Source organism: Coffea arabica, chromosome 2e, assembly GCF_036785885.1.
Source record: "Coffea arabica cultivar ET-39 chromosome 2e, Coffea Arabica ET-39 HiFi, whole genome shotgun sequence".
Classification (NCBI taxonomy): Eukaryota; Viridiplantae; Streptophyta; class Magnoliopsida; order Gentianales; family Rubiaceae; genus Coffea; species Coffea arabica.
The window spans coordinates 77,160,787-77,232,019 of NC_092313.1; the positions used below are offsets into that span (position 1 = coordinate 77,160,787).

At 35.4% G+C, this 71,233-nt stretch overlaps 6 protein-coding genes across 15 annotated transcripts; 2 read left to right on the top strand and 4 right to left on the bottom strand.

The window, feature by feature from the left end:
• Positions 1-2,342: 2,342 nt before the first annotated feature.
• On the bottom strand, positions 2,343-6,687 carry LOC113724723 (probably inactive receptor-like protein kinase At2g46850). The gene is made up of 3 exons (XM_027247596.2): positions 5,677-6,687; positions 5,097-5,180; positions 2,343-3,601 (listed from the first exon to the last, which is right to left on the bottom strand). Exons 1-3 carry the CDS (start codon positions 6,542-6,544, stop codon positions 2,538-2,540), a joined length of 2,016 nt encoding a protein of 671 aa, XP_027103397.1. The 5' UTR covers positions 6,545-6,687; the 3' UTR covers positions 2,343-2,537.
• A 1,794-nt stretch (positions 6,688-8,481) lies between these two features.
• Positions 8,482-23,013, bottom strand: LOC113728230 (protein LATE ELONGATED HYPOCOTYL). 5 transcript variants are annotated; one of them, XM_072081340.1, is made up of 8 exons: positions 22,433-23,013; positions 22,234-22,253; positions 21,676-21,909; positions 21,439-21,550; positions 21,123-21,184; positions 10,774-11,001; positions 9,202-10,644; positions 8,482-9,110 (listed from the first exon to the last, which is right to left on the bottom strand). In XM_072081340.1, the coding sequence occupies exons 3-8, from the start codon at positions 21,712-21,714 to the stop codon at positions 8,691-8,693; spliced, it is 2,304 nt and encodes a 767-aa protein (XP_071937441.1). In that variant the 5' UTR covers positions 21,715-21,909; positions 22,234-22,253; positions 22,433-23,013; the 3' UTR covers positions 8,482-8,690. The 5 variants fall into 5 exon arrangements, with proteins under 5 accessions (XP_071937441.1, XP_027108592.1, XP_027108594.1 ...); XM_027252791.2 differs by having other exon boundaries at positions 22,234-22,259; XM_027252793.2 differs by lacking the exon at positions 22,234-22,253.
• Positions 23,014-28,170: 5,157 nt separating this feature from the next.
• LOC113728229 (protein CURVATURE THYLAKOID 1B, chloroplastic) lies at positions 28,171-29,890 on the top strand. Its single transcript, XM_027252790.2, has 6 exons — positions 28,171-28,591; positions 28,746-28,849; positions 28,977-29,063; positions 29,202-29,264; positions 29,509-29,546; positions 29,632-29,890. The coding sequence occupies exons 1-6, from the start codon at positions 28,423-28,425 to the stop codon at positions 29,687-29,689; spliced, it is 519 nt and encodes a 172-aa protein (XP_027108591.1). The 5' UTR covers positions 28,171-28,422; the 3' UTR covers positions 29,690-29,890.
• A 10,320-nt stretch (positions 29,891-40,210) lies between these two features.
• On the bottom strand, positions 40,211-41,245 carry LOC140037144 (NDR1/HIN1-like protein 12). The gene has a single exon (XM_072081348.1). It carries the CDS (start codon positions 41,243-41,245, stop codon positions 40,586-40,588), a length of 660 nt encoding a protein of 219 aa, XP_071937449.1. The 3' UTR covers positions 40,211-40,585.
• On the bottom strand, positions 40,211-51,782 carry LOC113728226 (28 kDa ribonucleoprotein, chloroplastic). 6 transcript variants are annotated; one of them, XM_072081342.1, is made up of 6 exons: positions 51,263-51,715; positions 51,034-51,135; positions 50,590-50,901; positions 50,326-50,495; positions 41,473-41,969; positions 40,211-41,322 (listed from the first exon to the last, which is right to left on the bottom strand). In XM_072081342.1, exons 1-4 carry the CDS (start codon positions 51,623-51,625, stop codon positions 50,442-50,444), a joined length of 831 nt encoding a protein of 276 aa, XP_071937443.1. In that variant the 5' UTR covers positions 51,626-51,715; the 3' UTR covers positions 40,211-41,322; positions 41,473-41,969; positions 50,326-50,441. The 6 variants fall into 6 exon arrangements, with proteins under 6 accessions (XP_071937443.1, XP_027108589.1, XP_071937445.1 ...); XM_027252788.2 differs by having other exon boundaries at positions 40,211-41,969; XM_072081344.1 differs by lacking the exons at positions 40,211-41,322; positions 41,473-41,969 and adding an exon at positions 42,156-42,419.
• On the top strand, positions 51,729-56,528 carry LOC113728225 (uncharacterized). The gene is made up of 7 exons (XM_072077915.1): positions 51,729-51,780; positions 52,638-52,685; positions 52,775-52,816; positions 53,004-53,068; positions 53,157-53,195; positions 53,817-53,965; positions 56,185-56,528. Exons 1-7 carry the CDS (start codon positions 51,729-51,731, stop codon positions 56,255-56,257), a joined length of 468 nt encoding a protein of 155 aa, XP_071934016.1. The 3' UTR covers positions 56,258-56,528.
• The last annotated feature ends 14,705 nt before the right edge of the window (positions 56,529-71,233 follow it).

Sequence of the window (71,233 nt, forward strand, 5' to 3'; positions counted from 1 at the left end):
ATTATACTACATTTGTCAAGGGTAAACTGATTGATGTGTAAGCAGCTTGTAGTTGCCTAAGGACTTTATACCAGTTGACGCATGAACTAATCTTCAACTATACTTGCTAATGATGCTAGTCCAGCTGCCACTACAATTACAAGCGAAATCGTTGATTGCAGACTTTCCAGGATCACGCTTCTCATGCTCTAGCTTCACTGTTTCAATTATTCTATTTTTTATTTTTTTGGCTACTTCCTTTCTACATGGAGGAATACTTCCATTGTTCTCCCCTTTCATTTTGGGTTGTCGGTCATCTTCTTCCATCTACCATGTTTTCTGGTTTTCACCTTCTTCCCCTTAGAAAGGTGGTGAAGACAAATAATACTTATTCAGACATCATGTCCGTGCGGTTTGTTTGTGTTGTATAACTTTCTTAAGTTTTCTCATTTTTAGTAGATTGGACCTATTTTATAATTTTCTCAAAGAGGTATTTGCTATAAAAATCAACTCTTTTCTGACAATTTATGAAGGTGAGCAGGTTACACAGATTTAGGCATTGTGCTTTGTTCAAAATTGACTCTAAGGTCTCACCAATGTGATCAACTAACTTGACTGGATTGTGGTATCTCTGCATGTAGCTGATTAGTTGTATTTTGATTATTTAATTCTTTTAAAAATTGTGTAGGGAGGAGGGCTTTGTGATAATTTTTTTTTTGGGTCACAAAATCAATTTGGCTTTGTGATGGTTGTCAATGTTATTTTTGTCAATGAGCTGGCGGAGAACATGTTGATGTGATATTTGGGGCTGCTGTTGCTACTGGGAAAGTGACACCAAAAGTCTTTGATTAAAATACTTCTGAAATATCAGCATACAGATGATTTTCGTGCAATCGTTTTTTGTGGAAAGTGTTCTGGCTGCCTTATTTCTTCCAAAGGTCAACTACACAAAAGCTATACACATGCTCTTCTTGATGAAAAAGGAAAAAAAATTTCTATGAGAGGGGCTGTTTTTGGGGCTGATTCTACAAGTAAAATCTTCGCATTTATGAAATGCGACGTCCTTAGACTTTGCATTTGATAAATGTAAGGTTCATGTTTCTAAACCAAAAAAAATGATAAACGTTTTTTGTTTAAAAAAAAAAGGGTGCCAAAAGCTCGCATTTGTAGCTAACTATCTTCCCGACTAAACTCATCTTCGAAACCGCGAGCGGTTGCTCCTACGGTTACCACCACAGTTACCTACGGTTACCACCACAGTTACTAATCAGACATTCAAATGCAGTTTTTTTTTTCCACACTTTGAACTAATACTCTCCAAATCAACATCCCTTCTTTTAAAGAAAATCATTTTACCCTTTTTTAGTGCAAACTCGCCTTGTTTACCTCGTGCAAGTTTTAAAAATAAAAAGTGCTATTCAACATATTGGATAGCTCTCTCTTAAACCCATGATAAAGCTAAATAATATCACTAATCTAACCAGTACTAAATACCAACCCAATTAATATTTCGTAGTTAGAATTAGATTTTTAAGATATTTGAAGTAAGCCTTAGGACAACTAATTCTACGTCAACTACGCATCAACTATTGTTAATATATATCTAGTATTCAGAACTTAGTAAATTTGTAACTCTATCATCAACAAAGTTGGACAATGTAGTATGCGCATTATTTCTATCATTATTAATTGACTAGATAACATTGTACATCTTTGTCAAAGAAAAATATTATTTTTATACTATATGCTAATATGATAATTAACTAATTCAATAACTTGCTCAGCAATAGGCATAATTAGATAGTATGGGGAGTGGTTGAATTTAAAAAGGATTTACAACTGGCACAAATTCGATTATGGACCAAGTAATATTAGAGTTCAGTTAATGAGAAATTCAAGATCAATGGATAATAACCTTAAAATTCATTCTCCGTAATTTTACAAAATAAAAAGCAAAACCCACGCTCAAAAGAAAAACAAAAATGGTTTGCTTGAATTTATATATAAAAAAAAACATAAATGTATGAGCATGAATTTATTAATATTAAAAAACTAAAAGGTTTCAAACCTCGCATATGCTAAATGCGAGGTGCTGGACCTCGCATTTGACAAATGCAAGGTAAAGTGACCTCGCATTCAACAAATGGGAGGTCTGAAGCAATTTTTTTTTTGTTTTTGCAAATCAGAAATTCAATGATAAATCGCATTTATAAAATGCAAACTCAGTGAACACGTATTTTGCAAATGCAAACATCACTTGACGGAATGCTATACTCAAAAAGCCGCATTTGTAGAAAAATTTTAAATTTCATCATATAATTGGGAATTTCTCCTGCACTTGTCCCCTATTGTTCTGCTTCATCTTTTGCTCCTCTCTTCCCTCTCATGTCTCCCAGATTTTATTAACAGCACTAGTGATGTTTTAGTGTGATGGAAACCAATTAAATAATAGTAACTTGGTTTAAATCCTAAATCAAGGAAAGAAATTACTATTTGGCATCTAAAGGCATGCTTTCATGGCAACCTATTGAAGCTAAAAATTGTCCTAGATGGGCATTTCAAGGCACATAAAGAGAATCAGGAGACATGGATATCATCTGAAGGAGGCTTGAATTGGAAAATGTTTCCTCCAGTGAAGGGCACCTCCTACGGCTGCCATCAAGACTTTCTTTTGTGATGTGCATTAGCTCTCTAGCGACATCTGTCATGCCAAGTTTGCCATCTACACCAAACAACAAGCATCTGGTTGTAAGGTCCGCAAGAATCTCAATCTGCTCTCGACGACAGAGAGGCTGTTCATGATAGCAAAGAAATGGGTCTACGACTTCTTCGAGCTTTCCATTCCTTATCATCTGCAAAGCTGTCACAGGAATATCCATAGATTTTGTACCTGTGATGACCTCTAAAAGAATCAGACCAAGGTTGTAAACATCATGCATTTTGGTGTATGAGCAGTTAGGTAGTGGATTGGAGATGCCTAGCCCAAATCCAGCAATCTTTACGGAAAACTCATCATCTAAGAAGATATGACAAGATTGGAGATCAAAATGAAAAATGGGAGGAGAAATCTCATGCTGAAGAAATGCAAGAAAACTCGCAGTTTCAGCAACAATATTCAGTCTCTTAAACCAGTCAAGTCCTATCATCTTTGGATCTTCGATTTTGGATATTTGTTCTTCCAGAGTTCCATTAGCCGGATAGTCATACACCACCAGCAGAGTATATGTAGAAGAATCAATAGACCATCCAAGCAAGTGGGCCATGTTCTTGTGCGAAATAGCTGATAGGGCCTGGACTCGTGAAAAGATTTGGGTCAGCTCAGTTCCACTCTCGCATCGTATCATGTGAACAGCAACACGAGATCCATCCAAGATATCTCCGGTATATAGTGCGGATTTGATGCCGTCAGATAGTTTTTGCCCATTATCGAATCCTCTCGTCGCTTGCTCAAGCTCATGGAAAGTAAACATTTGGGTCGTGTGGGCTGTGCTGAATGACATACTTGAACCATCGCTGCAGCTTTCATCGGGCTCATGTCTACTACACTGACTACTCTGCTGTCTTTTTAGAAGACAGCAGAGTCCTACGAAGGACGCGATCGTGGAAACTGCAGCCAGAGCTCCTACAGTTAGCGAAATGTCACGATCGAAATCAGTAGACATGTAAATACAAAATTCCGAGATTCACTTGAAAATTGTAAATGACTAGCTATTTTTTGAATTCTTCCAACTCAATTACAATTAACCTTTCCTACACACAGTTGCCAATAGCAGGAAAAAAATTTTAATATTCTTTTTAGCAAAAAATGGTAAGAGCCCGTTTGGATTGAATTTTTTTGAGGATTTTTTATACTGTAATACTTTTTTAGGATGTGATGTATGTGACGTGAAAAATAATTTAAAAAAATGTGAAAAAACATATTCATAGTAAACGGAAAAATTTCTCCTGAAAATGACAATTCAAACAATAGCAAAGCTTTTATATTGCATCTGCATGCCTCTCTCTTTATAGTAAAGCTTTTGTTTTACCATATTTTGATTACGACAAAACTTGGAGATAAACAATGATACGAATAATACACTAAGTATACCACTGCACAACATAAACAATGATATAAACATAAACTTAAACTTAGAGATAAACTGCACTACCAATGCACAACATAAACTTAGAGATAAACAATGACATGAATAATAAACTTAGAGTATACCACTGCACAACATAAATAACTGCAACACATAAGATATTCCAGAATTTTCTTTGCTACTCCGTAACAAGGATATGAGAGAGAGAGATAAGAAAAAAAAAAAGAAATAATTTTAAAAACCTCCTCTGAGGTTTTCAATAATTTCACTTAGCACCTTTAACATTTTATAAATTACATATATTTCACTTGCCCATTTAAAGAGACAATCCTAGTCTTGACATTCTAAGGAAAAAAAAAAAGGAACTTATTAATAAGAAAGTCCATCTTAAAATCAGTAATTCCTAACCTTCGACGTAAATGATTGTCAAATTGGTAATATTTTTTTGGTAACTTTGAATATTATCTAACTTTTTTCAGTACTATCAATCCTAACCTTCGTCGTGATCAAATGTCAAACTAATAACATTTTTTTTATAACTTTGAATATTATCTCATCTTGTTTGTTTTTGGCATCAAAATCAACAATAAATCAATAATAGCTATAAAATAAATAGTCTAAAATCACTACTAAATTACAGTGGTTCCCCCACCCGACTAATTTACAATTTTTTTAAAAAATTATGATGACACTTTCTCCTCCATTTTGAAAAGAGTCTATACTGTCAACAAAGCACTATTAAAAGTAACCTATCATCATGAGATTTATTATTAGAGTTGATTATTAAACAACAAACATGAGTATAAAAAATTTGACACTCATTCCTTTATAATTATACTAAATTACTTTATAATTGTTTAGAAGAATAAATTAAATTTTATTAGATCAGCGTATTTTAGGGTATTCATTAAAATCTTGACCATATTTTAACGACGGTTAGTTAAATTGCTAGAAACCTAAGAGGAGGTCTCTGAAGTTTTCCCAAAAAAAATCCACCTACTGTAAGCAGCATTGCATTGTACTATTACGCACCAGCTAGAATTATTGCTTGTACCGTGTGATGGTTCTTTCGGTAACGATCGTTGACCGGAGCTTCCTTTCCATCACCCTGGCAGGCTGAGTCAGAGATAGTGAACCAGATCGTAAGATTCAAGTCAAAAGTAAAATCAAACTTTCACGGATAGCGACCCGCAACTTTGCATTGACAGATTCATTTGGGACAAAATGCCATGGACGACACAAGAGGATAAAGCGAGGAAGACGAGGAGTTTTAAACATGCAAGGAAGAGAAAAGAAGCACCAGCAGGCAGTAAGGGTACGAGTATATATAGATAACGGAACAGGGGAGTCATTGCTAGTATTCGTCTTAATTATGAGAGTGAAAAGTGAAAACCATTCTGGACTGACTATATGAATCGCCCTTTCAGCTTTCAAGTAGGAGAAAAATTTTCTATTCTCCAATTTTAATTTGTCCAGTTTGTTTTTTTTACCTAAACATTTTCCATTACAGAAACAGGCCCCTGACGTAATGTAATTGCGCACTAACTTAACTCTGGTATATAGGTTGTATCTGTATTTTGAGAAACGTAGGGATAAAAATGAAATGACTCACGCTTGAAGCATCCAAGCCCAAAAGTAAATCCATCACCGAGGAATCCGTCACGACATTGGCATCTCATCCCTGACTTGACAGACGAGGCATTGATAGCGTCACCGTTTGTAGCACAAGTGGCTAGGGTCGAATTTCTGGGAATTGCCCACTCCAGCTTCACTCCCCCCATGCCTGTTCTGTTCCCTGGCAGAATAACCCAAGAGGAGAGTCCTCTGCATCCATACTGGGAAAAGAAAGAGAAACCATTACTAATACTGAAGTCAGAGAGTGGATAGCAGCAAGCAGGATATCCACCAACACCAGCAGCAACGCCACCGCCATCATGATCGCAATCTGGCATTAAGCTTTTTCCGCAGTCTGTTTTGCAAGGGGAAGCATCCTGGCAACCATACAGGGCTACCACATTATCGGTGGAGATGCCAAAGTACTGGTCCCCTGCAAAAGCGAAAGAATTGAGGTCGTTGTAGCCGCGATGACAAACGGACGTGTTGGGAAAATCGACCAGTACACCGTCCTGAAAGAAGTAGAGGACGCGGTAGCTTTGAGAGGCAATGTTGAGGAACAGTGAGGAGGAGTTGAGGCACGAGAGGCTGAAGGCACCTGAAAGTAACCCTGACCACTTGCAAGCAGGAGAAGAAGAAGCGCTGCTGGCATTCAGGCAGAAGGGGAACGGGATTTGAAAGATCCCGCACCTTTCACCGCCACCCGAGTAATAGGAAGACGAGGACGATACATCTTTTCTTTGCGATAAGGGAGGGTCGGTAGAAGCTTTTATTTGGTCGTCCAGTAGAAGCACTAGTGCTAGGATTACGAAGACGCAGCTTTTGGAATATTTGAAATTTTGGAGGACTTGAAGATGCGAGGACATGGATTGGCCTGAGTGCAGTAAAAATTACTGCTAAATAAATGCTGCTATGAGACAATAAATGTGTATGGCATCAACAGAGACTTAAGAGAGCAATCGGAGGCGTCTGAAACCGGTCTACTCTACTGCCGCATGCGATCAATATTGATGCGTTGCGTAGCACACGGTTGTATTGCTCGATACAACGTTACTACTCGATCATAAATACACAGTACCTTGTCACTCATATTACTACAGATAACTAGGAAGATTCTTTTATTCCCGGTCTTGGAATTAGAGAGAGAATTAGGAAGGAAGACAATTGGTCTCTGAAATGGGATACACTCGTACCTTTGAGCTTGGGCATCGTGGGATATGCATGTGTGGCAGAGTTGGGACTTGGGACTTGGGACTTGGGAGTTGGGAGCCCCCCCTTACCCCCGTCCCGATATACAGTACTATTAACCAACAAACGTTATTGGGGCGTTACTGGTCATCGGTAACTTTGCCCTTGCTGCCTGTAGCACTCTTAACCAGGTACGCAAGCCAAAACTTCACTTTCTTGGATTGTATTCTGCGGGAGTTTTTTGGAATTGGATTGCAATTTTTTGGGAGCTTCTGAAAATTGGATTGCATCTTTTCAGGGTTTTTAAAACTGCGATTACTGGGGGGAAAAATTGCTCTCTCTATTGATGGTATTTTGCGAAAGTTTTTTATTTTTGCAATTTCGATTGCATTTCTTGAGTTCTTAGGTGCTTTGACACTGTTTTCTTTACAGTTTTTTTTCAATACTTTGACACTTTTTTTATAGATAAAATTACAGTTTTGGTCCCAAATGTTTGAAATATGAACATTTTTAATCCTAAAGTTTAAACGAAAGCAAATCTAATTCCATATGTTTTTAATTTCAAAACACATTTAATTCTATTACCAGAATCCAATCATACTATATCACATGCCAGCAACTACATTTTCAAAAAAATTTTAATAATCAAAAACATTTTGTTTTGCCATGGTGTGTAATAAAAGAAGACTAAAAATGTTAAAAAAAAAAAAAAATTTTTGACTAGTTATCAACATACTAATCACGTGAATAATTAGTTTTTAATGCATAATTTTTTTTTTTGTTGTCAACCAAATTTTTCATTTTCAAATAAGGACTAATTACTCACGGTATCGTCATACAAGTAATTATTCCTCTTTTACTATAAAAACTCCCAAAGCTTTGTGCAAAAGAAAAAGGACCAAAAAAAAAGTGACAAAGTGACCTTTGAATATTGGCCCGTACAAAAGCATTGACACTGTTGTAGGAGAGACTACTAACTACGGTAACTGTTATAGGAGCATGAAATTAAATGATAACATGGGTTTGTTTGGATTGCACATTATTTGTCAAAAAAAGAAAAATTATATTATAAATATGTTTTTCAATCACTTTTTAATCTTTTCAATCACCTTTTTTTTCATTTTAATACGTCACAACATATTAAAAGACCTATGTTAATCATTCCAAATAATCTTCCTCTAATGCCCATTACAATTTTTGTGACACCACCACTCTCAAAGATATTTGATTTGATACTCTGCTTAAAAAAAAAATTTAGAACAACGAACTCTAAACTCAACCTTAATCTTCTCTTCGAGTTAATTTGAACTAGATAATTGTACAAGTTTCGTGTCATAAACCAAATCTCGAGGGATAATTGTACAAGTATTTTTTTTTTTTTCCCTAACAAGAGGGGTGAGATTCAAACAATTAAGAGGAAAAAGAAAATTAGAACTCAAGATTTCTAAATTCTGAAATCTTAATGTCAACCACTGGATCAAAGCTTCCATGGCTCATTTCTAGTCGCAATAAGACGACTGTGCTACCACGTCATATCCATTTTATTCGATCTCAGCATTCCTTTCTTCCGTTCATGGAAGCTGTGCTTAAATTACCATAATGAAGGGAAGGACAATTTCAAAGAAATGGCCTGATCAAGGTCCTTTCATTTTCTTACAATTACAGATTGCATTAAAAGGATGTTTATGCGTAGTATTTGCACAGCTCCAAAATAACAAATTGTAGCAGATCTACACGATAAGTTTCGTGAGCTTTTAAAGTAAACATAATCAAACTAGATAGACGTAATAACATGCTGCACTCTGAAACATGCAAAGATCTTTGTCATCTGTGTTGCATGTTCAATGAGTAGGAAGCCTCACCCTCCAACCGTATTCTCTTCGTACCTTTTTCTTCTTCTTGGCTTCCAGCACATACCAACCTGTTCTCCTTGGCCTCCACAGAGCACCTTTTGTAAGGTTTAAATCCTGTCCGACGCACTTTCAGTTTTCCCGTAGTCAGTAGTCCCCCTTCCGTGATGTTTAAACATCTTAAACTCGAATTATTCTCCAATTCTTGATCAATGGCAGAATTCATGCACATCTTCCCATTGAGGTCTAGCAGATATCCCTCGTCACCTTTCTCATCTGCGTTATCCTTATTTTTCTCATTAGTGTTCTTTCCTTTATTCTTTGAATCATGTGGAGGAGAAAAGCTTTGTGGCAGTACTTCCCTGGAAAATAGAGCCTGAAAAGCCAGCCGGCCCTGCAAACAAAGTGAGCAAAACAAAAGCACATATGAAAAGGAAAAGCAAATAAAGTGACAGAGTCGAGCACAAAGAGGGGAATTTGAGTACCTCCTCAGAAACCTCCTTCCAAGAATCGCTTGTACTGCTGGAGCTTCTACTTCGTCGACCGCTAGAATCAGCAATAGGCTGACTTACAACAGGTTCCCTTAACTCTTCCTTTCCTTTCTCAAGCTTCTCCAAAGCATCTGTCTCTACTTCACTGCTCGAAGGTGTATTTGATCCACATGAAGAGCGGTCTACCCGTTTCCTACCCTTTGGCTTGTTTGAATCATTAACATCAGTCACTGCTGCACTATCAGTTTTTTTAGCAGTTGATTTATTACTTGAATTCAGACCTTTACTTTCCTCAGAATCTGACAATGACAAAGTCGGTGATTTTGAGGTTGAATGCTGCTCTTGCAGAGCTTCAGAAAATTCTGGTTCCAGATGTTTAGCATCCAAGGGAGGACCACTGATTTCTTCTCTTCTTTCAGTAATGTCAACTCTTGGTTGATTGGTAACTGCAGGAACTGCGGAGCCTGAAACAGGCACATAGTTTAAACCCATGTGAAATGGAGCACAAAGTGGCAAAAGCCCATGGGCTGTCCACCATGCAGTTGCAGCTGCCACTGTGGCCGCGGCAATTGATGTTATGCTTGGAGCTGCATTCATCTGTCTTGCTGTAAATCCTCCTGTACTTCCTCCAGGTGACTCCACAGGAGCTTCTGTGGTTGAGCATGGCCACAAACTAGCAGCAAAGCTTCCTGCAGCATGAGCCGTTGGATTTTGTAATAAAGCAGATACAATTAGATTTGAGAAGGTAGAGGACGCATGCAGGAATGAATGGTAATCTTCTTGATGGACTGGAGTCCAGATAGGATTGAAACCGACAAATGGCTGGCTAATGGAAAACCTGGATGCACTGCTCTGATGCTGAGATGTAGCAGATGAAGAAAGAGTAGAGAATATGTTTGAATTAACCCCACCGATCTCATGAAATGAGGATTCCTCATATGGCATATGGGCAGAAACATTCGGAGCATTCATTCTTAAGCTCCCATCAAGAATGTGCACCGCAACATGTCTGGGTTGGCTCTTCGGAGATTGTACACCATTTTTTGGCGAGGTGTCAATATTTTCAGATTGTTCCGGTACATTTCCTTTGTTTTGAGCCGGTTTATCATTTAAAGAGTGTGCATTTGCCCAATTTCTGCTGTTACAAGTGCCATTCTCCTCAAATGACTGTATGGTATAAAATTTGTCTGAATTCTGATTTGGTCCGGCTTCAACAGTAACATAGGATTCAATAGTTTCATCCCTATTGACCACCTCATTGAAAATTGGCACGAACTCCTTAAGGACAGACGATTTTCCTGAAGCCATTGTTGAGGAGCATGTGTTTGCTGAAGATGGGGAGATACCAGGAGATGCTTGGAGAAGGTTGAAACATTTATTGGATTCACCCTCATCATGATTTTCCTTAGCATCTTCAAACTTCTCACCCTCAGGTTTCTGACATAAATGCAGTAAATAGGAAAAAAATTCATAATGTCTGACAGGCAAATAAACCAATAAAACCCGAGATGATGATTTATAATTCAATAAATACTGAAAAGAGATAATACCGTGCAAAGTAAATACCTCAGCAGCTGGTTCTTTCTCCAGATCTAGTATGTGTTCAGCCTGGGGCAGAGAAGAACTTGGATTCCCTAATTTTCCATCCTTTGATTCCACCTGGGAAGTAGGCAGACCAATGCTCATCTTTCGAGGATATGGATTACATGGTTTCCTTTTGGGACGGGGAGGTGGAATTTCAATATCAAGAGCTTGTCCTATTGGGGTTCCTTTAGCAAGGGCTTCCTTCTCCAACTGCACAAGATTAGAAAGCAAAACTTTTAACTTACCCCCGTTTAGATGGAGAAGCATATTCGTGCGAATGGATGTACACATAGCAGCAATCTGATAATAGTGCTGAATTGAAGTTGAACATTCTGATAAACAATGTTAAATTGAAGTGGACCACATACCATTCAAATGAGATATTCTGACATTTAGCCTCAAGCCCGATAGGATGCAAGATTCTTATGAAAAATACCATGCAGTTAGCCTAGTTTAAATAATATTATAAATCGAGAATGTCAAAGTGGGGAACTCTGAACTGCATCATCATATAAAGACTCCTTGCGTCACCCTCATCACAATTTTGTATAAATACTAATCCTGAATTATTGAAGATATTAGATTTTTAATCAAAACATGTCGACTCCTGAACAAATTCAAATGTATTACCCCAATTCTTCATTGAATAAGGCACGTTGATAATTCAAAAATGACATGATCTTATTCAAAAAGCTCAACAAGAACAACCAAAGACATCTCATCTTTTCACCTCCAGATGGAAATTGGCCTTAGCTAATCCTTTTTCATCTTTCTTTTTTGTTTTTTTCCCTGAAAAATAAGTACTCGAGTTGCACGAGTATACACTAAATCAAACAGACAGACAGCAAACTCTCACTTCTAACCATCATAAATTGTGTGGTATCAATTGATAGTTCCAATTCACAATTCATAATATTGATAGTTCCTCTGGCTGGCTGCTGAGACCCTTGCTGAAAGGGGCTTTCAACCTCAAGTTATTAAATGGCAAGCCAAAAGTAAATCAGAATCTCAACACTTGTAGCTATGATGATTTACGGCATTATGATTTTCTTGGTATCTCTCTCTCAGGGCACCTAAAGCAATCTACAGCTCTCAGGGCACCAAAAATTGGAAAGAGTACTTCACATCTTAGGCTTAATTCTCAATCTAAGATCACCAAACTCAAAATCAAGGGGGCTGGTGTGACCAAGCTCATTTTGCCTTCACAACCAGCGGTTACCCACTTTCACTTCACACACATGCATTAACTGGCAAAAGGCCTGTTCCTCTAACTTGCTTGTTTCCAATTCTCACATGAAGAAGTGTGGTCCTATGAAATATAAAACAGGGAAATATAAATACCAAAAATGATTAATAAAAGGGGATTCTGCAACTGTAATCATTTCGTAGATACCACACAAGAAGTCGCATCGCAGTGTGAGAAACCAACATTTGATGGTTTCCTTTTTGGCCTTCTACAAAATTATCTTCTAAGAAAGTTCTAAAATCTCATTAACTTTTTAAGCATCATTCTCATAAATATTTATTCATCATAAACTTTTGAACCATAGTCCAGACGTCTAAAGCATAACAAACAATCACCGAGCTATAAGGCCTGTCAGTCACCTATATCAGTACAATCCTTTTATTCTTAAAGTACACTGTTCAAGTTCCATTAAACAGTTTTATTCCTAATCATCCAATCAGCACCATTGATCACCCTGATATAACTGTCTCCACTTCTACTTTCTTGCTTTCAACCCTTTTTCTTGACACCAATACAACAGTAAGTGCTGATGGCAAAATTACGTAGGGAAAAAAGAAAGCCTAAAGGACCACTTAACTATGCCTTTTTCAAATATTCTGAGACCAAACGAGGTTTTGTATAGCATTTTGCTATATGCCTAAAACGGATGGGTAGTTTAGTGACCAACATGTTTCTGCTCCAAATTGTATTGCTCAAATTCAGAGAGATGGGCCAAGAGTACGAACTTTACTACTAGAATAGTGTTTACTGCTTATAATACAAACATCTTCACATGTCCAATTGTTCAAAACTATGGATATTTAATAAGTTGAGGATACAAAGCCATTCAAAAATTTAAAAAAAAAAAAAAAAAAAGATCAAAGTTACAAGCGCAATTTTGAACTCAAAATGACCAAATATATTGAACATAATTTTGTAAGGATTAAGAGCTAGGTACTTGCTCAGTCATACACATCAAAAGCAACATTGTTCAAAACTATGGATACTTAATAAGTTGAGGATACAAACCCATTCAAACTTTAAAAAAAAAAAAAAATCAAAGTTACAAGCGCAATTTTGAACTCAAAATGACCAAATATATTGAACATACTTTTGTAAGGATTAAGAGCTAGGTAATTGCTCAGTCATACACATCAAAAGCAACATTAAGGATACAGCACTGCCTGTTTCCGAAATCTAAAATAGGTTTTTATAGTTAAATGAATTAGGCTAAATGAAAACCAATATTTAAACCATTAATCTTGATCCACTAAAAATGCTCCCTTTATTCGCATGATAAGAGGCAATTGAATTAGTCTAAATGAAAACCAATATTTATACCATTAATCTTGATCCACTAAAAATGCCCCCTTTATTCGCATGATAAGAGGCAATTGAAAGACTCGCGAATGCTAATTCAATGGGCTTAACGAAAAAGTACTTGTTAGAACCAGAGAGGACTCTCCAGTCAGCATTATACTTTTAAATGAGTTCGACATTTGAACAGCAAAGGTATACTGAAAACCTCGTAGGACATACAACTATGACTGTGAACCAAAATTAACATCACTACTTACACACATTTGGTATCTCCTTTTGTTGCTCATACACAGCCTTGGCATAATCCTTCAGTTGTAATTTGATTAAATGTGTGAAAGTTCTTACATATGCTCTTCATTTTACCTTGTTTTCCCATTTTGTCATTATAGTACTGCTCTTCTCCTTTGTCAAGCTCTCATCAAAAGTTTTAAGGTACGTAATTAGGGTTCGAGAATAGAAGACCACACCTTTTCTTACTTCACGTCCTCTCTGAACACGGATACCAGTGATGCACACATTCCTCAAACTTACATGAGTTACTAATTTGTCCTTTCCTGACGGTGTCAGCAACCAAAACTTTAGAAGTTTCCTAAATCACATTCTCCCAGGTAAATGTATGAATCATGTCAAGCCTGGTCTAATCATGCAATACATGGTTGTCATGGTGGGCCTTTCACACCCCAGTCCTTATGGGGAAAGGTGATATGTCACTCAAATGAAACCACAAAACTAACCTTCAAGGATGACATCAGTTTGTTTACGTTTAGGAAAAAAATACAAAATTCACAATGGTAATACACCTCAACCACTAACAAGAGAGTGCCCCAAGCACCAGTCATACAAGTTGAGAAATTAGGGGCATGGCACATTAAGGTACATAAAGTACATAAATCCTAATTTTCAAGCAAAAAGTCCACCAATGAAAATTCAGGATTGATGGTAGGTAGGTAGTCTTGAGACAGTCCAGCCCACAAAATATTGTTCCAAAGATAGTTCCAGAGTATGCCGACAGTGATTTCTTAAAATGGTCCAAAATCCGGGCATATCCCTACTTTGAGTCAGAGGAGATATTGCTGGTATGAAGTTGAGTGACTTGCATGGCTGCTGATTAGGGACTAAGTAGGATGAGGACAGAAACTGGAATACATAGAAGACCTTGGTGGGATGATTATGTAATTTTTCTTTCCATCTCCAATGAAGCAAGAGTTAGACTTATTCTATTTCTAAAACCTAAAAAATATATTTTACAGGCTTTGTTTGCCATTTTGTGATAAGATGTAAAAAATGTTGACTTTTCAGTTTTGATCATTAACTTTAACCTAAAACTTGATATATATATACATTAATTCAAAGGGATAAAATGGCCATTTCAAAACCATATGCAATTTATGTGGTACAACACTAAGCCACAGGAGGGTTATAGGTTATCAACCCTAGCTATAACCATCAAAAGATTGAAAATGGAAGATCACAGAGGCCAGAAAAGACAAAATATGCAGGCAGTCTCAATTCAGAAGTTGGATCCTATATAATCTGTAATCAACAACATTTGGACACCCAATAAACTCAAGTTCCTAGGCAGAGTGGAAATAAATGCTACATATATCTAAAACAACAAATAGATACACGTTGGATAAGTACACAAACAATCTACTTCTTTAGGTTGCATAGGTTTCGTTGTGCCTATGCATAAGATGATAAAGAACCTCAACTTCAAAACAACACCAAATAATTTCCTGCATAGCTACAACCAACTTCCCTTATATTATACTTTACTATATTGAGAACTTTCAGATTGCTAATATGGATGAAAATTTTTTCCGAGCGAAGTATAACTACAACATTTTAAGAAACAATTGTAACATTTTCTTCACTGATATTATAAAACACAACAATATGAACGGTTGATCTATGCTAATCAACAAGAAATAAAAGATAAAATAGTACTGCAACATGATATCAAAAGACAGTAAATCACCAATGGATTTAATTCCTTGACAATTTTCTTTGACCACACTTAATGAATATTACATTATGGAACTTGCAACACTTTCTTTGTGGCAATTCATTATAAGGCAAAGCATTACAGCCTCAAAAAAAAAAGAAAAAGAAAAAAAGCAAACCATTATGATCAATTTAGCTCATCAAATTTTCAACAAAAGAAGAAGGTAAACTAGTAGTACTGCAACATGGAATAAAAAGAGAACAGATCATCTTGATTCCTTAACAGTTTTGTCCGTATACATGTTATGGATATTGCACTATTGAACCTGTAAACTTTAGTTGGTTTGCCAACTAATTAAGCCAAGCACAACAGCATTCAATGTTCATTCAAATTTTGAGTCGGACTTGAGCTTGGTCGAGCAGGTGGCAGAGGTTTCAAAAGATGGGCCCTAGAATGTAATATGACTGAAGGAAGTAGTGAGAAGTGATATTTGCTGCGAACAAGAACTTTTAGCTAAACTTGACTGATAGCCATCCCGGTACAGAATCAAGGAGATCAATACACCAAACACCAGCAATTGTGTTGTGTGCAGTTTTCCAACTACAATGAGAATATTGACAAAGCTAATTAACAATACAATCCTTTCAACCTTCTCTTCTTCTCATTCATGAGTGAGGACAGTTTGAAAGCAAGGCAATGAACAAATAACTACCGATTTGAAAGAACCAGCCTTACACATCGTAACATTGTGCTAATAGCTTGCAATGAAAAGCAGCTTCATGATGAACAATGCTGATGCATGACAGCAGACACTTACTACTTTGGTTTAATTGATGGTTATCAAAAAATATGCAATTTACAAAGAAAATTCCTATTCTGTCTTTAATACCACTTAATTACCATGTTTTTTTTTTGGTCTTCTTCTTTCTTTATTTTTCAAATTCTTGGCAACCAAAATGGAAAATTTCTCCAAAGTGTACCCCCTAAAATCAGCCCTTAGACCTAGTGACCTCTTACCATCAGTAATACCTCCTCTTGAATGAGGCCAACAATTTTGACACTACACTATAAGCTTTAGGCACTTCACAACTATAATTCCTCAACCAATATGATAGAAACACTTACAAGAGTGGATTCTCCAAGAATTTAAATGCCAAAACCACACTAATTACATAATAAACAAGGCAACTTGCATAATTATGACAAAACTTTAACTAGATTATTACATGACTTACACAGGGACAACTAAATTTAGAACTGTAGCAAGGTACAGACTCAAACAACCGGAACATAGTTGTTAATCAGGTATGATGGGATGCAGGTATCTGTTAATCAGCTTGGGTATGATGGGATGAGTAACATAAGTGATAGCTAAAACACTGAGCACTCAGTCCCCTTCACTTCCAATCAACAATCTGGACAAATCTCATTTCCTGGATGCTCACTTATTTTAGAAGCAATCAGTTGCAAGATATAATGATCTTAAAATATACAGTCCTAGAAAGCTGACTGCTTAGACATCATTCTAATTATGGTTAGTTTCTAATTTTTAAGTTTAATAAATGTGATAGTCATCTTAACTGGACTTAGGTTCCAGGAACTGCTCATCAACTCTTAGAGCAAATCAGTGGACTCTTCCTTTGTGAGTATTTGTCTGCCACTCAAAGGCCGTAAGAACCTATATTTAACACCTTGAAGACCAGTAATTTTCCCACTTGATGTAGCAAAACCTAAGAATGTGGGACCTAAAAACCTTTAACAATATCATGCATTATCAGTTAATTAAGTAAACATTGTTCTTCAAATCCCCCTTTTCCCTTCCCGCTTCTAGAAAAGCACCCCTCCCCTGCTAAAATAATTTTTAAATAAAACAACATAAACATTGATAATCAACAATATGTGAACGTAAAATTTCAAAAACAATCTAAGGCTACCCATCTCTCTATTCCTTATTTATAAGCTCTTTCTTTTAGAGCGTTACAGATCTTAAATTCCAGCTTCCATATTTGACATGGAAGAAATTGCACTTCTTGAACCACACAGCTGTTCTAACATACTTTAGAAAGCAAGAAAATCAAACTTGTAGAAACACCTCAACCACTTCTAGAAGGTTGCCATCTATATAACATAGTAAACTAATAAAAGAACAACCACTAGCTTGCTTGCTTGGTTCTTCTGCAGTAGTAAAATCAAGTAAAAGGAATTTTATTATTTTCCATCATATTTCAAGACTTTCTCCTCACATTACTAATGACTTGCTAACAACAAGTTTCACACAACTTCATGAAAAGGATTCAGTGCTATACAGAACTTTCCTTCGAACAATTGTTACCCAATATGTAGTTGACAGACTGGAATACTCAGACATCCCTTTCTACATTCCTTTTCTTCAGAGAAAAAAATTACATTTGTTGTTGTGATACTCAGGTAAGCTTGCTGGTTAAAAGTCAAAACTTCTTCAATAGCAAGAACCTCTTCCCACACAACCACCCACACCCCCCCCCCCCAACAAAAAAAACACACACACAAACACAAGGATTTTCAAGCTACAATCCCTTCCAATGCCATCCAACTGACATGAACTAAAATTCATGTTTCAAATAACTTGACAGCATTGAAAATCCTATGGATTGGATTAACTCACAGAACTCAAAAAGCTACCACAGGCAATGGTTTAGTCAGATTGTAATAGGTTTTTCATCAAATACCATGTCAGTCTCCTAATTGTGGTTGTACCAACTGCTGCAGCAACTTGGTGTTGAAGAAACTTTGTTATACTAAACAAAGACATTTAATTGGAGAGCTGCCTTAGCTAATTGTCAATACAAGACAAACACTCATTATTCTTCAGTTAATATTTTATAATGTCCTAGGCTGTATTCATTATTCTGCAGTGGCTGATGCCCATAAAAAAAAAAAGAGGAAAAAGAGAGAACACGTAAGGACACATAAGGATTTTCAGCGCTACAATCTCTTCCGATGCCATCCAACTGAGATGCACTAAAATTCATGTTTCAAATAACTTCACAGCATTAAAAATTCATCCTACAGATTGGATTAACTCACAGAGCTCAAAAAGCTACTACAGATATAGGTCTAGTCAAATTGCTATAGGTGTTTCATCAAATACCATGTCAGCCTCTTAATTGTGGTTGTAACACACTACTGCAGTAACTTGATGCTGAAGAAACTTTGTTGTACTAAACAAAGACATTTAATTGTAGCTGTCTTAGCTAATTGTCAATACAAGATAAACACTCATTATTCTTCAGTTAAGTTTTTATACAATAAGCTGTTTTAGCCAATTGTCAATACATGAAAAACACTCATTTAATTGTAGCTCTTTTAATTATTCTGCAGTGGCTGATGCGCAGGGATAAATACCTCATCACAGCTGCTCTATCTTGATTCCGAATTGGATTACATGACACGTTATCTACCAAGAGTTAAATGGTCTAGCCTGAACATGTATCATTCTATTTCCATTTCACTTAAGTTTTTTTAAGTATCTTTACTCTGAATTAGATTTTGATTACCGAAGCCTTATACACCAAATTTTTTGGGTATAAAAAAAAAAAAAAAAAACTCTTCAAACATATACATGAATATGTTTCCTCATATTTCCACTCCTGTTCAACAAGTAATAAAATGGCATGACAAAACATAAATTTGTTCAAACTGAAGGATTTTTATTTTTATTTTTTGACAAGGGAACCCGCAGCCGCTACCCGAGAGTGCGCACTAGGTAAACTCCGCCCCGGGCAATAGCCCACAAACCGAAGGATTGTTTCTGGCATTACAGAATAATGCCTCAAAGTTATTGATAATTGATAAAAATATGGATTAATCTTCAATATGCTGACAGTATGTACATTATCACCGTTGGATGCATGGCAACAAATCTGAAATTGAATTTGAAATCTAAAATTTGCATATGTGCCAAGCATCCAACAATGATAGTGTATACACTGTCAATGTGTGTAAGATTAACTCTAAAAATATGCATGGATCTAAGCCATGTAGGCTAGAAACATCTCCAAAATGCAAAAACATATTAGGTGAAGCAAAGGAACACTATGAAATACGGGAATAGTGCTGAAATCATTGAGGTATGTTTTAGGAAAAACACACAAAATAATAGATCTGGTGCTTGGCCGTAGGAAGTGTTCAAAGGAGATCCAGCAAAATTCAAAAAAAAACACACACACACACATTTAAGGATGCTTTCTTTTTTGCCCATCTGGCTTTGGAGGGGAAAATGAGAGTTATGCCAAACAATGAATAGTTGAAATATGACAAAAGAAGATAGTGAAGACTGTGAAATATTCCAAAGGAACACTATAAAATATGAGTATAGCGCTGAAATCATTGAGGCATGTTTTAGGAAAGCCACTCAAAAAATAATAGATCTGGTGCTTGGCTGTAGGAAGTGGTCAAAGGAGGTCCAATAAACTTTTTTAAAAATTTTTTAAAAAAAACACACATTTATGGATGCTTTTGTGCTTTGCCCATATGGCTTTGGAGGGGAAAATGAGAGATATGCCTAAGGATGAATAATTGAAATATGACAAAAGAAGATGGTAAAGATTGCATGAATGTGAAATTCCAACTCAAATAAAGAGACTTAAAATGTGTACCTCGTTAAATGTTATCTGCAATAAAAAGTAGGTTGAAGATGATATATTTCCGCATTTTATTTACAAAAATTCCTTCAGAAACATTTTATAGCACATTATACCCTTGTAGGTATCAACAATTTATGTAAGAAATCTAACTTTTTTCCGTCTAATCTACCAAAATTTACAAAAATTTGTGTGCTTGTTCACTCTTTAAACTTATTCTCCCATGTTGGTAAGGATGTTATACATGCATTAGACCTTGTAAAGCACGTTGACCAGAGATACCCTATAAGATAACTCTGAGTTCTGGATTATTCATTTTTGCCACAGTCAGGTGATTTAGTCTAACCATCAAGTACTTTTGACCATTGTTCCTTTACTACAGGTAGCACTGGAATAACTCTGGCCCAAACATGGGAAATGGAGAAAATGCGTCACAAAATGAAAGTGCAATAAGAAGGAAGGCATAAACCCACCTATTCTGATCTGAAGTGCAATCGGTCAATTCTTCCATACAAACCTAAAGAACTCTTATCTTTTTCACGTATGCATGTTTATGCTGAAGAGGTAATATATAATGGATTAACTACATAAATTAATATAAATATCCAGCAATCATAATTGCTGCACTCTTCATTTATACAGAATTATCACTAAAGATGAGTACAACTATAACAAACCATCTTTTATTTTCAAGAACGATAACATTCACTTACATTATGAATTTGAAGCAAACTTATATTTAATTCTCAAAATTAGAAGATTTACAGATTTATAAGTAGATCAGATTGCTTTACCAAAGTTTTGCTTTCATACACAATCACGAAGCTATTTCTCCATTAACCAATATGATTCCTGAATAATGGATAAAATGGAGAATTTGGAAAACACTCAATACTAGATGGCCTTTTCATGGCACTACTCATGCTCAGGCCCTAGAAGTTGCAATATTATTTAGTTCAGAACAGAAAAATGTTATAGCAAGGTTAGCTCTTAATGTCCACTGCAGTTTTACTGGCAAATGCAGTTCATGATCCCCAGGGTAAAAGTAGCACACAAGAAAATTTGCGAAACTTAAAATGAAAATTAATAGAACTTCCATGGGTGAGCAAATGGTGAAATGAAATCCATGGCAAATAAGCTTCCAATGTGATACGGCCTAAGAAAAGGAACAGGTAAAGCGACCCTCAGACAAGCATAGAATAAGAAGGTAGTGCTTGACCTTTGTAAAGAATTTCTGTGCATGACTTCTGATCTGCACAGCAGTCTTTGTTCCTATATGTTCTGCAAACCACCAGATAGAAAACAACAAAAAAGAAAAAGGAGCAAGAACAGTTGTCTAAGTAAGAGCAAGTATTATACATCGGAAGGAGCACATGGCATGATACTCCAACAAGAAAAGATGAGAAGAATTTTAAGGGAAACCACAAAAGTAGCAACCTTGAAAAACATAAAAAGAAAGCAATCAAATGAGAGAGAGAGAGCCCAGATGGAGATATCAACTGTGATAAAGCATCAAAAGGAAGGAGATTGGTAACCTTCTATACGCTGCCAAGCACGTCCGTACAGCTTCAAGGCTTCTAGGAACCTATTATGCTCCTCCTCGGTCCACCGCTCACGTTGCTTAGTTATAGTGTAAGGCTTCCTGGCCTGGAAGAGAGGGAGAGGCAGCAAAATTGAGGTGGCTGGACCAGTGAGGATGAAGCACCTAGCTGGTCACAATTAAAAAATGTAAGAAAGGTGGGGGGTTGGGGAGAGAGGGAGCTTATGTGTACTTTAATTATCAGTTCTTCTCCAGAGGAGTAAGTGTCCATCTACACTGAGAGGACCAGAGGGTGGCTATGTCGTCGGCTAACGCTGCTTTAAATCCTCTCGGACGAGCAAGGGATAGAAAAGGAGCTTTCTTTCATCTGCGGCCACATCATCAAACAGCAGAAAAATCTTGTGGGCCGTGGTGGTTATGGTGGTGGTGGAGGGCGATACCTGGTAAGTAGTCAATAGTAGAGGTACTGCAAAAGAGAAGAAGCAGTAACCACAGAATTCGATGCGGATCCGCCTCTGTTACCCAAAATAATACTTAGCACTCAAGTCAAAACTCAACCAAAAGACTAATTGATACTACTTAGGTAGGAACACTGGTATTAGAATAAAGAATACACTGGACCAACTAACTACTAGTAGTAGCATTTCGGATACAGTAGAAACAGAACATATCTTTTACTACTTTCTTTTTATTCTTTGGGGTTTATCGAATTTGCAGTTAAATCAGAATCCAGCCATCACATAGAGGGAGAGACAGAGCATGAAGAAAATTCCTTATCCAGAATCCTCACCAAAACGAACCGCATGATGCCTAAACCTTTCATGTGAGGAGAAAAGGAAAAAAAAGGAAAGAAGGTTCAATCAGTACTCATCTATTAAGTCAAGAAATGAAGAAATAATAGCAACTTAAAAGACAAAGCCATCTTCCACAACCACCTGCTTTTCATGGATAAAAAAGAAAAAAAATGAGATTTGGTTTGGTTTGAGTACCTCGGGAGATATCCACAAACTGTACAAGTTTTGCTTCGAGTCAGACCATACATGAGAGGGAACTCACCCCACACTCATCATCATCATCATCCTTTAATTCAGCACAATGATGGATCGGAATCTAAGGAAACTACAACTCCCGGAAAGAAAAAAAAAACACACACACACACCCACACACAATAGCTGGCACTACAGCCAAAATGGATATAGAGAGAGAGCAAGAGAAAAAGAAGGGAACCCTAGCTAAGAGCAGAGAATAAAACACGGATGACTGATCTTCAAGAACAGAAGAAAGAAGAAGAGACTGGAAGCCGGACTGGAGAAGGAAGGTGAGGAGACTGGAGAGAAGAACCGGGTTTTGGCCAAATTGAGAACCTAGGGTTGTGTTTGGATTGCATTTTCCGTCATTTTTCATGGAAAAATTACTGTAACGATTTGATATATGTGAGGGAAAAAGGTGATAGGAAAATGTGATCACGGAAAACGATAATATTTTCCGACGAAAACCTTCAATCCAAGCAAGGCTTTAAAAACTGGCAACGGGCCTTTTTTCACATTCACTTTTTTCTTTTTCTTTTTTTAACGTGTCTGGAAAAATCTGAGCCACTAGTAGCATTGGTGCGGATTTAATTTTCAAGAAATAGGAAAATGGGAGGGGAATTATTTGAGGCTGTAAAGTAAGGAAGCAGTGGGGGGAGAAGTAGGGGTTTCGGATGACTCCATGTGGCAGGGAATTAGTGGCTGGTTGTCTGCTCCAGCTGCCCCCACTCCCTTGCACTTTTGGGAATACAGACAGAGACGACGCGCACTGGATTGGACGTCACCCCCACACTTCCTCTTGCCTCCTCCCAGTGCCATACATTCATCGTACCCAGCAGGCCTTGCGCCGGTCTTCACCACAAACTCCGTGCTGCGAACATCACGCGCCAAGTTTAAAAGTGCACTCAACGGGACCCACTATAAACCAGCCCTCCCCACGTGGCCTTTTCCACAATTGTAACTCCACGTCCCGTCAAGTGAGTACGGACACGTCCTCAATCTTGTTGGGGGGCTAGGGGTTACATTAAAAAAAAACCACAAAAAAAGAACCTCCCCCCCCCCCCCCACACCCCAAAAAGGAGCACAACAACGAAAGTGACAACTACAACGGATTTGGCAGCAAACCCAGCCCCCAAAAGAATTGCTCCCCTTTAGTCCCTTGAAGCGCTGAATGGACTTGGTTTGAGTGGTTGGGTTGGACTGGACTCCCATCGTAATCAGATCACTTTAAACTTTACCCATCCCGAGCAACCCAACCCAAGTTTCATTTCCATATTTCTTTGTCTTTCAAATTTCTTGCCATCCATCATCTAGCCCCCTTTTTTTTTATACGAAAGAAAAAGCATTAATCATTTTTTTGCCATCCATCATCTAGCTTTCACCTTAACCTCTACTTCAATTTTTTTGGCTTGCTTAATTTTTTTTTATTGCTGTCGTGGACAGCTTCCCTTCAACTTTCATTTTGACTTTTTTAATTATGAATTGATGATGACAATAACGTGTGCAAAAATTTTTCAATTTTTGTTCCTTCCTTCCCTTTTTTTTATAGATGCTTTTCTATCTTCTTTTTGTTGTTTTGTTACAACAACGAGGTACATATTCTTATATTCTACCACATTTTTCATGATGGATATCTAGAGCCCATACCTCAAGTTGAAAGTTGAGGAGAGTGATGAGGGATGAGAAGCAGCAATATCAGAAATTTTGCTAAACACTAAGCTTGTACGATATCTCCCGTGGATTAATGGATTAACAGCTTGGATGTTTAAAGCTACCTGCGAGTCAGAAACCAGTTCTGTATAGTTTTGTCCTTGAAGTCCTACAACTGTCGTCCCTGAATCACGGGGTTTCCATAAAGAGCAAGTATGCTCAGTAGCTTTTATTCCTTGCATGTATTTAAGAACAATTTATTCCGTACTAAAATCTCTACAAAATATGCCTTTGACCCAAAATTTAGGTACCGATTAAAAATTTAGAAGATGCAGCTCGTGCAAGGGGAGTTCCATTTGACAGGGTGCACGGAGCACATGCATTTGAATATCCAGGAAGGGACCCCAGATTCAATTAAGGTATTCAATAAGGCAATGATCAACCACACAACTATCATCATAAACAGAATCCTTGAACGATATAAAGGTTTCGAGCACTTCAAAACTTTGGTAGATGTTGGTGGTGGTCTCAGAATTACCCTCGGTGTTATCACAACTAAATACCCTAGTCTCAAAGGTATTAATTTTGATTTGCCATACGTTATACAGCGCGCACCAACCTATCTTGGTATGGTTTTGGCTTTTTTCCATTTCTTGCTCACCTCTGTTTTCCATTTAGCTTCATTGCCAACTAAGTAACAAATGCAAGATAGCACGAGAAGAACAAATATTGAAACAAATGCTGCGTCCTTTTGCATAAACTCTATGGAAATGCTGAACGAATAACTTAGTTTTGGGGAAGAAAGGCACTTATTTTTTATAATGCAAGATAACTTATTTTTTATAATAAAAGTAGAAAATAATGTAATACATCATTTGTCCAAATATAATAATTCCAATTTCACACAAGTTAAACAAATTCATTTAGGATTAAGTGGTTAATACCTTTGGAAAAAAAAGAATAACTTAGTTTAGTTGGATAAAATATTTTTTATATTTATTAATTTTTTTTTAATTCGTAAACGGGTTATTAGGTCAACCACAGGTTGATCCGAATTTGACCTGTTTTCTTTTCGGGTTCATCGGGTTCGATCCGATTCTAATCCGAACTCGTGAAATCTCAATCCAAACCCATTAATTTCGTGTTAAATTCGTATCGCATTTTCAGGTCGTGTCGAAAATTGCTTTCCCTAATAGTTCCATTGAGAGGTCACCATTCTCAGTGATTTATTTGAAACTTCCGTGTCACGCGGTTGAGTTGGCCAAGTTATTTAATGTTTCAAGATAGTTTCAGGATACAGTGTAGCAGCTGGTAATATGGCCAAGGATGTGCAAGATATTCAAGAAGTTGTCAGGCAGAAGCTGGAATCGATGAATAATAAGTTCAAAGTAGCAGCTGATAAGCATCGTCGAACGACCATGATCGAGGTAGGTGATATGGTGATGGTGTACTTGAGACGCGAGCGCTTCCCAGTTGGTACTTATGGCAAGCTACAACCACGAAAATATGGTCCCGACAAAATTCTACATCACATTAATTTGAATGCCTATATGGTGGACTTACCTGAAGAGCAAATTATCTGGCTGGCCACTAAACTTTTGCAATCGTCGAGTTTTGGTCACTCAATTATTAAAAGTCTGGTTTTGACCATTAAAATGTATAAAATTGAGACTCAAGGCCATTCTGTTAGATTTAATCGTTAAGTTGCCCGGTCTGTCTGATCGGGCAATTTCCAAAACTAAAGGTAGGGTCAATTTAGGAAGTTCAACATACATCTTCTTCTTTAGGGCAAGTTCCTCAAGCCCAGAAGCATTGGTGATTGAAGTGGGAAAGTTTCCAGAGAAATTGTTTCCTAACAACTAATAGTTTCAGATTTGGTAGGGTGAGATCCACGTCAATTGGGAGATTGCCATGGAAGTCATGGTATGGAACTCCAAGTAGTCCTTCCTGCAACAGAGTCAAAGCTGCGGTAATGCTGACTCTCCTGGTCAATAGGGCTATTCAAACCAATCCACCCTAAGCTGTTACAGAAGGAGCTGCAGATCTGATCCTAGAAGCTCCACCAGTTGCCGGTACTATTTCATCAGCTGTGGGATGCTTAGACGGTACTAGTGCTTGAGTAAGCGGTGCTCCCTTTCTCCTTGCAATTACCGCTGCAGAATAGTCATTCCTAGAAGAAGCTGTTTTCAAATTCAAATAGGTTGCTTTTAGAATAGGCTCTTTGAAAGATAACTGAATGCGCTTAGTCCCCTGGGGATTGGTCTGCACTCAGGGGCTCTTTTTAGCACTAACTGGCTTGGGAAGATAGCAAGAAGTCTGAGCCTTCATATCCATTTTGAGAGACGCCTCAGTGGATTGAATCCCCGTTCATTCGAGAAATAATTGAACCAATCTTTTCAAAAGCCCCATCTCCAGAGGCAAACTTCCCTCCAGATTGTTGAAGTCAATGCCGAGTCCGATCAATGATGATGATAAGTTCCCAATGGGAGAGGGAATCTCTCCCGTCAGATTGTTTTTGGTAAAATATAATCCTTTAAGCTTCTTCAAATTGCTTAGCTGATCGATTGGAATCTTCCCTTCTAGCTTGTTACTGGTTAGGTCAATAGCTATCATTTCTGCGCAGTAGCTCAGATTTTCTAGGATTTTTCCACCGAGTGCATTACTCGACAAGTTCAAGACTCTTAGCATGAGGAGGCGACCGAATTCTTGGGGAATCCCACCATGGAATTGATTCTCCCCAAATTGGATGAACCTCATGAAGCTTAGGTCCCGTTTGGATTGCATTTTCCGTCATTTTTCATGGAAAAATTACTGTAGCGATTTGATGTATGTGAGGAAAAAAGGTAATAGGGAAATATGTTCACGGAAAATGACGAAATTTTTCTACGGAAAACAGCAATCCAAGCAAGGCATTAGATTTCCGACCTGAGGAGATATAGCTCCAGACAACTGCTTACTCCTCAGAGTCAAGGCAATGACCCTTTGGTGTCGAGTACCACAAGTGACTCCTTCCCACCGGCAATGGTGTTGTGAGTGGTTCCAGGAATCACCAAGAGCCGTTTTTGTTCATTTCTCAAATGTTTGATGTTTGGGTTTAAGCAAAAACAAAAGGAAGACGAAGAACAGATGCATAGGAGAGGAAGAAAAGGTGCAAGTGCTATTTTTAACTTCCTAAATTGACCCTGCGTTTTGTCTTGGAAATCGCGCGGACAGACAGATCGATGAATTTAACGACTAAATCTAACAGAATAGCCTCGAGTCTTAATTTTATACATTATAGTGGCCAAAACCAGACTTTTAATAGTTGAGTGACCAAAACTCCCCGATTGCAAAAGTTTAATAGCCAGCCGGATAATTTGCTCCTTACCTGAATCACTAGGCATTTCTCGAACCTTCAATCTTGCAAACTTGTCCCGATACCGTTCATTGAATCTGCCTCTGTATCTAGATATACCTGCTAACTCGAGGATGAGTTTTCAGCAGGTGGGTGGGACTGATGTAAAGCAAGTTGAGGATAATTTCTGGGGCAAGAATGATCGCGCGAACAGTCGCACGAAGTAAGTTAATAACATAATTGAATAGTTGAAACTACAGTCCAAAAGACTTTCTTTGTTACAACATGCCCACAACTCATGTCGAAAAGTCTGTCCAGTTGATCGAAGACTTCTTTCCATATGGTGTGCCCACACCTTATATCAAAGAGTTTTCTGCCTAAAACAAAATCACCGTTTTTTAAATTTTTATGCTATTTTTTCTTCTTTTATTTTGGAAAATTTGATGTAGCTTATAAATAGGCATACTTTAAAAAAAAATTTAACAGCCTTTTATTATTTTTATCAAACTTTGTTGGATTTCACCAATAAACTTAAAAGTTTTATCTCATTTTTTGAATTTTTGATTCAAATTAAGAAAATAGTTCGAGTGACTTTTTTCTTTAAATTATACTTTCCGTGTCATCAACAAATGGAAAACCAAAACCGTCCCCATGCCAGCCAGACTCTGGCGTCCTCCCATCCAATAAAACGCATAAGATGGCTATCCAACAGCCATGTCAGCACTGCACTATCCAGATGGATCAGCGAACGAGTGGTCGTCCAGCAACCGCCCTGCCTTCACTTGGAGAGTGCTTTTGATTTTCCTAGGCGGAGGAAAATATCAGACCCGCCAATCCCCATTGAGTGAATTTCCGGAGGTGAAGGGGGGTGGAGGAATAAAGCATCAACAAAAAGCATCCTCTAAGCTCTCTCAAGTTCATTCTTCTCTCGTCCGAGTCTCGAGGGGTTGATCAGAGGGAAGAAGCAATGGCCTCAACTACCACTTCCACCCCACTTTCTCTCTCCGCTTCTTCCACCCTCATCGAAGCCAAGGCTTCTCGCCAGCCATCAAATCCGGCATCCCAATGTGTGACCTTACCCGCACTGGCTCCGCCTCTTCAGTCTCAATGTCGCGCTGCAAAGACAACTGCCTATTGTGAGTAGCTAAGCTTTTAATCCGTCTTCCACTCTTTTGCTTACTATACTTAAATTATCTGTCTTTTTTTGGAGTTAGCCATATATCTCAGTTTTAGCATCTTAATCAATCAGATATCTACTCATTTCTGCTGTCACTTGCCTGTTTTTCTCAGGCAGAAAGATTGCCCGGAATGTTGTGGCTATGGCTACCGGAGAGGCACCATCTGAGGTTGCAGCCACTGAGCTTCCGGAAATTGTCAAAACAATCCAAGAAGCTGTAAGGATTTATCCTTGTTATGTTATATACATGGCCTGCTGATTTTGTCCAAATAAGTTGTCCTCTTACTTAAGCTTCCAAGACGCTCTCAATTTGCCGCTGCATTATTCTTCTTTTCGTTCTTCAGTGGGACAAGGTTGAAGACAAGTATGCTGTCAGTTCTCTGGCGTTAGCTCTCCTTGTTGCGCTTTGCGGATCCACTGGATTGGTTTCGGTGAGGACTTTTCTAGCATGTATACTACTAGTGGTATTTGAAATCTATATTAATCGATGAATCACGCTATTTGAAAACTCATCCGAATAACTCAAATTATTTGTGGGCAAAATGGATATGGCTTGCGAGTTGTTGCAGGCAATTGACAGGCTTCCATTGATTCCCGGTGTACTTGAGCTTGTGGGCATCGGTTACACTACTGTAAGTCGAATTCTTTATCCGCCACTCTTCCTGAGATTGAGCATTTATAGCCCGAATTGTCCTCCTTTCTCGGGATTAAAGTCTACAACTACTGTTAATACTTAACACTAGTACACCGCCTGCTGAAAATCAATCAATCATCTGCTTGGCTGGTCTTTTACAATAAGGCATATACTATGTAAAATCTATCCGGGTAGCAACAGAATGAACTAAACTTCCCGCGCTCTTTTGTCTTTGACTGCAGTATTTCGTGTACAAAAACCTCGTTTTTAAGCCAGACAGGTATGGTCTCTCCTGCAACTTAGGTCTAACAGAATTCCCTGCTGTATGACTATAAATTGCTTTGTCTTGGCTTATGAAATTTCAGGGAAGCCCTGGTTAAAAAGATCAAAGACACCTACGAGGACATAATTGGGACCAGCTGAAAGTACACTGGAGTAGAAAGATGCTAATGGAGGGGTTTATTCAGACTCCATTGATCTTCTCTTTTATCTTGCTGTATATTGTAATCCTTCCTCTTTTTGTTACTCTGAAATTTTTAAACCCATTTAGCTCTGTAAGTGAACATAATCTTTCTTTTTCTGTTAGCACATCTAACCTTGAGTCAAAATGATTTTAATGGGCTACATCATAGACATACGTATATATCTGAATAATGTAATTTCCCTAAAGATCTATCCATATATATATATATATATATATCCCTTAAAAAATTGTATTAGTGTAGTTGGATAAATCCCTTGTCATGGCTGCGTGCAATTGCATGGAAACCACACCCAGGTTAAACGGATGTCCACAGGCAACTACAAGCGATGGCAACCCGCTATACATGCATGAGCTTGCGTTCTTGTACTACTTTTCAGTTTGCGTTCTTGACACTAGGTTAGTAGACTTGGTTGTCAATGACAGTTTTTATATTCCGAAACAGAACAATTTATAACCATATTCTTACGAGGTCAATGTTACTTCCAAAACCCACCAGATTTTTTCCCCCTGGTTGTAGATGTCGCTACAACTAACAAACAATCAACATACAACGTCAAGGTTTTAAAGTACGATGCGCACCATGAATTAGTCATCTACTTAATAGAACTCTATGACCCACAAGTTACATACAAAACATTCTACACTTATACCTTTAAACACAGCTCCAGTAGCCACGGCAAGAAACTCCGGTCCAGATCTCTCTTTCCCTCCCCGATATTGATTCATCATTATAAGATCAGCTTGACGCGTGCAATAGTATCAGGAATCACGGGGATAGAGATGTAATCGAGCCGAGTCGAGCTCGAGTAGTGCTATACTCGAGCTCGACTCGACTCATATATCCCTAGGCTCGAGCTCGATCGAGTCAAAAAAATTTATACTCGAAACTCGACTCGATGTACTCGCTCTAAGCTCGAAACTCGATTCGATAAGGCTCGATAACGAAAGGTATTTTGTAAATTCCATATAACTTATACCCATAATGGTCATTTTATAATTATAATATATATATTATTTAAATTATAAATATATTATTTAAATAACCCCGGCTCGACGAGCCTCGAGCCGGGGATTTTTGACTCGAAACTCGACTCGATTTTCATTCGAGCTACTCGAAACTCGGCTCGAACTCGGGTGGTCAACCCGAGTTCGAGCCAAGTCGTTGACCAAGCTACTCGCGAGTAGCTCGCGAGTAGCTTGGCTCGCGTACACCTCTACACGGGGAGAATCGCGCCAACGACTATTACAATTCCATTGTCTGATAGAGCCTTGTAACAATTTGTTAAGCAACTTCACGCACTGACCATCATCCCAGTCATGAAGGTAGTCTGCCAGTATTCCGGACAAAAGTAACTCCTTTTACAAAGCATCACAAGAAGAGGAAGAGGATAAGAACATAGGAGTATTGATGCTAAATGTGGACGGGGTATCTGCAAGGGCAGTGGACAAGTCTTCATGCACACACCCTTGAGTGTAATTTAAACAAAATCTAAGCTAGTGTTGTGGTTATATTACGGAGGCATCTTTGAATTAATTAAAAGTGGTCAAAAAGCAACTCAAACGAGAAGTTGGGTACGTTATTAAATTGAGAAGATCAGCAGAATTTTGAATTCAAACAAAATTTGCTATCTTTATTGTGTCAATAATGCAACTGAAATTGACAATTGCAAAAAAACCAAAACTAATCCTCTCTCTAAAACCACCACCTAATTGCACTTTCCAAATGAACCTAAGAAAAATACAATTGTGTAGAAAGATTTCAGGTAGAGTCTATTCAATTTTGTGCTGAATTCATGCAAGTTAGTTGAGTTGTGATACGATGGAGGGTTTTGGACAAAACCCAAGTCAGGAGGAGATTATCTATAGGTTTTTAAATCATAAGGAGGCTGCGTAGTAATACACTAAATCAAAGGAGAGTAAAAGGTAATTTACCCCCAAGAAAAAGGCACATAATGGTTTACAAGATGGCTGAAGTAGGAATGGAGACGGGAACAAATGCTGTCGAGAGATATATGGGGTGAGAGAAATTGTTCTCCCGTCAGTCACTTTAGATGGGGTGGGGGCTTAAAACAATACTCTCACCCAATCCTCCCCTTCTCTTGGTACAATATCCTGCCTATTCAATAATATAGGTGGCGTTTGGTAAGAGAGTTTCGGAATGGAGAATTGGAATAAACTCCATAATTATTATTTAGAGTATTATTATCGAAATTGAAATTTTGAAATTATATTTAAAAATTTGAAATTCCTCAATTCCCTAGTAACTTGGAGGGTTTTGGACAAAACTCAAATTTGATTCCTATCTAATTTATCAAAAATTAGGGATGGCAATTGGGGCACCTGTCCAGCGTGGGGCTAATGGGGCAAGAGGGAATTTTTTTCCCCAGTTTAGAAAAGAGGCCCGCCCCGCCACCCATTTAAAAAATAATATCCTTATACTATATAAGAATGAATTTAGGGCAAAGATTTCAACCGCAAGGGTGGGGTTATTTTGGGAATCCTTAATATTATGCATTAGCTTAAAAGCTTTATGTACAACTTAACAAAGCTTGTATTTGGATATGTTTACTGAAATGACCCCATTTTAATACATTTAAAGTTCTCATTGATGATCCATTTGGGTATTGATGGAATGTGTTATGAGTGTGCAACCGTTTTTGTATGTTGTACAACCCACATATGCTTGTGTGTTGGTGTAATTACTGGAATATCCCTTAACTACCAATAATTCCCCATTATAATACATTTAAAGTTGTCATTGATGAGCCACCTAGGTATTGATGGAATGTGTTATGAGTGTACAACCGTTTTTGCATTTTGTACGATCCATGTATGCTTGTGTGCTGGTGTAATTACCGGAATATCTCTTAGCTACCAATTCCTTATACTATATAAGAATGAGTTTTAGTCAAAGAGGGCTTTGAATTTCAACCGTATGGGTAGGGGCATTTTGGAAATATGAAATAATATGTAGCTTTTTTAAAGCTTTTGGTACAACTCATAACAGCATGTGTTTAGGTATGTTTACAGAGATATCCTCATATTTGTACATTTAAAGTTTATATGGTAGGTACAACACAAACTACAACTTATGGTGAATTCTTTTGTCATACATTTTCAGAAATGGGGTTGTGTCTTTTTATGGGTATTTTGGAAATGATGATTATTTTGGTTGTCTTTTTAGTTGTGGGTATAAGTGATAATAGCTTTTGTGTGGTTGTAATTATTTAAACGTCCTTAGTCTCTAATTAAATTGGGGAGAATGTGGTTTAGTAGGTAATTAGTGAAAGAAATTAATGAGAGAGGGGTATTTTAGGAATGTGAGTTTGTTGTACTGGTCTTTTTAGTGAGTTGCAAATTAAAGGTTGGAGAACATTGATTTGATGTAACTAATTAGACTTCTAGACTTCTCGGCTGGCTAAATTTCATTTACTGCAAAGGTTTACTACAAATGATTTATTAGACACAATTATTAGGGATAATTGCACGAAGTTGGCTAGATAGGTGTTACTATTCAAATTCTGTTGCTTCAACTTCATGTATTTTGGTTTAAGGTCTAAGTTAAAAGATTATCTTTTTAGCTATCTTTACCACTCCCAACCATTCTAGAACCAGGATGGTTAAGACAAAATTAATGCTAATTATTAAAAAACTTATAGCATCAAGTGTTGGCCAACAGTTCATCCCCTTTTCTTAGTTTTTTGGTTTGCTCAACAAAGATATTGTTATTTGGAACCATCTTTCATCCATTTGAAGACAAATCATAACAATCAATTGACTTAACTTTTTGAATTTTTTTTTTGCTTTACTTGTATTTGTGGTAGGAACAGGATTCATTGGAAGTGTGTTACATCTCCTAATCAGAATCTCCAAGCCAAGGTATGTTGAAACTGTATTTTTTACATTGAAATTTGTCATAATTTGCAAATAACCTATGATACATGTATAACTGCATTTTGTGCACATGTTAATATATTTAATTAGGTAATACTAATACATTAACAATGTCAACCTCATGTGTGCAAGGAAAAGTTTTGCAGGGAACATTTGGAATAAGGTAACCAAAAGTTTATCCTTTCTGCTGAATCTTTTAAATTCTTTTGATATACATGTCGTTAGTTCTGGAATTGATTTTGGTGTTAGTGTGTATTTAGTGATACTGATTTGGTTTGGTGATAAAGTTTGTTCATTTATGTATTTGGTTATATATATGATTGTCCGATTTCTAGGAATATTTGATCCATTTGGTGGTCGTTTGACCTTTGTACTGCTGATTTGCTATGGTGATAAAGTTGATTCATTTATGCGATCATGTGATAATTGATTTTGATAGTTTGATCTGCTGCTATAAAACTTATAGCTTGTCTTAATCTTATGTTTGATAATATGTTTATTTTCTCTTATATTCTGCTAAACTTATAGTAATCGAGTAGTCTATAATGGTTGAATAGAATTCATTAAAGCTTTCATTCCTAACTTCCTTAACAAAACATTAGAATTCAACCTAAATTTAGATACATACTTTATCAGTATTGCACCACAAATTATGCCACATAAATAGTTCCAAAATTCGATTGAAGTTGGAGTTGTTTTATCACCAATTGACTGAAACTATAGCAAATTTAGTACTACCAAAAAATTATATGGACAAACATATTCTTATCATTTGAAGATCCTTGTAAATACTTTATTACAATTTTAACAAAAACAAAGCTCCCAAAGTAGTTTAAAAAGGATCTTAATTTATACAAGTTAATAACTTCAATTTCTAAGAATTTGTAAAATCTTTGCCTACTTAATTTATTAGCTATTGCACCAAATGAAATGATTGTTAGATGTTATCATATAGTAGCATTTGACAAAATTGACCAAAACTCATTCTTATATAATATAAGGATATCTAGGTATTTTTGGAATGAGGGATTATTTTGCAATCGTTAGTGCATTGGGTACAACTTATATGAGCATATGTGTTGGTGTAATTATTGAAATGGTGTCATAGTGCAATTAAAATAAAGAGATGTTGCAGCTATTCATTCAACTGTCTGAAACAACTCATAATAATACCAATGCATGAGTTCTATGTCTGAATCCCATAACTTTGAATATCATTATTTACATCTCAATTAAACAGCAAAAAACATAGGTATGTTGATGATTTAATGTCTAAGTATCGGTTATGGTTGTTCCGATACCTCCTCTTTCACATTCTTCCGTTTTTCCCTTTTCGGCTTTCAGGATTAGGCTAATGCCCTCTAAACTACTCCATTATCCATGCATTTCCTTCTACTTATATTAAGTAGGATTCGGCTAATATGCATTATTATCTACAACAATTTTGTTAATATTACTTAATATGCGTTGTTATTTTACTCTTATCTTCAATCACTTGCTCACCTGGCAAAAATATTGATGATATGTACCGATAGGTTCTTGATAAAAAATAACTTGGTCAATATGAAAATAATATTCACTTCAACCACTAAAAAATTTTCTTTAGTTACAGGCATCAAACACCCGCGCGATGCGCGGGTACTTCCCCCTAGTATAATTAAATAATCAACTCAGCTAAAGCAGCATCAACTGTCGGAAGGGGAGATCGATGAAGCAGAGAACCCCTGAGCTGCTCGCCTAGTTCCAGACTTTCAACTTCTTCATAACTCGTTAGAGCATGGAATGCTGCAGTGGAGGAATATGACCTTAGTGCACAGACTTTGCTAGATCGTCAATAAGCTGTGGTTTTGAACAATCAATTATTAAACGGAGAGTGAATGACACTCACCTAACACATAAGTATATGATTGATCGCCAGAATATGTTTTGTCCCAAAATAATTTTTCTTCAGAATCTGCCATTTTTCTTTTTTTAATATTCCTTCTCTCTTGCTTTCAAACAAGAAGCCAGAAACTGCAGCATTTTCTTTCCTTTTTTAACTTTCTTTCTATTTTCCTTCTCTCTTTTTCTTTTCCTTTTTTTGTTCTTTTTTTCCTTGCTGTACAGCAAACCAAAGTTTTCTTTGTTTCTGATATTTTACTTTCGGCAAAACTTTTTTCTTCTTTTTCTTTTCTTCTTTTCTTTGTTAATTTTTTCCCTTTTCCTGTTTCAGCAAACCCGAAACTAGAATGGAACTGCACAACCACCGCTACCACCATCATGTCAGCCACCATTGCTTATCATTAAAACTTCATCAAATGTACATCCCAAAGAAGATTTGTCGTGTAGATGTTGATTCCAGTGTCCAATTTGGCCAAAAAAATGGGCAAAAATTTGTAAAAAGAGGCTCGCAATCAGATCTATCTAACCCTCTTTGTATCCTAAAGTCTTAACCAAATTTTGTAAAATTAGTACTACAACGATCTTTAAGAGTGGTTATATTGTTACGCATCATCAATTTTACATGAAAATACATGAATTTAGATTTAGACACAGCGATAATGGAACGATGAACATGGAGACGACACCAGCTACAACATGGCGATGACAACACAGTGACGGCAGTGGTAGGGTGGTGTGGTGTTGGCTGGATCGACGGATTGAAGAAAAAAGAAAGGAAAATTGAAAGGACGAGGCAAAAAATGAAAAAAAAAAAAGAGAAAAAGAAGAAACTATTCGGTGTTCTAATTTGTTGAACGCTTGGAATGGAGAAAAAGATGACTCATCTTTTTGAATTTCAATTGAGTTCCTTACTTTTTGTAAAAAAAAAAAAATAAGAAAGTTTTTAAATTTTAATTGAACTCTGAACTAACTTTTAATTGAGCCCGACATTTGATTTTTAGTGTTTTAAAGTAAGGATAGTATCGAAATTTGATGATTTTTAATCAATAAAGATAGTTTCCATCCACTTCCCAAAGAAATTCAAAGTACAAGAGGGTTATGTAGATGTGTTTGTGTGTCATAACAAACCACACGGGTTTTACTGTATTTTATCCTATAATATAATATATTATTATATATATATAAATATAATATTACCTAAATAATATGATAATTGTTGTGTAGAAGAGCGTACTTTTTCTTTGTCAGTAAGTTGTATTTGTGGTAAAACCATTATTTTGTTATGTTAGTCCACTTAACTTTTTTTAAATCACGTATTGTATATTGTTTATTAATAAACATGGCTATTGATTTAGATTTTACACGGTAACAAATGTGAAAAATGAATTAAAAAATCCAACATAAATTTTATGATTTATAGTGAGCTTTTTTTTTTAAACTAGTAACAGATCAAGTGTTATACGCGTGAACGTGATTTTTTAGTTTTTTTTGCTTAAAATTTTTAGAAAATTAATTGACTCGCTCTAATCAACACTAATTCACAAACAATAAAAGCATTTTTTTTTGTCCCAATAGCACTTTTATTTCATAGCAGTATCAATATTTTTGTCTTTCTGTTAAATTTGGATAACTTGAAGGTTCTTTTCATGTCATTTGAGTTAAAGTTTTTAACTTTTGGAATAATTTGTTGTTTCTCTTTAAGTCATTCTATGAATTTTTATTAGTTTTAGTGAGCTTTTCTAATTATTATTAATTTTGTTGCTAATGATGGATTGTAAAATAATGTATAGTGCTATTGTAATTATAGTAGTATTTAAATATACTGAAATTCCATTGTTCAAATTTAAATAGCATAATTTTGAAGAGAAATGTTTTAATTTGGTAAAATTTATTTGTATTTATCATTGATGACATGCTTTATGATAATAGATTTTAGGGTTAATTGCAGTTTGCACCCACCAACTATTCAAGAATCAGACTTTACATCCTAAACTTTGAATTACAGCAATCAACTACCTCAAACTTTTAACCTTTGGCACAATTTAAAAATCAAACTAAAGATAATCACAAAAAGAGTGGTGCGACTAGTTTACCCTTAATTTCTTGTTGAGCTTCCAAAAATACCCTACCTATGACAAGTTTTTTGGAGACAAAAAATTCTCAAATTCCTAGAACCCAAATTCCTAAAATCAATCAAATAAAAAAATAATTAAAAAACCCCATATCCAATTCTTTCCATCCCTAAAAGCCATACCAGCACCATAGCCACTTCAAACTCATCAACAAATTAGAACCTCAAGAACTCATCAAACAAACCACTGAATCAGTTCCTCAAAACTCATTGGACAAGAAAGAAAATAAGTCCACAAATATCCCATGTCTAAGTCTCATGACCCAGTCGCACCGCCACCACTATAACTTCTTAAACCTCCACCACTCTTACCTAAAAATTCATCAAACATGAGACAACTCATCTCATGAGAAGCCTAAATCTTACCATTGTCAAACAGCCACACCCTCATCAAAAAAAAAAAAAAAAAAAAAGAGGGAGAGAGAGAGAGAGAGAGAGAGAAATATCCCATGCTGAAATCTCACTACCCTCAAGAGTCCTATCACAACCACCAAAACTTCTTAAATCCGTGGGTATTGACGTCTCCTATATAGAAGAAGAAAGTACCTTTTTTAGTCAATACCATATCTTAATTTGAACTCTCTTCCACAACAAATTTCGATTCAAGCTCATCCACCACCATTTTTTGGTCAAAAACAAAAGAAGAAACAATGGGTCTTCAGGCTATCCCCATCACCATGGTTTTTGTTGTTGAATTCAAGAGCTTCTTCATTGGGAGAAGGGCCAGGGCATGCTAGGATGCCTTACTGCTCTTCTCTGGGATGGTGGATGGGGGTTATGGGGATAGTGGGCATTGCTGTTTTTTTTTTTTTTTTTTTTTTTCATCCAATAGGTTGAGAGTCAATGGGAGTTTTGGAAGCTTTTTTCAATGACTAAATTTTTCAAGGAAAAAACCCTTTTATTTTTCTTTCTTTTTCTTATGATTGAAAGCCTTTGTTTGTTACCATATTATTTTTACAAAGTTAAGAAAGGGTTTTTGTAGGACAAAACAAGAGTAAGGTATGAAACAGTCTTTTTATCTGTCAAAATTAGGTGGATTGTACTATGTTACGAAAAATTAAAAGTTAAAGGTAGTGAATTGCAAAAATTAGAAGTTTAGGGTGTAGTGCTCAATTTGGAAATAGTTCATAGGTGCAAAGTGCAATTAACCCTAGATTTTATATGATTAAAAATTATAAGTCATTAAGATTATTTATTAAATAATAGTTGAATTCAACTTGGATATGTTTCACCTTTATAACTATTATTATGATTGGCATTGATGTGTATAATATCCATTAATTGTAGTTTAATGCTATAAGTTGTTATAAGAATACCATTAATAAAGTTCATTAAATTTAATTTTTATTGCAATTTAAATAAATAAATTTCCAACATAAAACTCTTTGTCTACCCTTGAACTTCATCTCCTATTACATTTTGTATTAAAGTTTCCTACTCAATACTAATGGACACATACTAAAAAGGTTCTCTTAAGGCTTAATTTACTTTTATTCTGAAAAAAAAGAGACTCGTTGTACTTTTTAAGAGACTCATAGTACCAATTTATTACGTTTTGTTTCATGTTTAAAAACTTGGATATTTTGCACATAAAATTCATTTTTCTTTCTTTTAATAAATAAAAAAAGTAAGAAATCTTTCATTTTTTGTAACTGCTAGCATGTTTGATATTGTTTATTAATGAAATGCAATGCGATTTGCCTATTTATTAGAGAGTGTAATTTTGGCATTACAAAAACTAATATCATTTTTTTGCTTACATTATTAACAACTAAGATTCACCATTCTTCTTTTTTTGATCTAATTCACCATAACTCAAGGGAAAACAATTTTTTGTTCTTGTAACTATTGGCATAATTGGTATTAATTATTAATGAAATGCAAGGAGTTGGTTGTTCTTTTTTTTTTGTTTAATTTACTACAACTCAAGGAATATTTTTTAAAAATTGTTAGCATAATACTTATTAATTATTAAGGAAATGTAATGCAATTTGTCTATTTATTGATGTCAAAGGCAATTTTGATATCACAAAAATTAACATTAATTTTTGCTTACACTCTTACACACCAAGACTCATCATACTTTTTGTAAGGTAACAATAGATTGAGAGAGAGAGGCGAGACGAGGAGCATGGAACAATTGTATAAGATGAGCTTAAAATTTACCTGTAAAAGATTTAGTACATAACTCGATTTGATAAAAATTTGTTTGAGTTTGAATTCACTAATAAGCAAATTAAATTTGCATACAATTTTAAACTCGTCAGAATAAATAAATAAGCTAAAATAATGTTGTGTTCAATTTGATTAAACTCAGTTAAAATGAAAATTTTAAGAAGGAAATTTTTGGGTATGACGATGACCTTCAACGTTGTTTTTTTGAGAAGACCCTGACTTTGTGAAGTATCTCCATTTAACTCTCGAGACATTTTTTTCTTTTCAAATTGTCCCTCAAAATTTTGTGAAATTGTTAACCCTTTGAGCGGGCTCGTGCCTGTGGCGCAAATCTCTTTCCGTCTAGTTTAATGCCTAAACTGAATGAAATGACAAAAGATTTACACTTTTAAGAGTTTTTTTTTTTCTTTCATCATCTTATGAAGCCACAGAATTTCGCAAATAAACCTAATTCTCGAACAATCCTCAAAACCGACAACTTGTGAGGACGTCAGGAGACTTATCTACCAAATCCCCCAACCCCCAAGAGGGATGTGGGATAGAAACCCCACAGGACAGCCTCTAGGGTAACTTTAAGAGTTATATGGGATACACTTTTAAGAGTTATATGACCTTAAAAGTGAAAAGTAGCAACAGTAGACTGACGTTGGTTTTGTGAGTAACTTGAACGGGGGAAACGTTTACATCGCTGATGAGGGCCACTTGAAGAGGTATGATGAGATGATGTCCATAGCTGCTTTGGTGATGATCTCTTTCAAGTATCTACTTTACATCCGGGAGATGGCAGCAAAGGCACCTGACCTACAAACCCTTTCCTCACTCCGACCAGCATGTCACACTCGACGTATATACCATAACGACCGGTCCTGATAGCACCAGCCTTGTATCTCAGCTTTCCCAACAGTACCAATCTCAGAGCCACCACTCCATAAGCCTCGTCCATGGCCAGGCCGTTGGACACCTCCGGCGAAACGGGAACAGAAGCTCCACCCAGCACCGGGGACATAATCACCGTGCTCTTCGTCTCGTGATACAAAGGTGGCAGCATCACGGGAGGGGTGATGGCCTGGTCTCTGTAGGAGACAAAAGCCGAAAGCTGATCGTAGAAAAAGGAGACTCGCCGGTTAGAGTTCCTGGTGGTGAGTGTGAACTGCATGGTGGCCGACAAGAAGGGAGGAGCCGTTGCGTTGAGATCAAAGACTGCAGCACTAACCACCCTGAACTTTGGCTTGTGGGGACGATACACCAACCATAATATGAGAGCGGTGATGCCGGCCAGGACGAGGAAGGTGATTAGGAAAGAGCATATGGCTCGGCCGCGACCACGTTTAAGTACAGCTGCAGAAGAGCGATTAAAGTAGCCCCTCCGTGAACACCGCTTGCAACCTTCGTCGACACACTTTTCATGGCTCATGCTTAGAGAATTCCACTAGCTAGCTTATTCCTGCCTGCCCGCAGCTAGCTCTGGTGCTTCTTTTCCGCTGCAGCTAGCTAGTAATGTGACATATGAAAAATACTCTCTATTAATTTAGGAAGGGAGAGGGGGAGTACTGATAGAGATGAGAGAGGGAGGGAGGAGAAGCTATTAAAGCTGAACCGGCTTAGAAGGACCGGAGGAATTAAAAGGGAAGTGGGTACTACCAGGAAGTGGAAATCGGTGGTGGCAAGTGGATGAGAGAAAAAGGCACCGCAACTCGCAATTGCAGGAGGGAAGAGAGAATAATACCGGGGGTCAAGGAAAAAAGGAAAAGCGAGTTAAAGAGGATTCGATTCTGCTACATATATGCTATTATTTCATAAAATTCCTTTCCGGTTACTACTACGTACCAGTAGTATTTTTTACTCCTCCTGATGATGGCATCAATGTATAGTCCACGTTTTATCTTTTCAATGGGTTCGCAAAGCAAAGGAAAAGGAAAAATGGTATTTTTTTTTTTGTCAGTAACCATACATTTGTATAATTTAGTCTATCCTAATTTAGGGGGAAGAGAAAGCCTAAGGAGACTGTGGTAGGGACTAGTGAAAATACAGACCCAACTAGACCAAGAAAATGCTCTGGCACAATCCTTAGATTTTTTTCGCTGCAAATGAGGTTTGAACCCTCACCTACAGTCCAAGGTTCCTGGTGGCCACCGAGCCTGGAAAAATGGTACTTAAGTGTTAGAATAATCAGTAAGAGAACACTTTCCATGCAACACCCTCGCATTTTAATTGTTAGAAACTTTTCTTTTGTGCGGTGAGAGATATTTACGTTTAACTAACTCATACTACATTTTTGCATTAACTTTTCTGTTATTGAGCTCTCATATTTATTGTGCTTGCACTTTGAAAGTAAACTGGAAAAAAATTTGCAACTGGAAATGTCTGCCACGAAATGAATAACAACACGTTAAGCAACCACATAATCAGATAAAAAACTGTGCCAGAAAAGCCAATTTCAGCCGACATTCGGACATGACTCGAAAAGTGTAGCACCGTGCATGAATTTGGTTACGTGGCCTCCCCTTCTTCTGCTTCACTTCTTCGTGTCCTCCTCCTCTCGATTTGGTTTCGTGCTCCACCGTCAGTGCATGGATGGATCATTCGTCCTGCTATACGTCAGGACCCTTTTGGTTTGCAGGTTTATAGAGAAAAAATAGAATAATTTTTCAAATTCACAACTTTACGATCATTTCTGTCACATACATACTCTTATCAACAAATATTAATACCGTACCTTTTCAGATCTTCTTCTAAGAGAAAAAAAAAGTCACTTTTTTAATCGTATAGACACTCTTATCGAACAACTGCCAAATAATAAGAACATTCTTACAAATGCAATGGAAACGAAGCAAGAATTTGTGGTTTCACTTTTTCTTCTTTTCTTTCAGATCTGAAATTTTCGAAATTTATTTTATCAGATCTCAAGCTCTCAACTCGATACACGGGCAGTGAATTTGGCAGGATAAGATGTTTGTTGGACTCAAAGTAATTGATATCATTTTAAATAGAATAAAGATTCTCAATATAATATTTATTATTTTTTTCAGATTTGGTGTATCCGGATGCTACTGTAAAAAAATAAAAGCACTATATCTAATTAATTATCTTATGTCTCTCAGGTGACATTGTTTAATTGAAGAGACTTGATTGATTATTTGGGTACTTGGATTTTAACTCATATTGTATCTGGTTCTTCTCTAACCATTCTTTTCAATAATTTCTCTCTCTTCTAAAAACTTTTATCTTTCTAAAACAATTAAAATTATTTTTCCTCATAGTTTCTGAAATCTGGATTAATTTTACTTACTGTCATTATTGGTATATTTATTAACGCTGATAAAAACTAAATATTCATTCATGAGAAGATTAATCGCTGTATCTTTTGCATTTAATTGAGTACGAGCATGCAGTGCTATGTTTATAGTCATTATAAAAATTTTACTTATCTCAAAGAATACCTATCAAGTTTTTGAGATGCGTCGGTAGTATTTCATGAATATTACATTATTACAAGTGTGTATAGAAGTTTTTAAAAATTGGAATAATAGTTAGACACTCAGAATACATTAATTTTTAAAAAAATTAATGTTAATGAATGTCGATTTGAATTATACATGTTTGCAAAATTTTACAACTAATGGTAAAAATAAAAAAAAATTTTAAAAAAAAGGTGCTAGGGCACGGCCAAATTACTAATCAAAAGTTAATTTACTGAGGCACCGAATCTGGGCACAAAGCATTCTGACTTTTGGCTGCAGACTGATGTATGGGAGTAAACGATCCGAGAATCGATCTCGATTCAAGTATACGGATTGTTAAAGAGATTAGGAAAAGAGTTTTAATACTATCAAATAAGTATATTTTATTAATTAGTTTGAATTTTACGTAAAACTATCCCTATTATTTTATAGTTTCCTTGTTTTGATTTTTATTATTTTAAACTTTGTTTCTATTTTCTAAATCAGGATTTGGCTCCTCTTTTCATTTCTCACAATACACATTTAGATACATGACATGTATATTTATTTACTCGTAAAGGACATGATCATTTTAAGTTATTCTAACAATTGTTAATAAATGAGAACACATATCATGCATTCAAATGTATACTGCGAGAAATGGAGAGAGAATTCACAACATAGGTGCCAAGTACAACTATTTTAGAATACTTTTTAAAGTTTTAACCTACAATTTTAACAAATTTCTTTTCTTATGTGTGTTTTCAGTTCTTTTAAAGTTTTGATCTAATAAAAAGCAGAGATTATTCTTATTTAAGCAAGGATTTTCTTAATCATTAATAATATATTTATCATTTCTTATATCAAAATTATCTCTCAATTTCTTTCAACATGTTCAGATTCAAAAGTCCTTCTCCTAGATAGTTTGATATTTGAATGGACACTTTCAGACATAAAATAGTCTTAGAGACCTTCCAAAGTTAATTTATGAAATGAGATAAACCTGTTAATAAAAGAATTCTTAAACAAGTTTTTGTTATTAGATCGTCTTTCTTAGAGAACTAGATATAATAAAATTTTGAATTAAAATTAAACATCAAACAACTAGAATATTAAATATCCAAAAGATTTTTAGATATCAAATATGAACTTACAATCACAAAAGATGCCAATACAACTTATGCTAGAAATTTATATAATACTAGGAAGAAAGTTCTATCAACAAAGATACGAGAATAATACTATCAAGAAAAAAGACAATTTTTGCAATATCAATCTAAGAAGTATTTTAGATCGATCTACTGGAGCTAGATTCTTTAAATGCTGAATTTTGGTCTTGCAAAGCTCTCTCTAGTTTCTTCTACAGGACCTATCCATTCTCTTCAAACTCTTCTTCTTTTATACTTGAATTGTTGGACTGTAGTTAATGCTAGCTGAATGAGCAATTATTTTTTGCTTTAAATATCAACTAAAATTTTTATCTTCAAAGAGTATCCAATGCTAGATGATAACATTTTCAATGACAAGATTAAATAATGGACAATTTGATTACTTACTCTTTTGATTTTTTCTACCCAAGTTGGCCGACAACTTTATTAGTGTTCCAACATATTGTCCAAATTTTGGAATCCTTCATTTGCTAGATCATATTCATCTTGGTTTTGAATCTCTTGAAAAAAAAATTTCATATGAAATTCCACCAATTATTCCAACCTAGTTCTCAACAGAAATTTTATATCACAAAATTTTCATCCGTATTAGATCTTTTGATGGTCATCTTCTTGGCAATCACTGTGAACGGGGTTTATTTCAAAATTTATTCTGAGATTTCTACATGTCTATGAATAATTTTCAAAAAGTATCATTCAAATTCTTTTATTGTGAGATTTTTACATGCCTGCGAATAATTTTCAAAAAGTATCATCGGTCTAATTTGATGTTCATTTTAAATGATACGGTATTGCGCTGATTTACATATTCCATGGATAAATTCTTGTCCATAGTTAAATATGATAAGTTCTACACATTTGAATTGATCATGGCTAAACAACTAATCTACCACGTATACCAATTTTCTGCCAAACTAATCTGGATAAAAAAAAATTAATAATTGAACAAACTCATAATCCATGAGCTTTTGAGGAGTAAAAGTTACGATTTATCCCTCTACGTTTAATTGTAGCTGTTTATATACATCCAAAAAATATAAAAACCTTATAGATGCTATATGTCAATTGACATTTGCAATTTTATGTTTCTAAGGGAAGCTTGACAAAAAAGATCCATTCTAAAACAAGCACTTTGAAATCTATAATGTGTATCCCAGGTAAATAGCATACCAATTGGATAGAATTTAGATTTCAGGACTTCTCATAAAAATTCTTGGAAGGTGATCATCCAATTAATCTCGTTGTTTTGGGATTTTCTGTTGATCATTTTTTGAATTTCTACAGAAAATTGTGCCAAGGTTTTCTATCTAAAAGAGAAAGATCTAATTCTCTTTTTTTTTTTCTATTTCTTCTGGATTGAGAAAATGAAAGAAAAATCCAGCTGTTTTCATAATCATTTAGATTTACAATTAGAAAATGACTATACAAACATACAAATAGATGCAAGTGTACTAGACAGGGAAGTCATATTATTAGTTAAACCCAAAAAATATAGTAATAAAAATGAAAAAAATTGTAGATATACTTCTGAAAAATATAAAGAATTTGGATTATCTAGCCCAAATTATGAAATTCTACGGCTAATTAATGCCCAAAAAACCTTTAGACTTTAAACAAACCATTTAGTATTAGTACTTACTATGAAGCTATAGTAAAATTCTATAATAATGAGAAAAATTGAATAGCAAAAAACAACAAAATTTTGTAAATACAATAACTAGAAATCGTTACCGGGTAATATTTGAACATATTAAAGGAAAATATAATGGTTTAGCAAATTATTTATTTGGAAACGTTGCTCACTTTATTTGTTGTGATTTTGTAGATGAAAGGCAAGAACTTAATCTTTGTTCAGATCTCGCGAATTTGAATTTTATCCATCTGGTATGCTATTCACTTTGAATACATGCTACCGAACTCAAAGTACCTATTTTAAAATTATCCTTTTTACCAAATACTTTCTCTTAACAGACAAAACTAAGAGTGTTATTTGATATATAACATCTTTAAGATTTCTATATATCTAAATATATATAAATTGCTATGACTAAACGTAGAGGGACAAATAGTAACTCTCACTACCCAAAACTATAGATTTGTTCATTGATTAATTTTTTATGATCCAAACCAGAGAAATCAGTTTTGCAGAAAATTAACATATGCAATAAATTCATTGTTTAGTCTAGATCAATGCAAACACGTAGAAACTATCATATTTAGCAAATGACCAAATTTTATCGATGGAATATGCCAACCAGCGCAACATCATATAATCTTGGATGGATATCGAGCTAAATTGATGATACTTTTTGAAAGTTATTTATGAGCATGTAAAAAATCTCACAATAAAAGAACAAAAGATCAAATTAGTCATTGAATTGTAAGACAAATTGCATATGCCAGACTTAAAGAAATGAACCCCGTTCATAGTGGTCGTTAGTAGCATTAGAAAATTACTATCAAAAGATTTACTGCGAATGGAAATTTCTAAATGCAACATTTCTACAAATAGCTCATTTGGAAGAATTGTTGGAACTCCTTATGGAAGAAATTTTTCTGGAGATATAAAATCAAGATGAAGACAACCAAGATAAAAATGATCTAGCAAACTTCATAAGTAGTGAAGGACTCCAAAATTTGAATAATATGTTGGAGCAATAATAAAGTTGTCTGCTAACATGAGCAGAAAAAAGCGAAAGAATAAGCAATCAAATTGCCCACCACTTCATCCTACTGTTAACAAATATTATCATCTAACATTGGATACCTTTAGAAGATAGAATCTTATCAGATATTTAAAGAAAGAAGCACTGCTAATTCAGCCGGTGCTAACTACAATCTAACAATTCAAGCATAAAAGAACGGACATGTTCTCGAGGAGAGACTAGAAAGAGCTTTGCAAGAAGAAAATTAGGCATTTAAAGAATCTAGTTTCAGTAAGCCAATCTAAAACACTTCTTTGATTGATATTGTAAAAACTGTCTTTTTTTTAGTATTATTTTTGTTATATCTTCGTTGATAAAGCTTTCTTCTCAATATCTTACAAACTTCCAACACAAGTCGTATCAACATCTTCTGTGATTGTAAGTAAGTTCATATCTAATATTTATAAATCTTTTGGATATTTAATATTCTAATTGTTTGATGTTTAGTTTCAATCTAGAATTTTATGATATCTAGTTCTCCAAAAAGGTTGTTCTAATAACAACAAATTGTCCAAGAATTCTTCCATTAATAAGTCTATCTCATTTTATATGTTAAAATTATAAATTAATTTTAGAAAGCCTTTGAGTCTATTCCATGTCTAGAAGTACTCAATTGGGTATTGAACCAGAAGAAGGGTTTTTGAATATGAATATGCCTAAAGAAATTGAGAGATAATTTTAATACAAAAAAGGATAAACTTATTATTAGTGACTGAAAAAAATCCCTACTTCAATAGGAATAACCCCTACTTTTTATTAGATCAAAACCTTAAAAACAACTGAAAACACTCACGAAAGAAGAAATCTGTCAAGGTTGTAGGCGCGGAACTTTGAAAAGTATTTTAGAACAATTTAGAAAATAGAAACAAAATAAGTCTAAAATAATAAGAATAGAGACAAGGAAACTGTAAAATAATTGTGATAGTTTTACATAAAATTCAACGTAACTAATAAAATATACTTGTTTGATATTATTAAAAGCTCTTTCTCTAATACCTTTAGCAATCCATATACTTTGAACTCGATTCGAGTTTGACACTCAGATCGTTTACACCTCTAGATTGACGTTGACTAAAATCAGCAAAACAAACTGTAGCTATTAGGAGCGCTGTGGAACACTCATAAATCTGAATCAAGGTACCAAAGGACTTTGCCAGATTACAGGAAGGATGAATCGGTCAAAAAAAATAGTCGAGACAGAAGGGGAAGCCAACTCTTCCTAAGAGTTTTATTAGCAATTTTCACCATGAAGCAATGAGACTGACGAATCAGATTCAATCGATCTTCTGCACAGATGATCAGCAAATGGGCATCTAATCTAATGAAGTAAACAGTTACTTCTCCAAATTTATACATTTGCCCAGTCCGTCTATTTCGGTCTCATAAACGCACATAAAATCTTATAAAACTGCTACCTTCCATTTGGTAATGCTTAGTAAAATGCCTAGAAATATGTCAAGAGCTAAATATGCTTAGAAATATCTTAGGCGTCATCAATTTTGCCCAAGAAGTTTTCGCTGGTAGGAAGTTGTATGAGCTAAACAAACTTCCATAAACTCATCTAACCATCAAAGTTATGCATCTAAGGATTGAGAAGCTCAAAGTCCAGCACTCTCACTCAAATAACAAACATCTGCAATTCCAGTTTATGGTTATTTACACCATTTACCTTAATTGAACAGATACCGTCACTTTCCTTCCTCTACCATGTTTGGGTGGCTTGAATCCTAACTCTTTGTCCAAATAAAGGTAAAGGAAATGGATATTTTATTTATGGAACTTTAGGCATATGAATTGAACTCATTTTTTCAGAAACTACCTTCAAACATCTCAAGTTACCATACCTCACGCTACATCCCCACAAACAGAATTGAATATCACCCAGCCAGCCAAACTTTCAAGTAGAAAGAAAAGAAAAGAAAAAAAAAGGTAAATAGGAGAAATTACATTCCTCGTTCACCTTCACAAATTGAAGTGATTGCAGTTGGAAGTCTAAGGAGCAAATACTCAATCAGTCTCAAGAGGAAGAGTTCAGTGGGATGATAGAAGTAGGTGGAATGAGGACTATGCTGGAAAACCAGCAAACAAAACAAGCACAATTGCTTCACTTTGGCTAACTACACAAGGTTTAGGAGCCTGGCTTTGGGAAAGATTGTGTTTGATTCTTTATAAAAAACAGGATAATTGACTTACATCCTAGAGAAGTATCATCATGGGTTGTTGGGATCTATTGGAATTGAAATCCCATAAGTCAGTATGATCTAACAATCAATGGAATATTTGCTGACCGATTCCATGATACTACCAAAGTTTATTAATACACCATATGTAATACTACTTGTTTGTCCTTCAACAGGTCTAGTTGTTAAGTAGTGTAATCATCTATCAGATTTCATAATGTCAGCAACATAGTACAATATCTAAATTATGCAAGCATGTCCAATAATTTTCAGCATATACTAGGTAAATTTGGATCGTGATCATGAATCTAGAAAATATAGGTATTGACTCAGTGAAACTGAACAAGCATGAGAAGATGAAGCACTGTTACACGAAGGACATTGACCATTTAGATACAGTTCAGTACTTATACTTCTCTGGCAAGACAGAAAACAAAAACGTAATCTGCAGGTACTCTAACAAATCTTTTGTTGATAGGGATTATAGAAGCAGGGAACCAGCAAGGAAATGATTTTAACATAAATATGAAAATGTGTATAATGAAAGCAAAAGCATTATGGATAGGTTAACACCATGCAGCGGTGCAGCCACAGCAGTAAAAGAACAACTATGGAAGAGCTCAACATATCAGGTCTATCTCCTGCAAGCAAAATTGAAGGTTTCATGTACCAAACCCACAGCAGGCCTCCTAATAGGAAAAAATTGTTCTACCAAGGAGCATGAGTCATTAACCAGAAGATACACACAATTTAATTATTTTGATCGGGAACTTCATTATAGATGCTCTATCTATATCAAAGGCGAAAGGCATTTAAAGCCCTATTAAATCCAAATCCAGCATGAAGTACAACTTCTCAGCACATGCTAATCACAAAAGTAAATTTGTCAAGGATCATGACATTATGTAATCTACTGTTCAGATTTGGAATGAGTATCTTTAGCTGAGATGGAAGCATAGGCGAACATGTAAAGCAAATGTGAGCTAGGCGAGTGAGTTACCTGTTTAATTCCATCTCCGTCTGTTAAAGGAAATTATCATCAATTTCTAAATTCGCAACTCTGATGAGAAATCTTTGAGAATTTGAAACAGAAAAAAAATGTGGCGGTGAGCAAACTCAGGAAATCTTTGAAAAAACATCTCTGACCAGTAGTTTCCTACTACAGAAATCCTGCAAAGCAAATTGTTAAATGAATATTTTGGAGAGGAAAAAAACGAGGAGCCGTAAGATGGCAAAAGTTGCAAGAACGGGAATTAAACTTAACTATGCCATCCAAGGACAAAGCAGCCTCCCGCTCTGAAGCAGAGGAAAAGGAGAGAAACCCAAAAACACGCGTCTTTCCAGTTTTACGATCGTGGAGCAGTCTAGCACTAACCACAGTCCCAAACTGGGAAAACAAGTTTCTCAAATCTGCAGGTGTAACAGACCAGGCTAGATTGCCAACATAAATCTTGTAAGGGCTTTCAAACATGAAATCCCGTCGGGTGGACAAATTGACAGGCCCGAGATTATGACGGGAACTGCCCCTGGTCATTTGAGTGGAAAACCTCACCCGCATTTCACGCCCGCCAACATCCTTCGGCGCACATATGAGAAAAGGCGAATCAGGATCAGCAACGCAGAAGGGCGGCACTAAACCAAAAATACAAAGGGAAAGAGAAGAAAATTTTAAAAAATCTGGGCATCGCAAAAACAGTACACTACTCACTGAGGCATCAAGAGCAGCAATTGCAGCATTGGCCTCGGCGATCGAGCTCATGGTGACATAACCGCATCCCCGACTAATACCCGTTTCAGCATCCCTAGAAACCTAAAGCAAACAAAGGCAAAAACAAAAAGACTCCACAGACTCAAAATTAGGATCAAACACATAAAAAAGGCACAGCTCAAGCTAAAGTCCATCTTTGAATTTTAGAAGGAGGACGGAAATTAAATACCTCAACAGACTGAACAGTACCATAAGGTGTAAAGATTTCAACAAGCTCAGAAATGCCATAGTTTCTGGGCAGATTGCAAACATAGAGTTGAGAATTAGAAGAAGAAGACAATTCTTTAGCTTGTAGAGAGAGGAGGTGGTAGTCTTGGTCTTGGTCTTCTTGGAGGATTGCTCTAGTTAATCCTGGAGAAGGAGCAGACAGCAGGTAGTACTTTGAGAGAGAGAAAGTGACGGCGAGGCTGATGGTGCTGCTACAGCACCATGGCTTCCTACGACGCAACTCGTCAACAACGGAACAACTTTTCCATGGGAAGGCCAAAAAGGGCGCCGGAGTCAGAGTGGACTTCCCAACCACAACAACCATTGCGCGTCTTCAATACAACTAGTCTAATCCGATGACCCTTTTCAGCCCCGTTTCTTCATTCGTCTATTCTCCCTCTTTATTAACATATCTAGTCTATGCGCGAATGCCGTTGTTTTCAATTGGGCTTCAATTGCTGACGTGGCTTCCTTGCATTGGTTGATTGGTGATCGTCTGGCCCGTGGGATTCCAATTTGATGTCGTCCAGCCCGCATGAGAATTGGACGTTTGCTGATTGTGCGCGAATGCCATTGTTTCCAATTGAGTTTTAATTGCTGACATGGCACAATTTTATTGGCCAATTGGTGATCGTCCTCCGTTGATTGAGCTGATGAATTGAATTGAGGACAAAATCGAGATTTCACGCCTTAATGAATAGGTAGGGTTCCTGAGAGTCTTTGCTTGTTGCTTCTGCTTGCGCCGCTTGTTCTACCAGTCTCCTCACCTCCCTTTTTCCAAAACACCTCTATTTCCTTTTGTCTCATCCGAGAGTATGACTGACCGCCTCCATTCCTTCCATGGATTTCCTCCATTTTTTTCTCTGAAAAAAAGAAAAGAAACAGACTAACAACACACCGCATCTATTCTCCCTTTCTTCTATATTTTTCCCCTCTTTTAAAGATTATTCAAAAAAAATGATGCTCAAAACGCACCTTTTATTCTCTCTCTTTTTTTGCCCTTTTTGCTCCTTACTCTGAGATAGGAGAACCTCGAAAATTTGGTCGATCTTGTTTGCTCAACTGCTCACATTTGGATTTTCTTTTTCTGTTTCTGATCTCCATTCCTTTTCCTCATAAACCTATGATTTTTTCCCTCTTTCTACATAGAAAAATTTCTATTTTCTCTCAATTATTTTTCTCTTTATTGGGACATAATTACCTTGGAGATCTTTCTTATCTGATTTATTTTCGATCCGTTGATCTCGCCATTTTTTAGTTTCAAAATTTTCCTTATTTTGACTGATTTTCTTTATTCTCTAAGCAATTTCATGTTTGTTTCAGGGTGCAAGTTTAAGGTTTGCATTTTATTATCTGGTATCTTCAATCTCTACAGAACCCGCCAGGTAAGAGATCTCACATGATGTTTATTTTTCTCATGGCTTTTTTGACTATGATAATTTTTTGTTATGGAATTTTTTTGTGATTATCTCAGGTTTAAAAAAACACAAGGAAGGCCACTCAAGGAGGAATTACAGTTAGTATCTTGCCTTTTCATTTTTTTGGGTTATTTGTTTTTCTCTTTATTGGGACATAATTACCTTGGAGATCTTTCTTATCTGATTTATTTTCGATCCGCTGATCTAGCCATTTTTTAGTTTTAAAATTTTCCTTTATTTTGACTGATTTTCTTTATTCTCTAATCAATTTCATGTTTGTTTCAGGGTGCAAGTTTAAGGTTTGCTTTTTATTATCTGGTATCTTCAATCTCTACAGAACCCGCCAGGTAAGAGATCTCACATGATGTTTATTTTTCTCATGGCTTTTTAGACTATGATTATTTTTTCTTATGGAATTTTTTTGTGATTATCTCAGGTAAAAAAAACACAAGGAAGGCCATTGAAGGAGGAATTACAGTTAATTTCTTGCCCTTTTATATTTTTTGGGTTATTTGGTTGTGATAAATAGTATTTTTCTTTACTCGTTTCTTCCTTCAACTATAATATGAGAAAATCCAATATTGTTCATACTGGTATCAACTATTTTTTTGTTAGAAAAGTTATAGATCTAAAGCTTCGTTCCAACCATATTTATTTGTTGCCCCCATCCTCCTTTCTGAGCGCATATTATATTAGAGATGAAAAATAATCATTATAGGGTTTTCTTTTGTATGGAATAAAATTTGATCATATTTCTCCCAAGGACGGCTTTAAGGTATCCTGCAATTTGGGGCTCTCTTTCTGGAAAATTTTGTTTATTGCATGTGAATTAATTTCTTCGATCTCTTTTTTTTTTCTTCTTTTGGTTGGCAGTGATCTCTCCATACCTTTGCTACTGGTTTTATTGGTCTAAGTTTTAATAGTTCTCATGGAGTTGTATTTATATTTACTTAGTTTGCTTTTTTTTTTACGTTTCTTTGAGAGCCCTTATACAAACTTATGATTTGTGTGATTTGCTGGTTTACTTTCAACTACTACATTTCTCATTGTCTTTGGTTAATTATTTAATAACCATCTATTTTACTTATTTGTTTTCAGGTTCTCTTTGTGAACTCTTTACCCTTTCTTCCATATTTTTCTTGCACGATGAGGTGGAATAGTTACAAGCTATCAAAATGTATCGCTTCAAGAGGTGGAAACATTCTCAATTCTGATATTTTTGTATCGAGCACAAGAATGTATAGAAGGTCTGTTGCTCTATCATGTACTTAATTGTATTTTAGCACATTTCAATTCCAAGTAAATAAGCTCATTTTATGCTTTCTTTTTTTGGAATATTTGGCTTATGTTTGGGTTTAGCTTGAAGTTATAGTCCCTTTTGTGATTTGTCCCTCATCCTTCAACCGGTGGATTATGTTTAGTTGATCTGTTGGATTATGTTTATTAGATTTAATGACTCATGGTTTCTTTTTTTATTAACAAGACCTTTATTCTTCTGATATTTTGCCTCTTAGAAAGTATTTTGTGTCATTGATATTTTTTATCTGATTTATATTTTTATGTTATTGCCTTTGTAGGAAGAAAGATGATAGCACCTACCTTTCATTTTTTTCTGTTCTATAGAGGTATATTCATTTGAAGTTTTTTTTTAACTCTTTTTGGCTGATAAGAATGTTCTTTTGATTTCTGTTTCTCAAGTCTCAAATCTTTTGAATTTTTTTTGTCTTACCATTATTTTTTGTAGGAAGCAAGAGGAATTTATCACTGTCTAAAAAAAAAGATAAACATTTTTTGAGTAAATAGACTCGTCAAAAAAGAACACTGGATATTCAAAATGCTATCTGAGTAGCAGTATGAGTTAGTAATCAAGGTGCTCATACCTAATGACCTTAATTTTTGTGATTTATCCCTTTTGATAATTGGTGACTTCATGTTAGTGTTTCTTTTGCGTTTTAGATTGTGGCCAACTATTGGTTGTTTTATAATGATTATAGAAGAATCAGGTTTTAGATTTAGAAAGGTTTTTTTTCAATAACATAATTCTACTAAATCTACTACGTGGTTGGAGATGTGGTAAAATTATCATATCACATTGTTTGGAAACTTTCTTGTGTTGTTATAAGAAGTACGAAAAGTTTTCAGAAAATGCTGATTTATTCTTGTAAATATTTTCCTTTTTGACTTATCAGATATTCCCAGAATTCTTATGTAATTCAACGTGTCCTTTTATGTAGTAGATTGCATTTGGATCCATTTGCTTAAGGTGATCCAAATCCTTTCATGTATTCACCGATGATGCAACAAAAGTAACTTTAAAAGTATTTTTGGTCCTTAATTGTTGCTATTGTAAGGTTTAGGTCCTTTGTTTAGGTTTTAGATTTAGAAAGCCTTTTTTCTAATAATAGTTCTCCTGTATCTGCTATGTTGTTTGGAAATGTGGTTGAATTATCATATCACATTGTTTGGAAACTTTCTTATGTTGTTATAGGAAGTACGAAAAGTTTTCAGAAAATGCTGATTTATTCTTGTAAATATTTTCCTTTTTGACTTATCAAATATTACCAGATTTCTTATGTAGTTCTACGTGTCCTTTTATGTAGTAGATTGCATTTTGATTCATTTGCTTAAGGTGGTCCGAACCCTTTCATGTATTCACCTATGATGCTGCAAAAGTAACTTTAAATGTTTTTTTGGTCCTTAATTGTTTGCTATTGTAAGTTTTAGGTCCTTTGTTATCTGTTTAGATTACAAACTATTTATTTACTTCAAAAAGTGGCTTAGGGACGATGTTTTGTCTTATTGCATCAATGTGATTTGGATGTGAAATTTTGAAAAAAAATTTAGGTGTTTAGTGCTTAATTCCTATTGTTTTACTTCTTTTTTGCGATTTAACATATGCTATGCTAGATTTGATGGTGTAGCATAAGAATTTTAACTATATTTATTTTCTACTAAATCCCAAATGTTTATTATGGGTTGAGATATTAAGATTTACAGCATAGTACAAAAGGATTTTGGAAATTGTTTTCTCAATGTTAATTTTATTTAGGCCCTTTTTTTTAACAAAAAAATGTTAATCTGTTTAGTGTAGATCCAAGGTTTTGTCGTCTTCATTTTTCCCCCCAATAAATTTGCTCTTGCCAGCATTTTTTATTCTAAGTCTTTGTTAGATGAAGGAAGAAAAGATAAAGGAGGCTACTTTTCTTCAGTAAGCCTGGATGATATGTTTTAATGTCCTTTTTTTTTGTGTGAACAGATTTTTTTCATTGTAACTGGCTGTAACTTTCTGCTTTCTTTGTCCTGTTATTGGTCTTTAAAAAAGTGAAGGGTGGAAATTTGAGACGGCATCCTATTTCCTCGAGATCCAAAGTTATTTTCTTTTACTTGTTTTACTTGCTCTGTTTTTATTGTTTTGATTTCTCTGTTTGAGAATCATACAACCTAAAGCTCAATTTCTTTTTTGCAGAATTCAACTCGGACATATAATTGCTTGTACACTTGCTGTTCGGCTTGTAGTTTTGCTTGTTTCCTTTTTCTAGAGATGTTAGTCTTGTTTTTGTTTTTTCAGTTTTTGGTTATTTGTCAACCTTATTGATGGGTTGCAAGATTTACTTTTCTTTTTTTTTTTATCAGCTCAGTAGTGGCAAGGAGAGTAAACTAATTTGTTTTCTTAGGTAATTTGTAGTTTGCCTTTTGTTGGAACTTTATTTTGGTTGGCAATGTCAACCTAGCAAGTTACCAGTGCCACAGGTAATGAAGCCATCCATTTGTTACAAAATAAAATGGGTATATTTGATGTTCTTTTTGTAACTATTGCAAAGATTTTGATACATTTTTATGTAACTTTTTATAATTAATTTTTTAATTTGAATAACTGGATGTTTCTGGGCAAGCTTGAAAATTACACCGCGCATCGCGCGGTGTTCTCCTCCTAGTAAAGGAAAAAGGGGGAAAAAGAGAGTGTCTATAAGTGTCCATTAAGGTTTGTGCTGAAAGACAAATCAAACGAGTCGATACTCAATTTTTGATTAGGTCGGAAAAAGTTCGTTTGAATTTAGTTCATCAGTTAATTAAATCAAATCAAGTTTCAATAGAATTTTGCATTTAAAATTTTCAAATTTGGCTTGATTAACATATAAATGAAATTTACATGTAAAAAATTCAACTGATTAACCTATGAATAGGTCAGGTATGCAGAATAACCTATCCTTCGTTTACAGAAAAAAAAAAGAATTAGATTAATAAATCAAATAATACATCATTTTTTCAAATGAATAAGAGTATTTACTCCTCCAACTATAAAAAACAATCAACAAAATAGAAAATCAAAACACGTTAGATAATTAAAACATCGAATATTCTTTTTACTATTAATATATAATGGTCCTCCTAACTCAATGAAATTAATGGTGACGAAAGTAGGAACTAGAAAAGGTAAATGAGAGTTAGGGTTAGGTAGATAAATTTATAAGTTTTGAAAATAAAATATATAATGGTGCTCCTAACTCAAATTATTAGTAAATAACTAAATAATCATGGTTTGAGATTTGGGCACTAGTTACCCTAACCAACCATATATACCAAAACTATATCCTAACCTAATTTTTTAAAGTAGGTTCGAGTAATCTAATCATTTTTAAAATTGCAAGTTGGTTACCCTATTTTTAAGTTTGGACCAATTTAATTTTTGTTATTATGCGCTTATTCGATTCTTTTTAAACACACTAAGTACTCGATTTGATTAGGCTTGTTACACCCTAATTTAGGTAGGCCAATTTATGTATGTCATTTTTTTATTATCATTACTATTAATGCAAATGATGTGCGTATCAATTAGTATTAATTAGGATATTACCTTGTATCAATTCAAGATTGATATACGCATTGCTATTTTATCCTAACACTTCACAATATTAAAATTTTCAATGAATGGACAATTTTCTTAATTGATTTATCAAAATTGATTTTAATTGCAAGCATCCACAATAATAGAGTAGCTATTCCCTAATAAAATCAGTAAGAGAGGAAAATGAACAAAAAAGAGTTCAACATACATGAAGCACCAATTAAAAGAAAAGGGTAAAATACAGTTTTGATACCTAAATCTCGACCCTTAAGCAATTATGGAACCCAAACTTTAAATGAAAAATAATCTGGTACCCAAAGTTACCATATTTACACACATTTCGTACACGTTAGAGATTTTTTCAAATTTCTGCTTAAAAAAGTCATGTGCTATAACATGCTCGTTAATGAAATTGTAAAAAATTCTACAATTATACCTAATTAAAGCATCTTCAAATGGCTGCTTCTACATTTAATTTGGTGCATGTCGATTTTCATAGTGTATTACACTAGTATTACCGATTGTGAGGTGTGTGTAATAAATTTGAAAGATTAGAAGGAACACTTTGTAAAAGAGATTATGTGATAAGAAGTGTTAAAGAGTTAATTGGAGAAGCACAAGATATGTTAATGACTAGAGACAAAGAAATAGGCATGAAACCAAGTTCCGCCAAGTGTCACTCATTTAAACCCTCGTTGACCAAAACCTGCTTAGTATTTATCTTACATTTTAGCACCAAAACTCCATCGTTTTCTTCTTGAGATGGCCAAAAATGCGAGACAAAAATGGAGAGAAAACTATAAGTTCAAGTCTTGATTTCTTGTTTGATTAATGAGAGAAAACAAGAGAAAATTCTAGTTTATTTTGACAAACCTTGAATCAAATTTGGGAGGAAGCCATTGGAGAAGTTTTGGAGGAAGAAACCTGTGAATAATTCTTGCTTGGTTGTCAATCTAAGGTTTTGGAGGTAAAAAGGTGAATTTTGTTAGAAATCTTTCCTTATCTTTGAGTTCATTTGATATATAATATTATAAAAGTTAAAAGAGGACTTGTATGGTGGATTTCATGATTTTCAGATTATGTTATGAATTTCTAACTTTGTTTTGTGGGATTTAAGAGGTAAATTTGATAGCAACCCTATGTTTCTTCACTTGTCTTTGCATCTACTTGATGAATGATACTCTATAAGGTAAAAGACATGATGTTCATCTTAGTCCGTATCTTTTGAAGATTACAAAATAAATGGATTTTACTAATATTCCCTAAATAGATGTTTTCAGATTTGGAGCAAAACAGGCTAACATATGCAGAAGCATGAGTCGGACGCACAAAAAGTCTGCATCGGCCGTCCGACAACCTTCGAGTAACTTCGGACGCATAAGGAACTCACTTTCGGACGTCCGAAGATAATAAGTCGAGTTCTCTAAACTCACTGACTTCGTTCGGATGTACAACACCTAAGTACCGGACGTCCGATAAACGTTGCGACACTTCGGACGCAAAGTATTGAAGCACTGGACGTCCTAAACATTTCAAGAAAACTTCTTGAACTCACTGCCTGTGATCGGACGGGGAAAACCAGCCTATCGGACGTCCGACACCACTTACGGCTAGTTGACTCTTCAGCTGCCTTCTATCCGTTGACAGTATTAATTGAAGTACTTTTTGGTCTCTTATAAATAGAGTAAAGTCAACCACTTCAAAAGAACTTTCGCACATTGAGACTACATCAGATCTTGAGTGATTCAAGTGTGAGAATACTCTTTAAAGAAGATTTGTACTCTTAGTTGTGGAAATTTCAATAAACTTTTCAAGTGTGTTTCTATTTCATTAATAGTGTAGCTTTGTGAGGGTTATCCGAGTAATAGTAAAACTTCCTTGCTTGACCAAGTGCGGCTTGGGGCGAGGAGGAAGTGATCCTTCCATTGTACACAAGAGTTTGGTTGTAAGTTAATCAACTTGAAGAAACTTACTATATAAAGTGGTATTCAAACTCAAGTGAAGATTGAAACTTGGTTTGCTATTCTATCATTTTACTTACTGTCTTGCAATATAAATTGTCTATCTCTTCTACTCTCAAGCACTTGTGCTTATTTATCAATTGCTCCATTGTGTGGTCCTTTAGAAAAAGAGGGCAAGTTCTCAAAAAGTGACTCATATTTTGGCTAGTTTTTAAATCACTTAATTCACCCCCCTCTTAGGTTGTCTTCAATCCTTGCAATTGGTATCCTAGCTTAGTCTCCTAGAGATTAAGCTCAATCGGATTTGGAGTAAAAATGACAACCAACAATGCCATATTTTTTGAAGGACAATCCGTCACTAGACCCCCAATGTTCAATGGATCAAATTATGTGAGTTGGAAGGAGAGGATGATTATTTTCTTACAATTCATTGATATTGAGTTGTGGTTTATTGTCAATGAAGGTACATATGATACCTCTATTATTGATGAAGTTACTCATAGGTTGAGACAAAAAACAAGGAGTGAGTTGACTGGTGAGGATAGAACTCATCTTACCTTAAATGCCAAGGCTATGAATGTACTATACAGTGCTTTAGATTCAAATGAGTTTATTAGAGTTAAAGGCTGTAGATCTGCAAAAGAGATTTGGGATAAATTCAGAGAAATCCATGAAGGAAGTGAGAATATGAGAGAACAAAAGAATTCCATTCTGGTCACTAAGTATGAATTCTTTAAGATGGAATCTCATGAAAATATTGACAAGATGTATTGCAAATTCAATGATCTTATTAAGGATTTAGAAGTATTTGAAAAGGATTACTCTCTAGGTGAGAAAAATAAAAAAATTCTGAATGCTTTATCCAATGAATGTGAGAGTAAGGTGACTGCCATTGAGGAAGCTAAAGATCTAAATAGCTTGCCTATTGAATCTTTTATTAATTCTTTAACCTCTTATGAGCTAAAACTCAAATCTAAGGTGCAGGAGGAAGAAGATACGAAAGTGAGAAAGAGTATTGATCTAAAAGTCTCACAAGATGAAGATGATTCAACCTCCTTAGATGAAGATGACATGGTAGGTGATGACAGTGATATTGCACTCATCACACGAGATTTCAAAAGAATACTCAACAAGAAAAGATTCAGAAAAGGTGGACCTAGCAATTTCTTTCCGAATCAGTCCAACAACTTGAGAAACAAAGGGAAGTTAGAGTTCAACAAAAAGCAAACTGATAAGTGCTTTGAATGCGGCCAACCTGAATACTATGCAAATGAGTGTCCAATGAAGAAAAATAAGGAGAGCAAGGTTGAACGAAAATCAAAGTTCAACAATTTTCAAATCACTTGGAATGACTGCAATTCAGAAGGTGAAGTCGAAGAAGAAGAGGAATCTGCCCAAGTGGCTTTCATGGCTATTGGTGATGAAGAGGTGAACCTGGTGAACATTATTAAGAAATCAAAGTGGTTCATAGATAGTGGATACTCAAGACATATGACTGGTGATACATCACAGTTCATCAAGCTCAAACCAAAAGCAAGCGAAAAGGTAACTTTTGGAGATGACAACAAAGCCAAAACTGTTGAAATTGGTGATGTTGGTAAGAATGGTCAAACATTTGTTCACAATGTTCTTTTAGTTGACAATTTGAGTTACAACTTGTTAAGTGTTAGTCAATTGTGTGATAGGAATCTGTTTGTGTTATTTAAAAAGCATGAATGTCATATTCTTAACTCAAAATTCAACACTGTTTTCAAAGGAAAAAGAGTAAATAACATTTATGTAGTTATCCTTAAAAAAGTTGATTCCTCTAGCCTTAGTTGTCTCAAAATAACAAATGAGGACCCCTGACTGTGGCATAGAAGGCTCTGTCATTTCAATATGGATTCGCTAAAAAAAATTTCCAAAAAGAAACTTGTTAAAGGACTTCCAAAAATCAAATTTGAAAAAGACCGAATCTATGATGCTTGCCAATTTGAAAAATAAGTCAAGGTATCTTTTCAACCCAAGAAATGTGTTTCTACTACAAAACCTCTAGAACTTTTACATCTTGATTTATTTGGTCCTACACAAACTACCAACTTAAGTGACAAAAGATTTTACTTTGTTGTTATTGATGATTATTCTAGATACATTTGGGTGATGTTTCTTGCACACAAAGATGATGCTTTCAAAAATTTTGTTTCACTATTTGTAAAAGTTCAGAATCTGATTGGTTTGAAAATCATCAAAATAAGGAGTGACCATGGTTCAGAATTTCGTATCTGTAATTTTTCAGAATTTTGTGATAACAATGGTATTACACATGAATTTTCCATTGCAAGAGTCCCCCAACAAAATGGGGTTGTTGAAAGAAAAAATAGAACTCTTCAAGTGGCTGCTAGAACTATGCTTAGTGAATGTAATTTATCAAAGTATTTTTGGCTTAAAACTATAAACACAACCTGCTATATCATGAACAGAGTACTTTTAAGACCAATTTTGAACAAAACTCTTATGAGCTGATGTTTGATAAAAAGTCTGTTGTTGGATATTTTAAAATCTTTGGTTGTAGATGCTTCATTCTAAACATAAAAAAATATCTTGAAAAGTTTGATAAAAAATCTGATGAGGGAATTTTCTTGAGATATTGTGAGAATAAGAGAGGTTTTATAGTCTATAATCGTAGGACTCTGGTTATAGAGGAAACTATACACATTACTTTTGATGAATCTAATGGTGACATTTTCATGAGTTGTGGTGAAGATGATGATGCATGTGTTCAAGAAGAACTAAAGAAACTAACAATCAGTGACCAAGGCACTACTTCACCAGAAAATGATTCAAAGGAAGATGAAACTCAAGACAGTCCAACTAGGAAAAACAACGACAGAGACACTACTATTCCTAATGATCTTCCAAGAGTCTAGAAATTTGTCCAAAATTATTCTAAGAAACTCATCATTGGTGATTCATCCGAAAAGGTCAGAACACATTCCTCCTCTAGACAACTAATAGATAATTTTGCATTGGTCTCACACTTTGAACCCAAAAATATTGTTGATGCATTGAAAAATGAGAACTGAATTTTAACTATGGAGGAAGAGTTAAATCAATTTGAAAGAAATAAGATTTGGACATTAGTTGCTAGACCACAAGATCATCCTATCATTGGTACCAAGTGAATTTTTAGAAACAAAATGAATGACGAATGTGAGGTAGTAAGAAATAAGGCCAGACTGGAAACTGAGAGATACACTCAAGAAGAAGGAATAGATTTTGATGAATCATTTGCACCTGTAACTAGGCTAGAATCAATTAGAATGCTTTTGGCTTTCGCATGTTTCAAGAACTTTAAATTATTTCAAATGGATGTTAAAAGTGCTTTCTTAAATGGATTTATAGATCAAGAAATTTATGTTGATCAACCTCCTGATTTTGAAAATGAAATTTATCCAAATCATGTTTTTAAATTCTCAAAAGTTTTGTATGGATTAAAACAAACTCCAAGAGCATAGTATGAACGTTTGAGTGATTTTTTGATTGAAAATAGTTTTAAAAGAGGCATTGTGGATAATACTCTTTTCACTAAATAGAATTCACGTGATCTTTTAATTGTTCAAATATATGTGGATGATATTATATTTGGTGCTATTAATGAGAGTTTGTGCAAGGATTTTTTCAATATCATGCAAAAAGAGTTTGAAATGAGCATGATGGGAGAATTAAATTTCTTCCTTGGACTCCAAGTGGTTCAAACCCGAGATGGAACATTCATCAATCAAACCAAATAAACCAAGGAGCTGCTAAAAAGATTTGGAATGTAGGATTCGAAACAAGTTGGAACACCTTTGTGCACATCTACCAAGCTTGACAAGGATGAGGACAATGCAAAAGTTGATGAAAAGAAGTATAGAGGTATGATTGGTAGTTTGCTTTATTTAACTGCTAGTAGACCTGATATTATGTTTGCTGTGTGCCTATGTGCTCGTTTTCAGTCTTGTCCAAAAGAATTACATTTAAATGCAGTAAAAAGAATTCATAGATATCTAAAAGGAACCTTGAGTTTTGGCCTTTGGTATCCTAAGTGTCATGAACTTCCTCTGTGTGGATTCTCTGATACTGATTTTGGTGGCTGTAGGGTAGATAGAAAAAGTACAACAGGTATATGTAACTTTCTTGAAAATTGCTTAGTGTCTTGGTTTAGCAAAAAATAAAATGCTGTTTCATTGTCTACAACTGAAGCTGAATATGTTGCTGCTGGTGCTTGTTGTGCTCAATTGTTGTGGATGAAAAAACACATTGAATGATTTTGGTTTAGTTAATGATTTTGTGCCTATGTATTGTCATAACACTAGTGCCATCAATTTGATAAAAAATTTCATTCAACACTCTGGGACTAAGCACATAGACATAAAATATCATTTCATTCGCGATCTTGTCCACAAGGGTAAAATTTGTGTTCAATATTTTTGTTCTAAAGATCAAATTGCGGATATCCTCGTAAAAGCCCTTTCACTGGATCAATTTGTGTATCTGGGAACAAAATTGGGCATTTCAGAAAAAATATTCTAAGATTTTTTTTGTCATTCTTTATCGGACGTCCAATGGATTAGAACGGACGTCCGACAATGTTCTTCATCGCTTTTCCAGAAAAGTTTTGGTTCGGACGGTTGTGTCGGACGCTTCACTTCGTTCGGCCGTTCGACACTCAAAAATTGCGTCTTATAAAGAAATTTTCTGCGTCATTCAGTTCATTCTTACCCTTTTATCTCGAACGCAACTCTTCACATTCTCTCAAAGTTCAAAATTCAAATTCGTCTCTCCTTGGAACAAGTACCAAGAAATCACTCTGACCGACACCTTCTCACATTTATTACGAGTTTATTACATTTCGTAACTTTTTCAAATCGCCAACTACACTATAAATCCCAATTACTACCCGAAACCCTAATCACAAAAACTCATTCTCTGTGGACTGTTTGTGCATCCATTGCAGTACATACTGAACTTTTCACCGTTTGATACTCATTTGCATGACATCACAAAACACAAACCACACTGCACTTCAATCATGGTGAGAATTAGAGGGGGATCCGTGAGTGTCGGATGCACTTTCAGGCTGCGTGACGAAGATGATGAAGATGTTCAAGTTGTTGAACCCTCCATCAAATCACCCAAGAAGAAAACTGGAAATCGAGTTGGAAAAATGAAACAATCTGCAAGAAAAAGCAGAATGTGCAAACTAGAGAGCCATCTGCTGAACCATCTGATGAGTAGATGGAGGAACAACAATCTGAAGGGCATCCAATGAGTGACAATGAAGAGGAACCAGTGCAGCCCACCAATGCAGATGTAACAAAAACCAAATTACCCAGGAAAGAAAAAAGGACTACCAAAAGGAAGAGCATTGTTCAACCCAAGGAAAAATAAACTGTTGATCATTCTGGAGATCAGTAGAATGCAGAAAAAATTGCTGAGGAACTGAGGAACCATCTACCAGGAGATCACCAAGGACAAAGTCTGGTATCCAGAGTGCTGCGTAAACTGCTTAGCGCAGTGGAAAAAGAAAGCGTCCTGAGACCCACACTGCTATTGAACCCACTCCTCTACCCAAATTCATCGACAATGAAGCCAGAGAAAGATTTGAATGGATCTCGCAGAAGGGCTTCATCACCCAGAGGACCATTATCCCTTACGAATTTCGTAAGTTTGATCTTGAACCTGTTCTCAATCTGTTTGAATTTCATAAATGGACCCATCTTTTAACCATTCCAAACACATACAATCCTGACATGCTCCATCAGTTTTTTGATAATTTTTGGAAAGGCAAATCACATACTAATCTCATTTCTCGTGTCAACTCTGTTAACATTGAACTGAACCCTGACATTTTTAATTCTGTTTTGAAAACCAAAATTGAAAGCGATTTTAAAGGCAAAATTATAAACTTCTTTTCATACGAAGCATTTCCCTCTGCATACCATCACTTTCATGTTGCAAAATTAATGACCTACTTTCAATCTCACTTTAATACTCCTGCTGAGGCAAGATTGGAGGATCTTAACCCTCAGAACCTGATCATTTTCATCATAATTTCAAACTTGTTGTGCTCACTGATGGCCATTGAACTGATGCAAATAAAATGAAACTTTATTTGTTTTACTGTTTTCTGAAAAAAATTTGAATTGATTTTGGTTTTGTCATATGTAAGTTTCTGCTCAAGATAAGTACTGATAGCCGTAGAAAACTGTCCTATGAAAAATTTTTTACTCCTATTTTCAATCATTTAGAAATTTCTTTTACTGGCAAATCCCTAAAAGTGGGTACATCAACTGTGTTCTCAAAAATTTATTTTGAAATGGGTCAATGGTGTTACAAAGAAACAGTATCTGAGTCTAGGAGAAAAAATTTTCATGAAACCCCTGTCACCCCTAGGATTCCTCGTGACCAGTCAATGCATGTGACACCCTTCCCCATTCATCCCAGAAAATCAGCCTCTAAGTTTTCTTCATCCAACCTTGAGGTCATCACTCTGTTGAGAATTTCAAACAGCATATCCTGCTTCTTGAAGATGGGTTGATGACGACCATGACTTTTGAACAACAAGCCACCTTCGTTGCCAAAAGAAATCTGCTTGTACCTCCCATTCCTCCAGAAAATGAAACTGCACAGCGAAAGGAGCTCGGAACTGAGCCAATTGCTGAGACTACTCCACAGTACTGTGCCTCCACTTCTCAACCACAGGACAAGGAAAAAGCTCCGGTAACTGATGGAGGAACTGAAGAGGAGGATGATGATGATGAGGATGAGGACACTGAGGAAGAAGACCCTGTTCAGTTTCGTCTTGTTAGAAGAAGGCCTGGATCTTCCAAAATCACATTTTAGGCACCCCTTGACACATGCACCTCATGGTAGTTCATAATAGGCTTTTGGCATCCCTTGTGTTTCAAACTTTATGTATTTTGTATTAAGATTTCTACTTTCCCTTTCACTGCTGGTCTGTAAGAATATTTGAATATTTTGTGTGATTTGAACTCGTGGTTTGTTATTCCTATAATTTTGGATGAATGCTTGGCACTTAATGTCTGATATTGTTTGTTGCTGGACGATAATGTTGGTAATATGGCCATGGTTGATTTAATAATGACAAAATGGGAGAGAAATGGATTGGATATGAATTATCTATGTGGGTCTCTATGTGAGGGGGAGTCATCTTTTTCTGAGTAAACATGGGTGAACATTATTCTGAAGGGAAGTTGTACTTAAATTTTGTACTTAAGCAAAGAGGGAAAATGCATTCAGTAAGGGGGAGCTGTACTTAAATTTTTTGCTCCATCTATTGTTTTGTCATCATCAAAAAAGGGAAGATTGTTCATCTCAATCCGTATCTTTTGATGATTACAAAATAAATGGATGTTACTAATATTCCCTAAATAAATGTTTTTAGATTTGAAGCAAAACAGGCTAACATATGCTGAAGCATGAGTCGGACGCACAAAAAGTCTGCATCAGCCGTCCGACAACTTTCGAGTAACTTCGGACGCATAAGGAACTCACTTTCGGACGTCTGAAAATAGTAAGCTGAGTTCTCTAAACTCACTGACTTCGTTCAGACGTATAACACCTGAGTACCAGACGTCCGACAAACTTTGCGACACTTCGGACGCAAAGCATTGAACACCGGACGTCCTAAATATTTCAAGAAAACTTCTTGAACTCACTGCTTGCGATCGGACGCGAAAAATCAGCCTATCGGACGTCCGACACCACCAACAGCTAGTTGACTCTTCAGTTGCCTTCTTTCCGTTAGCAGCATTAATTGAAGTACTTTTTGGTCTCTTAGAAATAGAGCAAAGTCAACCACTTCAAAATAATTTTCGCACATTGAGACTACATCAGATCTTGAGTGATTCAAGTGATAGTAAAACTTCCTTGTTTGATCAAGTGCGGCTTGGGGCGAGGAGGAAGTGATCCTTCCTTTGTACATAAGAGTTTGGTTATAAGTTGATTAATTTGAAGAAACTTGCTATATAAAGTGGTATTCAAACTCAAGTGGAGTTTGAAATTTGGTTTGCTATTTTATCCTTTTACTTACTGTCTTGCAATATAAATTGTCTATCTCTTCTACTCCCAAGCACTTGTACTTATTCATCAATTGCTCCATTGTGTGGTCCTTTTGAAAAAGAGGGCAAGTTCTCAAAAAATGACTCATATTTTGACTAATTTTTAAACCACCTAATTCACCCCCCTCTTAGGTTGTTTTCGATCCTTACACATGACTTTTATGAAAGATTTCATACTTTGTCAATGTTATGTTGCAATTTTCAATTTTGGTGCATAATCTAGTTAGTTTAGTTTAGAGTTTTGAATGTATGAAATTTGATGCGTTTGTTTGCTAAGAAGATGGTTCATATATGTAATGACATGATATATTGATTGATATTGGTTTCGCCAAGAAAATTAGATTGAAAGTTGGAAATTTTGTTGAAAACTTTGGAAAAAAACTTGCTGTAATTTCTATTAGAGTTGACCGGCTAGAAAAGGGCCATTTTTCGGTTTTGATTTCCAAAATTTTGTAGCGATTTTGCTCAAGATACTTTATTAAACCTAAATTTTCACCTATATGTTGAATTTAAATCAAAACAAAAAGGACAAGAGAAGGAAAATGAGTTTTCTCCAACATGTTTTTCTTGCTCGAAATTTTTAGTTTTGTGCCTCAAAAGTATTGTCCCGTTATCTTGAAAATTATTGAATATAATCTACATGTTCTCGCTTCATATTATACTTGAAACATGGACCTATCATACATGTGATTTTTTCTTGATTTGAACAAGAAATCGTGGCCATTTGGGAAGCTATATTAAGGTTAAATTTGCAATTTTCTGTGTTTGTTAAGTGAAACTTCGAACTCATATTTTTTTCATTTATCTTGACTTTAAATGGATAGGCTCTTGATAGCTTATATGACCACAGGATTTGAGAAGATGAATCAGGGTTTGAAGTGGAAAGATTGTGATCAATTGGTGAGTATTTCAACTGCATGTTCCATGTTACCTGATCAAATGTGACTTGTGGTTAAAAATTATTAGGGATTCTGAATTATTATTTCATAGGTGAGTGTGTACGTTTCGCACTCGACCTAATTTGATTGGACTCTGACTATCTTGTTTATAAGTGAAAGGATATACATGTACAAGAAACTTGATATACATGTGATTTGACGCTGGACTTGAAATACTTGACCTTGAAATACTTAAAATGTTTGAAATATTTAATATGTTAAGCTTACTTAATTTGATCTTGGTTAGGTGAATACGTATTTATTTGCGCTCGACCTTTGTAAAATTGAATTATATGATCCTGCATGTGGACTTGAATATACATGTGTATGTGTGAGGATCCGAAAATTTTTCTTATTTATTTTATTTTCCCGCGGGCATTTTTCTTACTTTATTTTATTATCGTAATTTTCCAGAAATTTTTATAAGTGAGTATCGTTTTTAAACCATTTTCCTAGTATAAGTGAGTACCTGTTAAGTTTGAGGAGCGTTATAGACGTGGTGATACGAACAAGAGGAGCCACTGGAGTAAAGCCATGAGTTTTTCTAGGCTGGTTGTGAGCATTTTTCAAACTAACCAAGAAACATGTAAGTCAATCTGTGGTGGCGTTCGATTTGAGGATTCAGACTACCAACCCTTGTTCATGTCATTCATTTCCATCCAGATTTGAGGACAAATCCTTCTCAAGTGGAGGGGACTGATGTGTGCACGGACCTTAGCCCAAGTAATGACCCAGTCCGAGTTCCATTGGTCCCAGTCACACATGCACGAGCCAAGCTCTTCAAAGAATCCCTCCAAGCCTTTGTTCAAATTGTCCAAGACCAACATGGAGTCCATAGAGATATTGAAGGCTTGGACGGAGACAATCAAGTTATCTACACCATGATCCAAGCCTACGAAGAGTCAAGCGGGCCATCAAGAGAATAAAGCCTTAGGCCTCATCAATTAGTTATCAATTAGTTAATGATTAAGTAAGAGCATGGGCTGGCCCATCTTGTTCCAAGAGCATGGGCCGACTTTTTTTTTTTTTTTTTTTCTGGATGGAAATGAATGACACGAACAATGGTTGGTAGTCTGAATCCTCAAATCGAACGCCACCACAGATTGACTTACATGTTTCTTGGTTAGTTTGAAAAATGCTCACAACCAGCCTAGAAAAACTCATGGCTTTACTCCAGTGGCTCCTCTTGTTCGTATCACGTGGGACCCGCTAGTGCGGTAAGTGCGATATATTTTTGACGACTGAGTAAATTTTCATAACAGTATATTATGTTACAAGATAGTAGGAGATAATTAGAGACTAACTATATAGATTAGCTTTGGAGGATAAGAAGATGAGGATAAAACTAAGAAAGGCCAAGTGTCATGAAATTAGTGGATGTTGGACTTTGACCCAAGGTTTCTTAACTTTACTAAATCAAAAATTTGACCAAAATTCATCTCATTTTTCTTCATGCTTGGCCGCCCAAAAGAGAGAAAAACTAAGAGAGAAAACTTCCTTTCCAACTTTCAAAAATTGCTTGAATCTTGAGTTTTAGCTAACAACTTTGCAAACCACTCCATATAAGTTGTTCTTTAGGGAAGATTAAATCTTGTTGTGGAGTTATTTTGGGAGGAAAAAGCCTAATCTACCATTTTTCCTTGTGGTTATAAGATAACTTGTATTGAACATCCTTCTTTACTTCTAATAGTTGCATATTAGTGGTTTAAGGTTGTAGTTTTAATAGTTTTATGAGACATATTGTGGTTTGAGGTGATGATATGAAATTTTTCAGTTTTTATGATATAATTTCTGCTCACATGTAATGATTGAGGGTTGGCCATATTTTGCTAGTTTGCTATATGAAAGAATGAAGGATTATGGAGTAGATTAACTTGCCTAAAGAAATTTCCAACTTATGTGTTTAAATTTCAGTTTTAGGGTTTCTAATTTGAACTATCATTTGGTTGTATTTGAAAAGGGTATTGTGATCCTAATTAAATGTGTTAAATGGTTTATGATTTGTATGTACAATTGGGGCTGAATTGATATGAGTTTGGGTGTTGAGTTTTGAATGGAAAAGTAGGAGAAAACAAGGGAGGTGCTGCTGAAATTTCCGCAGGAACTCTTGAACAGGTTTCGGAAATCTGTTATATTTTGATGTAGAAATGTTGGAATTGAGTTCTGTTTATTGCGTTTGAAACTAGATTTATAGAACTACAAATCGTGAAAATTTCCGACCCTGGTTCTATCTATGTGATTTATGGTGATTTTCCAAATTTGACTGAAATTACATACCTGTACTGTCTTTTATTGGATAAAACAGCAATTTGAGGCTCAAATTTGACTGACTTGTGATCTGAATCTTATAAATATGTCTTATGAGAAATTGTATCCCTTTGAATTTATTTTCCGACGGTATAAATTTTATCAATTTTGGACTTAAGAAGCTTGAGATATGATTTTTCAAATAGTGTTTGCGCAAAACTGGAAAATTCTGTTTTCCTAGCACTGATCTTACTCTCATTTCCACTTCAAATTTGGAGATGGTAAATCATTGTAGGTAGGGTTTTGAGATCGATCATGTCCCTAGGACCAACTATTACCTTTTCACTCAAAAGTCACATTTTATCTCTTTGCATTTGTAGTTCATTTGAATAGGCATATGACTCGTAATCGAGCCGCACTT

Excerpts from the sequence above, each read along its gene's own strand:
- LOC113728230 (XM_027252793.2), bottom strand. The coding sequence starts at position 21,714 with ATGGACACTTACTCCTCTGGAGAAGAACTGATAATTAAA. Across the intron at positions 11,002-21,122 it reads CACAGAAATTCTTTACAAAG|TTGGAGAAGGAAGCCCTTGC; the intron begins GTCAAGCACTAC and ends AATCTTGTGCAG. Across the intron at positions 9,111-9,201 it reads GGAAGGAGGTTTCTGAGGAG|GGCCGGCTGGCTTTTCAGGC; the intron begins GTACTCAAATTC and ends CTTTGTTTGCAG.
- LOC113728226 (XM_072081342.1), bottom strand. The coding sequence starts at position 51,625 with ATGGTTGTTGTGGTTGGGAAGTCCACTCTGACTCCGGCGCCCTTTTTG. Across the intron at positions 51,136-51,262 it reads GTACTGTTCAGTCTGTTGAG|GTTTCTAGGGATGCTGAAAC; the intron begins GTATTTAATTTC and ends TGTTTGCTTTAG. Across the intron at positions 50,496-50,589 it reads CTTTGTCCTTGGATGGCATA|GATTTCTGTAGTAGGAAACT; the intron begins GTTAAGTTTAAT and ends TTTGCTTTGCAG.
- LOC113728229 (XM_027252790.2), top strand. The coding sequence starts at position 28,423 with ATGGCCTCAACTACCACTTCCACCCCACTTTCTCTCTCCGCTTCTTCC. Across the intron at positions 28,850-28,976 it reads TCAAAACAATCCAAGAAGCT|TGGGACAAGGTTGAAGACAA; the intron begins GTAAGGATTTAT and ends TTCGTTCTTCAG. Across the intron at positions 29,265-29,508 it reads TGGGCATCGGTTACACTACT|TATTTCGTGTACAAAAACCT; the intron begins GTAAGTCGAATT and ends CTTTGACTGCAG.
- LOC140037144 (XM_072081348.1), bottom strand. The coding sequence starts at position 41,245 with ATGAGCCATGAAAAGTGTGTCGACGAAGGTTGCAAGCGGTGTTCACGG.
- LOC113724723 (XM_027247596.2), bottom strand. The coding sequence starts at position 6,544 with ATGTCCTCGCATCTTCAAGTCCTCCAAAATTTCAAATATTCCAAAAGC. Across the intron at positions 5,181-5,676 it reads TGGGCTTGGATGCTTCAAGC|CCTGCCAGGGTGATGGAAAG; the intron begins GTGAGTCATTTC and ends TCTCTGACTCAG. Across the intron at positions 3,602-5,096 it reads ACAAGCAATAATTCTAGCTG|GAGCTCTGGCTGCAGTTTCC; the intron begins GTGCGTAATAGT and ends CGCTAACTGTAG.
- LOC113728225 (XM_072077915.1), top strand. The coding sequence starts at position 51,729 with ATGCCGTTGTTTTCAATTGGGCTTCAATTGCTGACGTGGCTTCCTTGC. Across the intron at positions 51,781-52,637 it reads GACGTGGCTTCCTTGCATTG|GTTTGCATTTTATTATCTGG; the intron begins GTTGATTGGTGA and ends TGCAAGTTTAAG. Across the intron at positions 53,966-56,184 it reads AGCACAAGAATGTATAGAAG|AATTCAACTCGGACATATAA; the intron begins GTCTGTTGCTCT and ends TCTTTTTTGCAG.